Source organism: Amblyomma mixtum, chromosome 4 (genome assembly GCF_055824585.1).
Source record: "Amblyomma mixtum isolate Tamu chromosome 4, ASM5582458v1, whole genome shotgun sequence".
NCBI lineage: Eukaryota > Metazoa > Arthropoda > Arachnida > Ixodida > Ixodidae > Amblyomma > Amblyomma mixtum.
In genome coordinates, this window is record NC_143015.1 from 9,679,225 (window position 1) to 9,751,313 (window position 72,089).

The following is a 72,089-nucleotide window of genomic DNA, read 5'->3' on the forward strand; positions in this document are numbered from 1 at the left end:
TGCCGTAACACGCCTTCGCTCAACGGCCTCCCACCTGAGCTTCGAAGACGCACCTGTACAGGTGTAACGTTAAGAGATAGGAAGAGGGCGGAGTGGGTGAGAGAACAAACGCGGGTTAATGACATCCTAGTCAGAAGCAAGAGGAAGAAGTGGGCTTGGGCAGGGCATGCAATGCGAAGGCAAGATAGCCGCTGCTCCTTAAGGGTAATGGAGTGGATTCCAAGAGAAGGCAAGCGTAGCAGGGGATGGCAGAAAGTTAGGTGGGCGGATGAGATTAAGAAGTTTGCGGGGATACAGTGGCTGCAACTGGCAAAGGACAGGGTCTATTGGAGAGACATGGGAGAGGCCTTTGCCTTGCAGTGGGTGTAGTCAGGCTGATGATGATGAAGATGATGATGATAACAATTAATATGTCTGCAGGTCTCCTATCGGCAGTCTTCGATTTTTTCGCTTATAACGCTTTTGCTATGCGCAAAAACGTTTCCCATTGGTTTTCTTTGGGAGTCCTAACTGCTTTATACGAGCGAGGGAAAGACTTTACAAAAAATATTTGCTACGCATCGGTAGAATGGACATATATTCATTCAATATTTCCGTAACCGTCCCTTACAATATTCCAATAGTGGAAATGTTTGTCCAAGAATGCTGGCATGGGAGCCCTCAGAAATCAACGCCGCTCCATGTGTTGCGCACGTGGCGGACGAGGCCCGTGTACTGTGCGGCGTCAGTGCGCGTTAAAGAACCCCAGCTGGTCGCAATCTCAGGCCTCAACCTTTCACTACGGCGTCCCTCCTAGCCTGAGTTGCTTTGTGACTTTAAACCCCCATTAACCAAATTAAAGCAACCATGCCCACGAGTTAAAAATTCTATATGCCGCAATCTGAATGCTTGATTCAAGAACTCGGTGCCCGTTCAGGCACACGCCAGCATGAAAAAAACAAAAACAATTGGTAGTGGTTTAGCTCTGATTAAACCTGGGGGATTGCGAAAGCAACCGGGAGAGGAAGAGAGAGGCGATGAGAGAGAGAGAGAGAACAACTTTTATTTAGAAAGCCTGCAGAGTCGGTTAGGCTCCCTCCAAGCAGGGAGGACAAGCTTTTACCGCGACGCGGCCACTACGTCAATCTCGTACGTTGTGCTCCTTGAGGTCTTGTTACGTCCCTCGCTACTTCCGCGGGTTCGAGAGGGCCGCCGCCCCGATCGTAAAGAGCTTTATAAACGGTGGCCGCCCCCTTCCTAGGGGTGCCGCCCCCCTCTCCTCGGTTTCGCTCGGTCGCTGCCTCTCGAGAGCTGCCGAGACCTGCTGGACGGCCTTGAGTTGTGTCTTATGATCACAGCTCCTCGTTGCAGCCTCTAGCTGCGGCGGGATCGTCGTCTTCTCGCTGGCTTCGCGCGGATTTACGCTACAGTCCCAAAGGATGTGAGCTGCGGTGGCTCTCTCCTTCGCGCACAGTCTGCATATGTCACTCGCGTACACACTCGGACACACGTGCTTAGCTAGCACCGGGGTGAGCAGGGACCCCGTCTGTAACTGTCTATATAACACTGCCTCCTTCCGGGTAAGCCCCGGGTGAGGTGGCGGCATAGTCTGTCTGTTCAGTCTGTACCATTCTATACCAGATAGCATCAACAGAAAGCTCAGGGTCTTCCCGATCCCGAAGAACGTGAACCCCGAGCACAACAGGGAGCGGAGGTTGGCGAGGGCCAGGGCTCTCGTGGACCTCCACGCCAGAGAAGAAGGCGCCGCCTACGTGGACGCGGCAGAGTATCAAGGGAGCACCGACGCATACGCGGCGGTGGTTGTCGGGGCATCGACGGGTGCAACGAAGACCGCGGTGAGCGTCCGGACTCGAGAAGCGCACCGGGCGGAGGAGGTGGCCATCGCCTTGGCCGTTTCCGACCCCGGATGTACTACAGTGTTGTGTGACTCTAGAACGGCAGTGAAGAACTACGCCAAGGGTAGGGTATGTAGTGAGGCCGCGCGCATACTGCGCAAGGCCGAAGACATCGGACGCAACAGTCCTGTGGTGATCAAGTGGTTTCCGGCCCACATGGGCAGTGACGTGTCGGTACGCGGAAACGTGAACCACAACGAGACGGCCAACTCGGCCGCGCGAGGACTAACCAACCGCGCGGCTGAAAGTACGGCCGACTCGGAGTCCTGGTCGCGACGCAGTGCCAAGGACAAGATGACCACCTTCAACGAAATAGTGAGAGGCGATGAAGAGCGCCCGGTAGCGGCGGCGGCCCCGGCACGTTAGCGCGGCGGCGGCACCTCTGAGTCACCAGCGCAGCGAAGGCGGCGGCGCGCCAGCTGTGCGCCGTGTGACGTCACCGCTCCTCGCACATGTGTATACTCCGTTTCATACATCATGTGCAACGCTGTCAAGGCTACGGAAGTAGTCCGCAAAACAAAATAAAAAGAGTTGTATCACTCCGCGCTGTTCTGTGGCCGTGTGGTCTAACGCGTCGCCCCGGAATGTCGACAGGCCGCAATAGGGTTCAAATCCCGCGTGGTGAAACTTTTTTTTAATCAGTGATGATATTCAGTCGGCTGCAGCTTTGAGCATGATCATTAAAACTTCTGCGAAACCCCTTTCCAGCTCCTCACTATTGGTTTTAAGTTTACCTCTATTTATCTATGATAATACGCAACCAGACGACCTTGCCAAGTCCAAGCAGACAACTCCTACCACCTCCGCCTATAGAGCTGCCCGGCTTGAAGACGGCACGAAGAGCGCATGACGCAGAGTCACACGAAAGTAGCGGTGTTTCCCAAGCGTGCCACTTGCCGCCAACGTGAAGGGGAAGGAACGCTGGCACTGAGCCAAGAACAGCCTCGAATGATGATACGTGGCACCATGTTTGGGTTTCATTTCTGTAGGTAGAAAATATTTTACGCCCTTGTGCTCCTAAGTAAGAGCCTTGCAATGCGTTGTGAATAACAAGACCGTATACATTGCACAAATGAACTCTCACGGTAGATGTGCTCTGGAGGACAAGCCATTTATTCCCATATGAACATTCATGTGCTAACGGGTACATAAGTTCATGTGCAAGAAAGAAGAAAAGAGAAAAATTCCTGTCCGTCAACATCACTGCAGCGCAAGAAAAAACTCGCCACAGCGGCGTAAATGCCTTGTAGTCTCGCTCACAGAATGGCTATATCTATCGAGTAATTCATGTATACTCGCGTACACATGCGAAATATTTCCTGATGAAAAGCGGTAATATTTCTACTGCGTTTCGCTATTGAACACAAGCATTGCGCAATGTTTCGCATCCTCAGTCGCGCTCATTCTTACAGCAGTGCGAGCGATGGAAACGGAGAAGCAGGTGCAAGGAACAGCCTTCAACACAGCTTGGGAAACTGCGCTGCTTTCGTCTAACCCTACGTCATGCGTTCTTTTTGCAATAAGCAACACGCGTCATACATCGGCTTGGCGTCTGCTGGTGTTTTGCAAGCTTGTTTCGTTGCCGCGGACCTTAGACGAAGCGATGTAAGTGTACAACCAATAGTTTAGAGGTGAAAATCGGTTTCACAGCAGTTTGCACAGTCATGCATAGTGTTGTACTTCATCAAATACAAGTGCAGAATAGGGACAAAATGAGAACATATCCAGAGGTAATCTGATGTGGCAGCGTTTGCTTTGCACTTCATTCCTTTAAAGTCTATTCCTTCCGAGATCCATGTCGGTGGGCAACAACTGGATCGGTTTATGAGACTTAACGTTAGGGAGCGACTCAGGCTATGAGGGATGCCGCAGTAGAGGACGTCGCATAATTTTGACCACCTGGGGTTCTTCATTCACTGACATCGCACAGCACATGGTCCTCTAGGGCTTCACCTCCATCAAAATATCACCACTGCGACCGCAATCGAACCCACGTCTTTCGGGTGAGCAGTAGAGCACCGTAGCCACTGAGCCTCTGCGGCGGCTGCAACACTTCACTAGACCGCAAACAACGTTCGAAAGTCACAAAAAAAAAATTGTTAAGGCCGGGATACATGCGACGTTTTTTTCGACGACATTCACGCGGCAGAAAACGTCGCGGCGGCGCGACGCCGCGACGTTTCTAGTCTGATGAAGCGTTTATTCTAACGACAATGACATTTCTGTGCCATAAACACTGCTTAGCTTGTCGGCCATGGCGGCCATGTTGGCGGCGGCAGGCAGAGGCCCGGAAGAGCGGGCTTACTGCGCTGCTATTGGCTCGCTTCAGCCGCCGCTTCCGGTCTCACCGGACGCCGCGCATCAAAATCTAGCCGGTCCTGACCGGCGGCGGCGGGCGTTTTTCTCGACGCCGGGCGTCAAATCTGCGCCGTCGGGCGGAAATCGCGGACTCGCCGCGGTAAAAACGCTCCGTGTATTCCGGAATTTATAGTGAGTCCTAAGGAGGGCTCCAGCAGGGTGGCAGCGCGAATAAAAGAAAGACCAATTATCGTGGTAACCCACTGGAGGCTTTAGAGGAGCAGTTCAATGTAGCTTACTGGTGTTTATTACGGCAACACTGAAACCTTGGGCCACGGCAAGCGGACCTGGAGCGGCTGATTTGAGTAGCGAGACAGCGACGATATTGACAAAGATGACATCACTCACCATCAGTATCGCACCACTTACCAGAAGGAGACGAGGCGCTAGGCGGTGAAGCGGAAGACACAAATTCGTGTTTGTGTTCTCCGTTGAGGACTAGGGGAGAGTTGAGACCAAAAAAACTATATTTGATAACGGGCGTTAAAATGACTAGAATCCTCCTTTATGTGTCGTACTCAGTGAACAGTGTAAAATAGGTGATTTGTCATTTCTTTCCTCCATAGTGTTGGTGTAAATGTTTCGCCACATGGAGTTTTAGGGCGATATCAAAGATTTAAACTCGCATTAGGATTCAATCTCATTTACAGTGTAGGGCTAAATATGACGGCAGCGAAAACACTGCACAGTATGGATGAACAAACGTTTACTGAAAATCGACAAAATGCGTCATTTTTAAAAAAAAAATTGAATTACCTAATTACCGTCATAACCAGTCCTCTATCTCTGCCGTGTCAAAGATTGAGTTGGCAGCCAGTGCTGCGGTTTGTGAATTCTTTCACTTTTGTGAATTGTTTATGAGTTTTGAGTTTTGTGAATGCATGGCGCAACGGCGCGACATGGGCTTAGAGAGAAGTTGTTTTGGGGGCTCCGCAATACTTTGTTTTATATGCGATTATTCGATACGAAAGCGCCTCGGTTAGCCCTATTTCTGTGAATTTCCCCAACGACGTACACGTTGGTGGTCACTAATATAGGAAGACAAGAATCCCGCTTTGAATCTAGGTAGCAAAGAACTGACGTGAAAGATAAGTTCAAATTCACAGCCTCACCTTGCGCTAATGGGTTCATTATTTTACTTGAAAATTCATTATTTTGCTAGCACAACCTCAGCTCTGCCCATTCACTATTGTCATAAGTTTTTTTATACTCTTTTTTTACTGGCTTGATGTCCTATTGCTATCCTCTACTGCCTCTCTTATTAGCGTTCTGATTATTAATTTTTTATTTATTTATTTCCGATACCCTCATTGCCCACAAGACATTATTGAGGGGAGTGGTACATAGATATAAAATGAAACAGTTACAAAAAGGGGGGTAACGCTTACATAGACATGCCTACAAAAAATGATACGCATGATTGCAAAAAGAAAACTAGCTGCAAGAAAATCCATGATTCGAAAAAGCCAAACAATACAATAATTAGGAACACCAACACAAAAACGAATAAATTCACAAAAACAGTCGAAAAACGTTGCAAGTAAACACAAAGATATGTACTAGAACGTCACCATTCGTCGAAGCATTGAACGAGCAACTGCGTACGATGGCAGTAGGCTATAATTAAAATAAAGTGCATACGAAAAATGGAACAGAGCTAAATACACAATATTCAAAACAAAATGAACGAAATGAGGCTACGGTAAACCATAATGCAATGACAACATTGCCCTAAACTCATCAACGTCCTTTGCAGCTACAATATGTGGTGGTAAGTGGTTCCACTCCGACGATGTTTTTGGAATAAATTTATTTATGCAGGATGTTGTCCGGCAACGAGGAACGCCAACTTTCCTTGAGTGATCGATGCGGGATGAAACACATGCTGGTGTTGTGATCAATGCATCAACCGCAACATTGGCTTTTGTATAGATTTGTGTATAACTCTACGACTAATTTAACTATCTTATCCATATTGCCTTTAAAGCTCGCTCTATTCTCTCCACATTAAGCAATCTTAAGCCGGTTACGTCGAGCTTACTGATTAGCATCGTTCATAGCCGCTGTGCCCTTATTTGGGTCTCTCAGGGAGACTGAGAGGCTTCCCGCTAATTATAACTCGAACAACCCAAGAAGCGCTCCCCGCTCCCCCCCCCCCCCCCCCCCCCCCCCCATTCCTCGCAGTGTGCTCGAGAGCGTTGGCATTGAAATTCACACGGTCATGTTGTTTTCCAGCGCCGGAAACTTGACATCTGCGTTAGTATCTTCCTTGGCTAAATAGATCATTGTCTCGGTGTTTTTACAAAAATAATAGCACGGATCACACCGATCGTCAAGCAATGCTAGTCAGCTTAAAACCTCTTGGAGGTTGGAGTAGTGTGTTGATCAATTTTTACAGACGGCGATTGCATTGCTCAAGTCAGCAAATTTTTATAGCGTTGTGAAGGCCGCCTCTTTGTATAGCCCTTTTAAATATTTTGGAAAGGAGTGATGGTTGTAAATTCGACGTTTGCCCCACATAATCTAGTTTACTTTGAAGCACAAATCATTCTTCATTACTACTCACTTTACCTGCCCAGTGCGGTTTAAATATGCTCCACCATTACTGTTTAACAATGAGACTAACTGGCTGTATGTAGGGCTCAGAGCGACGAAAAATTCTTTCTTTCCAGTAATTCTTTTCACTGATAGCGTCTGAATCAATTCGTTTGAAAAGAATTGAGTGTTGAAGCCAGCTTGTTCTTTTTGATAAACAATAAAATCTGCTTTATCTATTCGGTATGAAATGACGTAACTTACTGGCATCGCTATCATTGCAACGTCCGAAATCTGACAGGATGTATAATGCTTTGATCTCTTGCATACGCTAAGCATACCTGATTCATGCTTCAGGTCACGCAAGGTTGCATTCACAAGGTCGGGACATTGATCTGATGCGTACAGCAAGGCGTTCAGTCTACTTCAAGCAACAGAGCAGTTTAAGATGCATTTGCTTTTTAAAAAGACACTGCCGCTCACGTCAAGTGCTCTTCTTAAACAAATACGCCACCACCTCAACGCTTAAAAGCTAGACATTGGTGGATATTATTGCATGTGTACTTGTGAAACGGCCCTGCCATATTTATAACGGGAGCAATGATAGCGTAATGGAAGGCATTAACTGCAGGCATTGTAAATCATTTTGGTGTCGCACATAAAAACATAAAGATAGTGTTTAGGCCGAGGTATGACGTTGTGTTCCAGAGAAATAAACGGGGCACTTTTTAACGTGCGCGTGGAACGATGTTTGGGTCAAGGCAAAAAGGCTGTAAAACAGAGCATTCTTGCACGCATGTCCATCGATAGGCTAACTTTAGCTAATTGCAAGAAAACAGAAATGCTTTCAGACTATCACACCAGACAGCAATATTTGTTTATTCAGCGTTTAACGAATTCGTTTAAATTTCAAGAAAGAAAACGTTTAAAGTTCTTTCTCCAAGGAATCGCTTGTTCTTGGGTATCGAGTTTTATGTTCCTCTCTTCAGTCTCCCAGTGTGCTGCAGAAACAAAGGAGGCGAGCATATATTACGAGCGACCATTCTCTAAGGTTATACTGCTATGCCGTGGAAAGCATCGTGAAGGCATGCACCTAGCTATGCTATAGAGTTCCTTGCGTAAACAACATAAATGAACTTATTGTACATACATATCTATGAGAGGAAAAACTATACATACTATATATTCTATATACTGTAGGCTATATATTACAACCTGTGGGAGGTAAAACATTTTGCATGAGTGACATACATGATGACCTTTTCCCGTGTAGCGGCGTATTCCGAGACATCCCTGAAGTTTTGGGGCGTTTATTTACTTGACAAGGTAAGTTGCTGGGCGAGTTGGTTCCGATATTCCATGACTACAGCGCAAAGAACGGGACAAGAAGAAGGACACAGGCAGAGACACAACACAGCGCTGACTTACAACTGAAATCTTTATTATCTGCCAGCCGGAATAAGTACCTAGCAGGCGGTGAAAAATGAAAAGTAATAGACACAAGTCATGCAGCGGAAACAAAAAATTCAAAAAATAATAAAAAAAACAGACTAAAGCACACGCGTGTCAACATTCACATTCAAGGTAGCGTTTTTCTTTTCCTGACAGCAGTACAGATGGTGCGCTTATGCAATCTTCAGGGAGCCTTGCTATCATGTGTGCTTCTATGATTTCTCTTGTCAACGAATCGCGGTTCCTTCCTATCACAACGCACTCGTTGTACAATGGTACGCAGGCATCATTGTCATCTTCGTCACCAACATCATCACTTTTGCAGTTTCTACAGTGTTTCGATACGTGGCCTACGATAGGCCCACGTGCGACATTATAATCATGCTCTTTCAATCTTTCGTTGATACATCGGCCTGTTTGGCCGATGTATTGCTTCCCACATGACAACGGCAAAGAGTAGATGACTCCCTCCTGGCAGGGGACAAATTGTTTTGCATGCCTTTTCAGGCAGCCGCGTGGTTCCCTGTTGGCCGAATTTACTTTTTTGACCAGGCTGGACAATCGGATAGGTGCCGAAAACACGACGTCGACTCCCACACGCTTCCCAATTCTCTTCAGGTTATGCGAGACCTGATGCAGATAAGGCACAACGGCGACTTTTTTTCTTTTTCTCCTTATCAGTTCTGCTGTTGGCATCACACCTCAACTTTTTCTGCAGTTTTTCTGCGACGGAGACCAAAACTTGTGAAGGGTAACCGGCCTGTGTCAATCGATCTACTTGGTTGTGGAAACTTTGCTCCAACCTGTGCTCGCATGTTTTCTTGACAACATTGTTAAAAACTGAAGGAGGGAGTCATCTACACCAGACGGACTCTTCGAGTTCAAGGTGATGCCATTCGGCCTCTGCTCTGCCCCAGCGACGTTCCAGCGAGTAATGGATACGGTTCTCGCAGGCTTGAAGTGGCAAATTTGTCTAGTCTACTTAGATGACGTTGTTGTCTTCTCAAGCTTTAATGACCATCTCAGAAGGCTTCAGATAGTGCTAGAAACAATCAAGTCTTCAGGACTAACACTGAAACCAGAGAAGTGCCACTTCGCCTACGAGGACCTGCTGTTCCTTGGTCACGGCGTAAGCAAGGATGGAGTTCGCCCAGACCCTCAGAAGACGGCGGCGATCGCAGATTTTCCACAGCTTAATGACAAGAAAGCTATACGCAGATTCCTTGGATTGTGCGCTTATTACCGACGATTCGTCAAGGACCTTTCGCGGATCGCTGATCCTTTGACCCAACTAACCAAGGATGACGTGCTTTTTAAGGCCGCAAGAGGAAGCTTTCAAAGAGCTGAAGCGCCGCTTACAGTCCCCTCCTGTGCTCGGGCACTTTGATGAAAACGCCGAAACCGAAATCCATACCGATGCAAGCAGTGTGGGCTTAGGAGCGGTCCTCGTTCAGAAAAATGGAAGACAGGAGAAAGTTATCGTGTACTCTAGCCGTTCACTGTCGAAAGCCGAGGCCAACTATTCGACCACCGAGAAAGAATTTCTCGCCATTATTTGGGTCACGTCGAAATTTCGCCCCTACCTGTACGGACGACCATTCAAGGTTGTAAGCGATCATCATGCTCTGTGCTGGCTAGCCAATTTGAAAGATCCCTCCGGCCGCCTTGCTCGTTGGAGCCTGCGCCTTCAAGAATTCGACACAACTGTAGTCTACAAATCTGGCCGCAAGCATTCCGACGCAGACTGCTTGTCGCGAGCCCCCGTCGACGCAGCAAGCGAAGAAGAAGACGGCGACGCTTACTTAGGGCCGGTAAGCGCCAGCAGTTTCGTGCAGCAGCAGCGCTCGGATCCTGAGTTGCAAAGCCTAGTTGATTACCTGAAAGGCCAGACCGCCTCGCCTCCCCGAGGGTTCAAGCGCCAACTGTCGTCCTTCGTCTTTCACAATAATGTCCTCCTGAAGAAGAACTTCGCGCCCAACAGGACAGTGCATCTTGTTGTCGTGCCCAAATATCTCAGGCAAGAAATTATGCAGGCATGTCATGATGAACCGACTGCAAGGCCGCTTGGGATTGCTCGCACGTTGCACCGCATCCAGGAGAAGTACTATCGGCAGCGGCTAGCTACCGACGTTTCCCATTACGTGAAAACGTGCCGTGAGTGTCAGCGACGCAAAACGCCTCCGATTAGACCAGTCGGACTCCTGAACCCCATACCACCTCCAAGCCCTTCCAGCAAATAGGGATGGACCTCCTCAGCCCTTTCCGACTTCGTCATCAGGTAACAAGTGGATCATCGTGGCCACCTACTACATGACCCGCTACGCCGAAGCAAAAGCGTTGCCTAGTGGTACCGCAACAGAAGTCGCAAAATTTTTTGTCGAACAAATTCTCCTGCGACGCGGCTCCCCCGAAGTGCTCATTACAGACAGAAGAAGGGCATTTACAGCGGAGCTGACGTAAGCCATTTTAAACTACAGCCAGACAAGCCATCGGAGGACAACTGCCTATCATCCACAAACCAACGGACTCACAGAGCGTCTGAACAAGACCATCGCATACATGCTCTCCATGTACATCGACGCCGAACGCAAGACGTGGGACTCCATTCTGCCCTACGTGATCTTCGCCTATAATACTGCCGTCCAGGAGAAAACCAGGTTTACCCCATTCCAGCTGGCAGGAAGCCCACGACAACACTCGACGCAATGCTCCCGCACGTTTCCGACGAAGACAACCTCGACGTCGCCACCTACCTTCATCGCGCCGAGGAAGCCCGAACACTTGCGCGGCTTCGCATTCAAGACCAGCACCACACCGACGCCCAACGCTACAATCTGCGCCGACAAGACACGCATTACAAGCCAGGTGATCGTGTTTGGATATGGACGCCAGTTCGCCGCCGTGGATTGAGTGAAAAGTTGCTGCGACGCTACTTTGGCCGGTAGAGGGTTGTCCGTCGCATCGGTGACCTCGACTATGAAGTCATCCCCGACGGCACGACAGCATCTCAGCGACGCCGCACACGCCCAGAAGTCGTACATTTCGTACGCCTGAAGCCATATTATGAACGCTAAAGGACTCGAAGTTTGCATTCTCCGTGTTTATTTTCATCTTAAAGCATCGAGACGATGCTTCTTTGAGCGGGGGGTAATGCCACTTATCATTGCAGTGTCTGTTCGTTCGCGCAAGGCCGCAGGAAAGGGGTGTTGTCATTTTTGTTCGTGACGCGAGAAGCGACCGGACTAATCTCGATTGATCACAGGTATGCCGAGCTGCATCTACGTGTTTCCAGATTACTCTAGATGATCTCGACCTGTTATCTCGAAGTTTCCTTGCCGGCTTTAAATTGAACGATGCCGCGAGCAGCAGGCATTCGTAGTTCGACGACTGAGGAGCGCGTTTGTTGCTTACGCCGCCGCCGAGTGATTCAGTTCGCAAGTCAGCCCAAATAAAGAGCTTCGTTTAGAAGACTTTTTGGTGTCTTCCTGACCGCTGGACTGCCGTCACTACAACGTGACAATATCTAGAAAAATCCGCCACAGCGTCGCTTTCAGAGAACGCCGGTTCAAATCTTTCGGCAGCCTCTTCGCTCGTATATGCACGTATCTAAAATATATAGGCATCATTCGCCATCGCGGCCTTATTTCTTCCCCTGGAAAGTTGTACAGTTGTTGGCCGGGGAACGAGAACCAAGGCAGACAATTTGTCTTTTCTGCAGATTTTCTATGGCGATGTTCTGAAAGGTGAGGCAGACCGCTTCGTCGCCAGCCTGCGCATTCTCCAGCCGCACAGCCTCGGTTGGGGAGTATACGATGGATACCGTGTCACCCACTACCAGGCGGAAGGTCACCGCTTTGCCGGGGTCATTCTCGTTCTGGAAGTCGTGTACATCCGGGTTACCACCGCTCACCTTCTGGATGCCTATAGCCATGCTGCGGGGAAAGAGCCCAGCACAGGGGTTGTACATGAGCATCTGCTAGGAATACTCGCGTTAATGAATATAAAATTAGTACAACATTTATTTAAAAAAATATTGCTTCCAGCTAATGGCAGTTTGAGAGCTCTTCGGTGGCTGAAAGGGAACTTTTCTGTCTAGTAATTCTTGTGAACATTCAATGAATGCGGACTGAGCCCAATAGGCCCGATGTTCACAAGCACGGCGCAGCACATGGGGCCACAGCGTAATTTCACAGCGACTGTACGGCTTCGTTGCCGAAATTACTGTGTGGGGGTGTTGTAGGCGGCAGGAGGAACATGTTTTTTTTTTTTTTTGCTTCGGATTCAAATCCTCGAAACCTTTCCGTTTTAAATATTGCCTGTAAAAATATCCTTCCCTTGCCAAGGATTCGTGTTGAGGTTCCCGACCTTTTTTAAAGCTTTTATGTTAGGCATTCATAAAATGACTTCCTTAATAAATAAATGAAGCGGAAAGAAGGGATCCACTGACGCTACCGCTTCATACCCTCGGCGCGGAGCTTAAGTGTCCCCTCAGGTTTTAGTGCCTTAGCACTGACCCCTCCGAGGCCGATTTCAGCGTTGCCGTTCTGAAGCCTGGGACAGGTTGCCACCTGTCCAACCTGGTTGTGGCCATTCTGCCGGTGGCCAACTGTGCTCAGTGCTTCAGCACTTTAGCGCGCTTTAGCCCGCACTCAACGATTTTGAGGATCTTCTTGGGCCGGCACGGAGCCAGTGTCGATAAGTTGACGACGAATTCTTGACAGCTTACAAAGAGTAGCAGAGCTATGAAGGCGCTCACATTTAGACTTCCAGTCCTTGCCTTGCTTTTCTAGCGCGTAGGCAAGTTTCTTAACAGAGCGCTGGCTGGTGAACCGGCCGTTTTGCATGCGGTGAACGTGGATGCGAATGAACCCATTGTTTACAATGCAGCTATTTGGTATTAGGGCTGCCTTCAACTACAAAATATCACGCGACTTAGCGATATTCGGCGGCTGTAAGCATGCACAAGTGCTTATCCGCGATCGGCTTTCGCTCCTAGAGACTAAAACTCTGTTATCAGACAAAATCTACTACGACGTAAGCGAGTGCAAAAACTCACCCTTGATACGAGGTATTAATTTGCTTGTATTTGCCTTTAATAGTAGCAGTTGAGCCGGCGCTCATGTGGCAGAAAGCGTAGTCCTTGAAGCTTATCTATAAAAGAGAAAGCAAGTCTTGCAATCAAGGCATTTAAACAGTGTACACAAGAATAGAATACGAGTGATGTTTCGGCACGAATCGTGTAAAAGTGATGGTAAAAATCGTTTCGAAGCAGCAGTAGAAATACAGGAGAGCTACAGCTGGAAACACATTATGAAGGTTGATGTTTGGGCCTTTGACCAGCTTATGCGCTCAAGTCAAAGATTAGTTGCATATTTTTCAGCGTAACTACATTGCAGGGGTTTGCCAAAGACGCATATCATATGCTACGAGATATAGAGGATGCTCCTTGAGACACGCCTCTTACGGTTTCGAGAAACGCTTCAAAAATTCAGGGAGACGCTTCATTGACCTAAAGTGCGGTGAGGCGAAAGCCTTAAGCGCGGTGTTGCTGCTTGAGTCCCTGGATGGATGGATGGAAACAACTTTATTACACACAGAAAAAAAATCTTCCAGATGTGTGGATAAAATGTTAAGCTTCGAGTGGAACGCGGCAGCGTCTTGCAACGCTGCCAGGGAGTCCACAGAATGCCATCGCCTGTTCAGCTGTACGTCTTGCTCGTCGGTAATTTGGTTTTTGAGGAAAGCAAATGTATCTGTCTCGCATGCATTTGTGGACACCTGAACCTCGCCGTAACGGGGAAGGAGGAAGATGGGAGTGAAGGAAGACACCGTATTCACTAGAAGCGCCTTTGTTCATTCCAAACCAATGCTCTGAAGCCAATTTGAAGGCACAAAGGAAGAATATTTTTAACCAATTGGAATTTTGACCGCAGCACCTTTGAGAACATGTAGGAAGAATTTTTCGACGCTGACAGCAAGTCATGCTTTCGCGCCCTTTTTGCTTTGTTCAGCTTGATCACAGAGACATGATTCACTTTGTTAAGGCTCCATTTATTACACAAGGCATTGCGCGCAAACAGTACTTCAGAATTCGTTTCCTTTTAATAGGAAACAATGGTTGATTGACTGAGTGTTTGGTTACTTCATCTACATATTAACGCGGCATTAAGCAGAGAATGGTTATTCATACTTCATTTGACTCCTGCAAATTCGCCATGCAACAACCAGCACAATTATGCATTTATAAGTACTTATCTATCAACATGAACAAAAAAGCCACTTGTAATACACTGCCGGAGGTTGCGTGAAATGTGCAAAAGTTATGGTAAACCAATCTCGATTTGCACATTAATTTGGCATGTCTGACATAATCTTGTTCTGAGTAAAAGTTGTGTCACTTTAATGCATTTTAATGCCTATATTTGTCACCGTTGCGGCTTGCATTCAAACATTTCGCGGTGTTCGGGCCACTTGTAGAGAGGTGAACTCAGCGCCTAAAGAAAAGGGTCGCCTAATTTGTCGACGGGTGTCCTCGATTCCTGCACTTTGCTACTTGTAGCAGTCGCCAAATTATAAGCATCGCGAGAATTGGAGGCTGTCCTTATCGTAGCCATCCCAAAATTTCTGTGCTATGCAGGGATGCCATCTCAAGGTACTGAGAGGCTTCGTTTTAGTTTAGAGTGGGCATTGCAAAACAATACATTGCATAAAAAAATTCGAACAATGTTTTTCTTTGAAGCTCTTCAACTAAGCGCTTAATGGTCGTTGTACTCACTGGACATACAATGGTAATTATTTATCTGGCTCAATTCTCATTCAGCAGTCTAGTCTCCAGCTACACGCAATGTTATGAATCCTCATTCAGCTGGTGTGGGCAGCCCAGTTTAAACAAAGAAGGCGCGTCATAATTTCTCAGGAAAGAACTCACAAAAGCAAAGGCGCACTCAGTGTCGTCTAGAACAGCGCTGCTGCACACTGGGATGAAGGGAAGGAGGTGCTCTGCCTTAGCACTCTGCACACTCACGTCTTTAACAGTGGCGGAGGGTGTCAGGCCTTCAGTGATTCCGGTGTACTCAAAATGCCACTCCAAGGCGTTTGTTCTTTCGAAATTGGTGGCGTGGCAAAACACATTACTGAACAAATGCTTGATATCTTTATTGGAGAAATTACTGTGACCAGGAATCGGCACCCCGCTGCATTCGTACTGAAAAAAACAAAAACAAGCGCAGACAAATGAATCGTGTGACACGATGTAATCTCAGCCGATATACACGGTTGGGTCATAAATTGGGATATCTGCCTCGGACCTGTAACTTTTTCAATAGCAGATCCAGTCTGGAATGCAACGGCATCACAACCGCACGGTGGAAATCAAGGTTGTGGCAAGGGCACACTCTTTTATTGCGAAATCAATACTGCTTGCACTTTTCTGCCATCGATGGAGGTTCATCCTTCGCTTCGGCGGAGCTGCGGCGCGCTACCACGTGACCGCGTGACGTCACGCTAGTAAAGTAGAAGAAGAAGAAAAAAGAAAAAGAAAGGGGAAAAGAGAAAAGAAAAGAAGAAGAAGAAATGGAGGCTCATCCTTCGCTCCGGCACAGCTGCCGAGTGAGGGCGCTCGCTAGACTGGGATTAAAGGGGGCTGCGGCTGTGCTTACAAAATCTTACAAAAAAAGAGACCAGCAGAACCAAGCGCAGCCAGGTGTTATTGCTTTCGCAATCTGCCAGGCTTAACCAAGCTAAGCCTTCAGCCAATTTTTTCTTTTCAGGAACACGTTTTGTGCTCACCATGACTAGGCTGATAATTTCGACAGCTGGTATGCCGGGTTTTTCACCAAATATGTTCTGCAATTTTTAAAAATAGGCTTCTGGACTTAGAAGCGCTTTATTCGGCACTGCAGTATCAATGGTGTAGCCGATCGCAATACAACTAAGACGTGCTGACTAGTAAGCAGGTTAACTGATATTAAATAGCTAACTTTTTAGATGTTACAGTCCATCTGCTTTATTATAAAATGCTTGTAGCCCACTGTACATAATATCCATATTAGTGTTTAGAATTTGGAAAACGTAGTTACAATCCACACTGTAGCCCTAAAAATATTCGCTGTATCGGCGAACGATTCAGAAGTTGATTTGACGTGAGTTTTTGAGAAAGCGGTAAATTTAAGCACGGTGTCGGCAAAATCTCTTTGTCCAGAGAGCCGAAGAGATCTATGTTTTCGAAACTCTAAATATTGGTGTGAATATTATTTTCAGTCAGCTGCATGCCTGTCAAAAAATAAAGAGACTAACACTAATAAATAAAAAGTTAAAAAAATAAAAATAATTCAACTAAGGAATATTCGCAGCTTTCTTTTCGCGTTGTAAATTTGTCTCAACACGTATCTTATGATTATAGTTTTATTCAAGTCCGGTTAGCACGCTCGAATTTGTGACGTCCCGTCGCCACTACTCACCTTGACAGAAATCACTGCGGACATCTCGTCAGAAAATAAGCGTTTCGGTCTGTCCCTGATAATAAGTACTTGGAAATTAGAGAACGCACCGTCTTTGGTGATTCCCGGAAAGAGCCGTTATAGCCCGGTCTCAGTCACATTTCGGTACAGCCAAGCAGTTTTTCGTCACAGTGTGCAAACAAAAGGCGGCGCTAAAAAACAATTCTTCACTAATTATATAAAATTCCGGATAAAGCAAAGGGCGTTACTTATCTTGCTTTTGTTACTAACCTTGAGTTTCTTCCCGGCTTTATACAGCAGTTCGGCTGATAGGACCAGGTAGTCTCCAGCTTTGAGCAATAATACGTCGTTACCACTCTTCTCATCCCAATCGGAGTCCTCCTCCCTTGATCCGTAAGGCTTCTTGTTAGATGTGCTGATTCCAACCTCCAGTGTTTTTCCGGATCCACTATTAACCCTTAGACCGAATCTGCATGGTGATTTTTACGGAGTGAAAAGAAAGCAGGGTTACATACTATGTGGTTCTCACTTTGAGAATGAGATTTTGTGTGAACTCGCAATCAGATGCCTGCCGATCAACTCCCGGCCCCACCAGGGGCGTAGCCAGAAGGAGGGGGAGAGGGGGGGGGGTGTTTTGATGCCAGATTGGCCTCCGAAATTTTCTGACCGCTGCATCACCTCCTACCCCCTCCTTATGGCCTTTTCTTGCGCCCATGTTATTTACACAGCATCGATATACCAAAATGCAAAAACAAAAAATTGGCTGCCGCTTACCTAAGGTTAAGCCCGGATATCTCGAAGCGAAAAGCTCTCGCTGCTTTTCAGCCAACTCTCAAGCTGCCCCTTCTGGATCGGTGTTTCTGCGCCGTCAGACTGTTGCTTCTTCTTCTCCTTCCATGGCGAGTGTCTGCGCCGGTTGTTGTTGTTGTTGTTGTGACTGAGAGGATGAAAAGGAAATTGCACGGGCCTGCCTACTGGCTCGAGCCAAGCCACCACCGCTGCCACGTGCAGATAGAGGATAGTTAAAAGATCAGAGGAAAGAGAAAAAGGAAAGAAAAGACGCGCGTCGCAGCAACAACTGCGTCCGCTGGAGCGGACGCTGCTGAAAAAACAGATAAGCGGCCGAAGCCGCGCTCGGCACCTGCGCCTGTTCTATGGACAAGCGCGCCTTATATACCCTGTGGTATTCAGCAGATCTGTTTATACAACCTAGGTCGCGCTAGAAAGGTGCGCCTTATATGCTCTGAGGTATTCAGTAGATCTGTTTATACCAGCTAACCAGGGCGGCGCCACCTAGCGGAAATGTCTCTCAAATAATATTTATAATGTTGCATAGCATAACGTGTTTTTTGCGTGTGTTCGTGTTTAGAAAACTGATATGCGCGACATCAGCGTGTAATCGGCTCCGAAGCAACAGGTGCAAGGGTAGGAACGAAAAAATACTGGCTTTGTGATTGTTGCGTCGCAGCACTTATTCACGTGAATACAAACTGCAAAGGTATAAATTGCAGATGTTAATCGCACAGAGGACCAGGCTCTGTGAGACTACTGTAAGGTGTTTCTAAGGAATGGGCGCTTCCTTGAATTCTCACACCCGGCTTTCCCCCTCTGTTTTCAGGACGTTTTAAAGAGAAATGTAGAACCGTTGATGAAATGTTCTCGATTTCAGCGCGTTGGACAGTAACGAACGAAAGATGGAATGGAATTGTGTCGAGCGATTCCTTTAAGGGAGAGCGTATTCGTTCGATGTAGTACAGTTTGCGGGCGCCCTTACTTCAAGAACGACTGCCTTTCCTCGGCTTGCATATTAGCATTAAATATTTAATTTTATTGACAATCTACGTCACGGTATAACGAAAAGGAGCTTATCAAGGCTCCTGAAAACAACATACTGGAGGGTGTTGTAATGTCCTCACGCAATACTTTTTAATTTCCGTAATAGCGAAGAAGGTGGAGGACTCCCGACATAGTTGTGATCACCAAATTGAGACAGCTATAGACCATAGTCTATAGTGAGTCTATAGACCGTCTATAGACGAAAGGAAATTGAGGCAGCTATAGACTTTAGTCTATCGAGATTCTATAGACTGTCTATAAACGAAAAGAAAGTGAGGCAGCTATAGACCATAGTCTATGGAGAGTCTATAGACCGTCTATAAACGAAAGGAAATTGAAGCCGCTATAGACTTTAGTCTGTAGATTTTCTATAGACTGTCTATAGTCTGTAGATTTTCTATAGACTGTCTATAGACAAAAGGAAAAGTCTAAAGGATGGCTATAGAGTGTATAAAATTGCGCCTCTCCCGTAACCGAGAGTAGAGTAAGCATGAAATGTTTACGGGCCTAACACAGTCTCCATTGCTCGGCTTAAGCAGCTGTGACGGTGGCAGCATTTAAATCCAGGACGATGCAGAAGCGTACGCGGACACGACGAGACGCAGGCCTGACAAGAATGTATATGCAGCGCGTTCGAATACTCCGCGAGCGTGTATACATCTGCCTGCCAGAGGGGGAAAGGGCATGAAGGCCCTGCGAAAGCCCTTCTCGCCCTGGAGCTCCCCTCTTTCTCTAAGCGGCCTTCTCTCAAAGCCCCTAACAGATCACGTATGACAACGAAGTGTATTGTGGCATGTATGTGCTTTTTGCACGCGTTATTAGAAATCGGAAATTATAATTCCATGCATTATCAAATGCACAGCTCGACTGATATCTTGATAAACATTGAGAAAACACTGGCAGCAGTTATTTTTGTGACTCGTTTGGAGAGGAACCGGCGCTTGTATGCCGGTCCCATAGGAGGGCTTAGAGAGTCTCGTTGAATCTCGTGAAGTCTCGTACGGTGCCCGGATGTTCTCGTTTCAGAGCCCGGATGAATGGAATTCAGTGCCCGGATGAGTGGATTTCAGTGCCCGGATGTTGGCTCTCGGTCTCGGCGTGACGTCACCACACTGCCGACAACGGGAGCTATAAGCATTTCATGCTTAAAAAGTCTATCGAAAGTCTATAGACCATTTTTATAAGGGCCGGTTCGATTACACTAGACAAAAACATCCCCGAATGCAGAAGATCGGACAGCTGTCCCTGTAGGTCAGTTGGTGGAGCACTTTCGCAAGCATTTTTCGCAATCATAAACTGCTGCGTTATTTTCTCGTCACAATATTCGTGAAGTTCGTGGTGATCTCAACGAGAACAAGTGTAGCGAGATACCTGCCAGAAATGATGAGTACTTAATTACTCTCCGCTCTCCAAGTTTCAACATTATTAATGCGAAAGCATTACTAGGATATGTCGGCGGGATTGTGTCCGCAAAACGTGCCACCAGCAGTTAGGGCGAACTCTAAAGATATATCGTTTAAAGAGTGTTGTAATCGAATAGGGATCATGTGAGGATGCGGGGCAAAAAATTTGCTGCCGACCGGATCGTTAGTTAATTAATTAGAGTAAAAAACAACGACAAAAAGCGCGCGTGGTCTGGACGGAGTGGAGCGAAATTTGAATAGCCGAAAGTGTCGTACCACGTGATCCTCTAACGTGATGGAAAGGTGGGCAGAGCCAACGCGCGGCGCGAAATGTCAATATCCGAAATGAATACAAAGGTGAAACGATGGGGGCTTTGGACTTGATCGAAATCTAATCAATAATAACAAATTATACAAACGCCAGTAGTGAATGAAGATTAATTAAGGTGCATCAGACTGCATTAAGGTGAATTAATTATAAATTAAGGTGCAGTAATCAGGATATAATGCAACTTAATGATACATTGGAATAAATGAAAGGTGAATTAGAGTACATCAATAGTGATCTAATTGGATTAATTGTTAAAAAGTGAATTATGCGCGAATAAAAACAACTGATTGTGAATTAAATGCCAGTTAATTATAGAGTAAGGTGCATCAACTGTGGTTTAAGGTGAATCATGTTATTCGATTGTCAGACGCGACGTCACAATCAACATAGAGGCAAAGAGGAGCAACTGGAGGCAAAGAGGAGGCGTCAGTGCTTTCGCATTACTCCAATGCGGTTTCCGCAGTGAGCTGTAACGTTTTGTGATCCTGGACATAGAACTGGTTATAGCGTTTGTCTATCGTCAAAAATGGCTTGTGAAGTCCAATCCGTGCACGTGAATAACGCAGTTTACAAGATGCCCTGTTCCGTGGCGTGTATAGTCCGTCGATGGCGCGGAAACAAAGGGGGGCAATATTAGCCGATGTCATTTTTATAGCTTTAACCAATAATGCACAGAGTTCAATATCTTTCTCGGGATGCTTCATGCGTGGTCTAATCAGCACTCAGCTATACCACACGTAAAAAATAAGCCTCAAATTACAAGGTCTAGATATGAGCAAGAAATTTAATAGCCTGAAAATCCATGCTACGAAAAAACGCTACCACGCTGATCTATTTTGGCACAGCGGAGGCATATTAGGCTCCACGTTCGTGGAATCACCGGCTGCCTCCTGCGCACGAAAATTATTCGTTCGCGACGCAAAGAGTATCAAAGGCAGCATTAGGCGTACGTCTACACTAATACCTCTCCGCTACGCTGAATCTATCCCTATCGCGCCTACGGTGTGCCCGATAGCGCTTTTAATGCCACCTCACCTGTTTGAGAATGCGGATGAGGTCTACACTGCAAGAATTCAGTTATTTCTAATAGTTTCATAGCAAAGCACAAGGCAAGGAGTCGTGAAGGAATGCCGTATATCGCGCAGCCCGCCTATTGAAACATTCGTTAAATTCAAGCCAGAGCTGATGGAATCAAATATCGTTTCGTATCGAAAGCAGGGGCTAAATTTAAGAACACTCCTTGCCTGAGTGAGGAATCCTCAAAGGCGGCTAGTCGTCTTTGGGTTGATTTTAAACACTCCTTATTAAAGAGCCTTTAGAGAGGCCTCTATTTATGCGTCCTTTCCTGAACGTAGACACAGTGCTACCACCAAATTTCTTTCACGTTCGCGCATGGCGGTGTGTAGGTGTACCTGTTACTGCTGTCGCAACATTTTAAATAATTTCACGCTGTCAGATCAACTATGTTTTCCTTCCTGTCAACGCTTATACAATACGAATAATATGCAAAACAAGCGTGCATATCGAGCGTAACCCACTATGAATATAAATTTGTAGTTAAAAATACAAATTTAAAAATTCAAAATTATAGTTACAGGTAAAACTTAATAGATTTATACTAATAAATTTAAAATATGGGGCACACATTCTCGATACCAGACACGTATATGCGATTCGTCGTCGTTGTGAGCACCACCTTACCGAAGGAGCAACTGAGGATGGTTTTACAATTAGATGGATCCCTTGAATGCTGCCTTCAGTTAAGGAAGAATAATACGGCTCTTAGTTTCAGGTATGGAATCCGTATAAGCTAAGGTGTATTCTAAAATCTGGCCCTAGGTGGCCACACATCCTCAAAAGTTTTATTTACCGCAGCAATTGAAATAAGTAACGGCTAATGAAAAAGCTGTGAAAACTGAGGACTGCAAATGCATGATGAATGATTTGATCTGCATTGTGGTAGTCTTGAAACGGGGTATAACTTCGTGTCAGTCTATGCTACCTGGCCACATATACCATATTGTCACGTTGTAGTGACGGCAGTCCAGCGGTCAGGAAGACACCAGAAATACTTGCAAACGAAGCTCTTTATTTGGGCTGACTTGCGCCCGCAAAAGAACTGGATCACTCGGTGGCGGCGTAAGCAACAAGCGTTCTCGTCAATCGTCGAACTACGAATGCCCGCTGCTCGCGGCATCGTTCAATTTAAAGCCGGCAAGGAAACTTCGAGATAACAGGTCGAGATCGTCTAGAGTAATCTAGAAACAAGTAGATGCAGCTGTTAATGGCTGTGAACAATCGAGATTAGTCCGGTCGCTTCTCGCGTCACGAACAACAATGATAACACACCTTTTCTGCGGCCTTGCGCGAACGAACGGACGCTAGAAAGATACGTGGCATTACCCCCCTTCCAAAGAAGCATCGTCTCGATGCTTTAAATTGAAACTAAACACGGAGAATGCTTCGAGAACTTAGAGTCCTTTTTCCTAATAAGGTGTAAGGGCAGCGGTAAAAGCTTCAAGTCTGGCCGTGTCATCGTCGGTGTTGTCGTAGTTTTTGTCGTCGTAGTCGTCGTCGTAGTAGTCGTCGTCGTCGTAGTCGTCGTCGTCGTAGTCGTCGTCGTCGTAGTCGTCGTCGTCGTAGTCGTAGTCGTCGTCGTCGTAGTCGTCGTCGTAGTCGTCGTCGTAGTCGTCGTCGTAGTCGTCGTCGTAGTCGTCGTCGTAGGGATCGTCGTCGTAGGGATCGTCGTCGTAGGGATCGTCGTCGTAGGGATCGTCTCGTCTTCGTAGGGGTCGTCGTCGTCTTCGTAGGGGTCGTCGTCGTCTTCGTAGGGGTCGTCGTCGTCGTCGTTGGGGTCGTCGTCGTCGTCGTTGGGGTCGTCGTCGTCGTAGGGGTCGTCGTCGTCGTAGGGGTCGTCGTCGTCGTAGGGGGCATCGTCTTCTGTTTTCGTCGATAGAGGATCTTAGTTCTTGCGCTCAGAAGCAACCTCACCTCCAGAGGCTGCTTTATTCAGTTTAACCTTCGGGGGCTGGGGAAGCGTCCACGCACTGCGTACCCTCGGCTAGGAGATACTTAGCGCGGCGACGATGGCGACGGAGAACGCGACAGGCAGCTCGGCGATGAGTATCCCTCCCGACGCAAAAAATCCTCGACCTCGGCTGGTCGCCGGCCGGGCCGGGGTCGTGGGGCGTCGTAAGGGAACCCTCGGATGCCCATTCCCCCGTATGGGCAGTACCGGAGTATGTGACCGGCTTCTCCGCAGTGGAAGCATTGTGGGCGGCGCCGGTCGGGCGTTCTCCACTCGACGCATTTCCTCGGCCGTGTACGACGCTCGTAGGACGGGCGGGTTGGGGCGAGAGGGCGGCGCTCCAGCGCAGCTGGCTAAGGGCGATAGGGGCCTGGGTCCCGTCGTCCAGGTACAGGACGGCGCACTGCCGCGGCGTAAGTCATGGCTGGAGGCTCCAGAGGCTGCGTGGTAGACTTGAGTCAGGTCTTCAGGCGAATAACTCAAAGGGCTGGCGTCACGGCTTGCAGGGGGGGTCCGGTACCTGGAAGGCTACCCCGCACCTCCACCAGATGTCACGTTGTAGTGACGGCAGTCCAGCGGTCAGGAAGACACCAGAAATACTTGCAAACGAAGCTCTTTATTTGGGCTGACTTGCGCCCGCAAAAGAACTGGATCACTCGATGGCGGCGTAAGCAACAAGCGTTCTCGTCAATCGTCGAACTACGAATGCCCGCTGCTCGCGGCATCGTTCAATTTAAAGCCGGCAAGGAAACTTCGAGATAACAGGTCGAGATCGTCTAGAGTAATCTAGAAACAAGTAGATGCAGCTGTTAATGGCTGTGAACAATCGAGATTAGTCCGGTCGCTTCTCGCGTCACGAACAACAATGATAACACACCTTTTCTGCGGCCTTGCGCGAACGAACGGACGCTAGAAAGATACGTGGCAATATCTATTCGTGACTGTCTGAACATAATGTTACGCCGATTACGTTGCGTGGCGCGGCGCTGAGCGCCGGTTAGAGCAAACCGAAGTTGAAGCGCGAGACCTCGGGCTGTGGTTAGCCTGACGCTGGCCGTTCCCTGCTTTCAACCATTTTCTCGCTCATCTTTTAATTAAGCTCATCCCCGTAGCAACTTGGTGGAGGTGCTGGTTTGTCCTGGACATCACTGAGCCTCGACGGAGCAGTCGCTTGGCCGGGCTTCCGACTGACCGAAGAACCATGGCGAACCACGACGGAGACGGACACTCTTCGGAAAAGACTGGAATGGCGCCCAACCAGGCTGTGCACATCAGACACCGGTCAGTTCTTGGCCGCACCAGCATGAGTCTAAGTAGTCTTCTCCAGTCTAATCGATGGGGATGTCGTAGATTGGCTGACACACTACCAACGTGTCAGCAAGTACGTATAATCGCTGGGACTCCGCCATGCAGTTCGCCAACGTGGTCTTCTTTTTGTGGGGCACAGCGCTGCTGTGATTTGAAGAAACACTACTTACGTGGGACAAGTTTCTTGGGCGAGCTCACTAAATTCTTTCGAGACTCCTCACCAAAGAAACGCAAGGCAGAACAAACCCGATCCTAAACGAGCACAGTTGCCAGGAGAAACGTGCACGACTTACATCGAGGATCGAGGACTTACATCGAGGATGCGAACAGGGCTCATCTCCAAGGAAGACAAGGTTGGCCATCTTTTGAACGGGATTGCTGAAGATATGTTAATCAGTTTCTGATCCAAAGGGGTACCCTCGCCGGTACTACTACATGTGTTATTCAGCACTGCCGCACGTCTAAGGCGCTGAAAATGCGGCGAATTTAACACAAATTTAGACGCCTTTCTAACGTCACAATGGTCGCCAGCGTTGACTATACTGTTCACGACGATCTTACCTTGCTGGTCTGCCGAGTTGTCAGTGAGGAGTTGGCCCAGCACTTGCAAGGCATCGGCACACCACCTGCTTATACTACGAATGCGCTGTTCAGCCACCGCACACTGAAGCCCCAGCCTCGTGGTCCTGCGCCAGCCAGAACATCCGCGATCCTCCCACAGTCATGGTAACCCTCTTCGTTAATCGCCGCTTTGTTACAAATGCGACCGCCGCGGGCACATCACGCGGTTTTGTCAGCGCCACGCCACGCAGCGTAATCGGCGTAACAATATGTATTACGTTGTAGGTATACAGGGTGTTTCACCTAAGACTTTACACAGTTTTTAAAAATAGGCTTTTTGAGTTAGAACAGCACTCTTTTCGGCATATAGATATAGCGGTGTAGTACATCAGAATACAAAAAACACATGCTAACTAGCAGGCTGGCTAACTTATATTGAATAGTTAACTTTTTCAGTATTATAGTTCGGCTCTTCAATTATTGAGAGGTGTGTAGTGGACCATAAATAATATAGATATCAGCTTTTCTAATTTCGAAAATGCGGTTACCCTCGACGCTGTGGCCAGCAAATTTTGGCTATCTCGACGAGTTAGGTTCACTGGAGAGGTTGTTTTTTCTGCAAGCTTCTAGAAAGCGCATGTATTTTGGCGCGATGTAGCCAGAATTTGTTGTGCCACAGCGCTGAGGGTCCCCGAGTTTTCCAAATTTTAAAAACAGATATAGATATTACTTGCGGTGGGATACACGCCTATCAATAATTAAGGGGCCTAACAGTAATAGTTAGAAAGTTAATTTTCAATATTAGTAACCAGCCTTTCAGTCAGCACATCACAGTAGTATTCTAATGTGCTACACCGTTGACACCGCTAGGCCGAAAAAAGCACACCTGTAACTTAAAAGGCCTATTTTCAAAAAATTGTCTAGTCTCAGGTGAAATATCCTGTATAATTCGAATGCTTAAGCAAAGGTTCCCGCCTCTATTTATTTGTACATGAAAGCAGCGGACGCAGTCAACACAACAATGTGTTATATCCTGCTTAAACGATCCAAGTTAATTGCTCATGTGGAAAGCGCACCAGTATTAAAGTCCATAAATAAAATTTACGTAGTAATCAATGCTGCGCATGAAAGTCTGTAATGAGGCGTGGGTGCCGCAAAGGCGTTTTTTGTGTAGCGTACGGATCTGCTCCAGCTTTCTCTGCTGTTCCGTGACCGAAGCTCTTTGCTGCTGCGTGAGGAGACGATCGCCCCCCCCCCCCCCCCCCCCCCCCTGATTGGCTGATCCAATAGTCGAAGCTTTCCCCACTTGCTTCTTCTTTACCTATCCCATGTAGCATTACTCCAGCTACGTATGGTGCGTTGTCAGAAACAGCGGAGTGTCCTTTTCGAGCGCTGGGCCACCTCTGCCCCGCGAACCTTTCATCGTTCCTAACCATTCAACCCGTCTTCCTTCCCTTCTCCCAAGGCCCATAGCAGCTTTCTGCGTAAGTTAGCATTTGGTCCCTACCAGGCTCCCTGCTGTTTCCCTGCCCGATCCAATATAATCCTTGCAGCTGTGGAACGCTTCCTGAGCCTCCAAAAGTTTACGTAGTTAAAATACAAACTAGAAACAGCCCCGCCAGCTTTGCTGAGATAGCCTAATGGTGTAAGGCGTCACGCAAGCACGCTCTCATTTGTCTCCACAGAGGAGAGCTTATGGATCCCCCAAAGAGTTGAACCTTTGTTCGATATTACGCAATAGCGTGAGGGCCCCGTGACGCAGAAAATCTACCTGCGTGGCGGAAAAATCCGTGTTCGTCGAAAAGGCAGCTGTTACAAGAGGCTGCCATAGATGGCACCAGCTACACCAGCGGCTCCTCCGATACCCATGACCCTTTTTTTTTTCTTTATTGCCTGTCTTTGGCTCATGACATTGCACAACAAAAATACACATAACGCTATATACATACGACACTGTCGTGGTCAGCCAGACCCTCGGTTTACGAGGCTATATACCGCTATGCCAGACAGCCACGTTCGTAAGCCTTCGTCAAATCTGGCTTAATGTTAATTTCATGAGGTCTTTCACATAATGATTGTGAGTGTGAAAGAGGAGACAATGTTCGCGTCTGCGCGGGCACGAGGAACCGCTGTAGAATCCTACCCTTTTTTTTTCTTTTTTAATGCGTAAGCATTGTGTGGCTATGTTTGCGGTATCGTGTCATCACGAGCTTGTCCCCGCAATTACGTCCCAATGAATGGGTTTAGGCGTAAAAGAATAGTACCATCCGATAGAGCATCAAAAGATCTCGTATTGGAAATCGAGGGTTTGAGGTGGGTTAATTAGGTAATTAATCAGAGCCAAAACTGTCCAAAATGTGGGCGGTTCCGTATCATCGCGATCTTCTCCGCATGATTACGTCCGAACGAATGGGTTTATTTATGCGAGAAAGAATGGTAGCATCGAATAGAGCATCAAAAAATGTCGTACGGGAAGTCGGGGGGGGGGGGGGGGGGGGTGAGGTTGGTTAATTAGTTTATTAATTAAAGCCAAAAAGTGGCCGAGCTTGACCGAACGAATGGTTTTATGCGAACAAGAATGGTACCATCGGATAGAGCATAATAACTTCTCGTACCGAAAATCAAGGGGTTAAGATTGGTTAATTCATTAATTAATTAGGCTCAAAATCTCCAAAAGTGCGCAGGGCCGGAGCGAAAGTGACGCCAAATTTGAAAACACCGGAAGTGTAGCACCACGTGGCCACAAGTGTGGGCGGAGCCAACGCTTGGCCCCAAATTTGAAAACGAAGCGTGGCGCCAAGTTTGAAAACTCAGATCGGCAAATGATCGAACTTGATTACGTAAGACAATTAATTGTGGTATCGATAAGTGATCGGTAACTGATCGAGAAGTGATCGGCTTCCGGTTTGAAGGTCTCGACTTCCGGTCATGGTCACTATTCTGCAGCAGAATAGTGGAGAAATTATGTTACATACAGCTGTACCTTGTTACTATGGACCCCACGCCACCGAAATTTTTTCGAGTGGTTGGCCCCCCGGAGACGGAGCGATGGGTTCAGGGGGCAGCATATCTTCTGCTGTGGATTGGCACATTCAGACGGGTGATGGGGAGTTGCCGAGAGCGATGTCGCTGTTTCTAGCCGCATGCTTCACTACGGGAACGGCGAAGTGTGTATCCGGAACAAATCGGTGTTTTAGAAGAGTGGATTTGTCACTCCTTGGGCGAGACCATGGCTTGCGGGCCCGTTCTTTAGACGACGGGGCATTTAGTACACAGCCCCTCCACCTGTCTACATCTTGTACTAACATCATCTGAAGATACCATGTCACATGTAGTACATTTGCCCAGCCTGGGCAATCACGATATATATCATTTCACGTTAGATTTATGGCATGCAACATTGTCAAAAGGCTCCAAAACTCTTAGCGACTATAACAAAGCTCATTTTGTGGCCCTTGATCACTTCCTGTGTGTGCGCATTATGCGGGTGATATTGAGAACCGAGGTGCGGAGAGCCTGGAGGGTGTGGGTGGGTTTGCCGTTGTGTTGAACCCAGCGGCCGAGGACTCGGATAAGCGGGAAGATGTGGAAGGTGTCTAGGAAGGTGGTGGGGGGTAGTGGAAGGTGTCTGCTTTATTTCTTTTGTTGGCACTAGGTCGTTCTATCGAGACGGTCACCCCATTCTTTCTGGTAAGGCTCTTTCAGTCCATTCTGGACGCTTGCAAAGTGGCTCGACGATAGATTCGTGCGGGGCTGTCACTGCTGAGTCAATGTTAGTAGTAAACAAAAAATACGCGTAAAGGTGGTAAGTATTGGGCTCCCTCCAACTTTTGTTTATAATATGATGTGGCAACCTTAATTAATTTTCCTCTTATGATGTTGTGCAGGGAAGGTTTTCTGTGAAATAATGAAACGCTGAAGACTGCAATGCTGTCCAGGCGGCCACTCTATCATTCCTTTGGTCATGCATCAAAGATTGTTCAAAGCAACGTACAGCATGTTGTTCTCCTGCAGTTCCAAAATGCACCTACTTCTCTTTTCTCAGAATCTGTGGGTACAATGTTTCAAAGCGCTAATGAAAAAGCCTATTTCGCAGTTGTTTGTGACTCTTTTTCGAATTTCTCCTTTGATCCTCCAAATCATTTCACGAGGTTTTAGGGTTGTTTCTTTCGGTTGCGAACTTAGAGGGAAAAAGTTCGCAGGCTATAAATTCGCAGCAGGAAAGGCGCACCGTACTCTAGGACAGCTAATATAATACTGATGGCCGCACTATAGTCTTGGGCAGCGTCCCTCTGCAGCCAGTTTTCTTTCCTTGGCTTTTCTACACGAGCGACAGCGCTTGGATTTCTTTGAAGCTTTTTATCTATGGCGACCCGCGCAGCCAGCAATAGCCACGTGATGAAGGGGGATGGGACCAGGCATGGAGGAAAAAAAACTGAGGGAGCGGCCGGCGACAACCTTGAAGCCTAGTCTTAACAAGTAAAGATATAGTAAACAAAAAAAGAGAGTTTGTCTCCCCCGTGATCACACCACGTGATAGCGTGCGGTAAAATCTAACCCCGCTGCGCGCGCGCATGCGCAGATTAGCACGGCAGACTGACTGTAGATCAACCTCCTTGCTGTAGACGCCCGCGCCGCGGGTCGCACATACGCGCGCACTAAAACATACCAGAATCAAAACATAAAGGACTGACTCAGAGACCGAAAAACTGAGGGAGAAAAAGGCTTCGTAAACACTCGGCTTGTGAACGCTGGCCGCGTGACGTCACGCTCCCTCCTTAGTTTTTTTTCTTCCATGGGACCAGGATATGCTACGCAGGATGCTGGGACGCCCGCCTCGGCTGGCCGTTGCTGTCAGCGTCACTCGACCGGCCACCACATCGAAGAAAAACAAATTGCAGCTGGTTACCAGCTGTGCTGATAGATGGCGCCAGGGAACCTGCGTTCTAGAGTTCGCGCGCGTTACAAAATAGCGGCGAATGACACCAGACGGATATCAGAACTCCTCAACGGAGAAACTCCTTAGCATGGGAGTCCACAATACCTGTGCGGAGATCACCAGGGCAGTAAGAGAAGCGCAAATTTGGAGGCTTAGCTCCTCAATAGCAGGCAGGCAGATCCTCAATGACCTAGGGGAGAGCGAGAGGAAGCCCCCGTATACTGCAGAGCTAATTCCCTCAGACATACGGAAGCATCTCAAAATGGCCAGCATGCCTAAGAACATGCACCCGGAGCATGATAAAGAAAGTAGAAGACAAAGAACTCGAACAATAATGAACAATCTTGCCCGGGACCCGCCTGGTAACAGCCTTCTGCGACGCAGCCTGTGGGTCCGATGGCGCCTCCGTCATGGCCGTCGTTGATGGGAATGGGGAGAAAGTGACTGCAGCGTCGATTAATACTAGGAGTGCATTAGTGGCACAGGAGGCTGCTATTGCCCTTGCGTGCGTCAGTACCAAAGCCAAGATAATCTTGTCTGACAGTAAGGCAGCTGTTCACAACATCTGTAAGGGGGTGGTCTCCAGTCAAGCCACTAAATTACTAAGAAGATACCCGTCAAGCAGAGAGGTCTCCCTCATATGGGTTCCTGCTCATGAGGGCATACCGGGGAATGAGGCTGCTCCCAGCCTCGCTCGAGAATTATACATCCGAGCTGCTCTGGCAGTGCCCCGGAGTGGGAATAAAGACCCTCTCATAACGTATAAAGAAATAACTGAAACACCAAGACTAGATAGGGGAACACTCTCACTTCCGGATAGGTCACTCACTCCAAAGGAGTGCAGGGCCTGGAGGAGGCTTCAGGTCAACAGATTCCCTACTTTATACTACACGATGAAGACACTGGGGAGCCTGAGCTCTGCAGTAGCTGCCACAAAATGACTTCGCAAAGTCACGTAATTTGGGAGTGTCAGGATTCTGCTGGGGCTTAATCACAAATCATCCCAGACCTTGCCACCTGGGAAGTGCTGATCCGAAGCCACGACCCGGATCAGCAAAGACTCATCATCCGTCAGGCGGAGACAGCTTACCACAAGACTCTCTCCGCGGTCTCCGATGCTGAGAGCCGGCTGGGAGGCGCCCCCTCCTAACTGCTGCGCCCCGACCGCGAGGCCCAATGATGACGGAAATAAAGTTCATTCATTCATTCATTCATTCATTCATTCATTCATTCATTCATTCATTCACGGATATCAGACTCGTGACTACTGATTTGAAAAGTAAATGTGGGAACCAGAGGCAATAATACGGGGTTTAGCTCAGTACAAGGTGCGACAGGCTGCAGTCAAGAAGTACCAAACAGCCAGGTCACCTCAGCACTAGCTGCATCGTCCTCGTTGTCGTCAACAGCCCCGCGACAGAACAACGTCCTCTTCGCCTCGCGACCATGGACCGCAGCACTACTCCCTCCGCCCCGCGGAACAAGCACGGTCCCTGTGCGTCCTAAGGGAGTGGGTTCGAACGGTAGGGCTCAAGACGGGCGACATATACGAGCTGTGTGCATGGGGCCGCGGGAGGAGACCTGAGGTGCAGGGCCGTGATTTCGTGGGTCACATTGCCAGTTGCCTCAAGACGCCGTAAGGACCGACGTGACGAGGCAGTAGCTTTGCCCACAAGCCCGCACGGCGCGCACTGAGCCAGAAGAGTACGAGGAAGCCGGGAGGGTAATAAGCGCAACAGTGATAACAGTCGCAACGACGTTTTGGGCGGTCAGAGAAGCGTCGATACGATCCGGGGTGATTTGGCGGACGGCATCAGCACGGGCAATGGCGCCACAAGCGTAACTGCAGAAGGGTCATGACATGAGGTAGCAAGCTTTTAAAGGGTAGCAACGGGTCGCGGCCTAAGAGTAGGTAGAAAGGGAGTATCCGCTGGTATCGTTGCCTGTAGGCCAACGTAACGAAAGGTAAACTGACGTCCCAGTCACGATGGTGGCCTGAGCCATACATAGACAGCATGGCCGTCAGGGTGCGGTTAAGGAGCTCAGTAAGGCCGTTTGTTTGGGGATGGTAGTCCGTCGTGAACTTGTGACGGGTGGTGCATGAGCGCAGTACGTCGTGGACCAGTTTTAGAAAGAAAGCAGTGGCTGCGTTTGGTAAGCAGTTGACGAGGAGCGCCATCAAGTAGGACGAAGTCATGGAGAAGAAAGTCCGCGACATCGGAGGCCCAGCTGGTAGGGATAGCGCGCGTGATAGCCTACCGTGTAGTGTAATCGCTTGCAACGGCAATCTACTTGTTTCTGGAAGTTGATGTGGGGAAAGGCCCGAGCAGGTCGAGACCAACAAGGCAGTATGGATCAGTCGAAATGTCGATGGGCTGAAGCTGGCCAATAAGCGGAAGCGGGGCCGTTTTCCGGCGCTGACATTGATCGCAAGCAGCAACGTAGCCGCGGACAGAGCGCTAAAGGCCAGGCCAGAAGAACCGTCTTCGCACGCTGTCCTACGTGCGTGACACGCTGAGGTGCTCTGCAGTAGGAGCGTCATGAAGTTGGGCAAGTACCGCGGAGCGGAGATGAGACGGCGGGACGGCGAGCAAGAGGTCGGCGCCATGTGGGTGCATATTGCGTCGGTACAGAGTATCGTGATGCAGCACGACCAGGTTCAGAGTTGGATCTGAATGGTCGCTGCGAAGGCGATCGATGATGGGGCGCAGAATAGGATCACGGCGTGGCTCGTCTCTGGTGTGTAGAATGTCCGATACAGACAAAAGGCAATCGTTGGTATTGCGGTTGTGGAAATCGGGGGATCAACGGGATGATGGGACGAATAGTCAGCGTCTTCATGTGATAGGCCGAATTTGTAGACGACAGTGAACGTGTATTCTTGCAAGCGCAACTCCCATCGACCCAGACGGCCTGTAGGGTCTTTAAGAGAAGTCTTTTAACACAAGGCAAGTTGGGTCGTAACTACGCAGAAGGTTCTTCCAAACAAATAAGGGCGGAATTTCGGTAACCCCAAGCAAGTGCAAGACACTCCCGCTCTGTAGTGGTATAGTTACGTTCGGAAGGAGAGAGCAGGCGGCGTGCGTAGGCAATCACACGAAAGTGCACGTGTTGGCGCTGCGCAAGGATGGCGCCAATACCATGGCGTCTGTGCGAAGCTCTGTTGGCGCAGATGGGTTGAAATGCACTCTTAAAAAAAAGTTAGTAAAAAGTTAGTGACTGCAGCAGTTACTAACTCTGATTTCGTTTTACTACTTTTTCCTGACTACTTACTACCCTCTTCAAAGTATAGTTAGTAAAAGTAGCCCTTGCTACCTATTTACTAACTGTGGTCGCCAATTACTACCTAGTTAGTAACCGTTCCTTTTACCCCAAAATAAAGTAAAAATAATGTCAAAGAATGTAACTGACGCAGACTGTCATGCCAATAAATTGGTTTTGTAATTGAACGTTTTTGCAGGGGTGTGCGGTTAGGTAGATTAAGCTGTTTCTACAATATCAACTTCATAATTAAAGCTGGTATCTTAGCTCAACCGGTACGAGCAACTAGCCCGTAAATGCGAGCCTGATGTACGGAGTATATAAGCCTGAGAAAGATTTCCCTACGCGTGCACGCGCAGTGTGACTCTTCCTGATTTGTGCTTTGTGATTTTGTGATCCTTTGGGATTTGTGCTAAGGTTGTTGATGCCAGCATCTTGCATAATTTCTGCATGTAATGCGCGGTAAGCTTAAACCTGTGTGCGTGATTTACTGCCAGCACGCTCTGATAGCTCTGTCTGGATTCCGGAATTAGTCAAATTGACGGTGAAACTTTTTTATTTTTCGACTACGCACAAATTTGACGAGCCACGCCAGTACACCTTACGAAGAACCTAGCAGCATACGCGAGTTACTATTCATTTTCTTCGTAAATACTACTAGCTTCCCGTTACTAACTGCGGGTAGCAGCCGTTACTAACTCAATGGGTTAGTAACTGTTACTAACCTCCCCGTTACTAACTGCAGTTACTAACAGGGTAGTAACATATGTGACAACAAGTTACTACCCCAAAGTTAGTAAGTACTACTACCTTTTTTCTAAGTGTGTGGGCCAGCACAAGTGGAGCAGTGAGAGCCGCAACAAGTGCCGTCAAGGCGCGAGTTTGGTCAAGGCCCCATGAGAAAGGTACATTCTTCTTCAGGAGGGTGGTAATGGGACGGGCCGTGTCGGCGAAGTTCGGGATGAAATGGCGGAAATACGAGCACAGGGTGGTCGAACGGGCTAGTTGGTACTTCATATTAGGAAAAAACAGCGCATCCTTAAGACACGGACTGAGCGAAATTCCAGGACGACACAGCGCTCTGTCGTCCTATCTTGCTTAAGGGTGCGCTGTTGCGCCCTCTAGGTGGTCCCGTAGCGCTCGCCACCCGTTTCGTGACTGAGCGCTGCCAGCTGTCTTGGCGGTAGCGACGACTCCGAGTCAGGCATTGATGAGATGAAGAAAAGAACGTTTTATGCACTATATACAGGGCGCAATATAGTACAACATCAGCACGGGGGCCGAGAGCTAAACAACGCGACTGTTCTCGCACAGCGACGACCGGCGAGACACCAACGCGTCACACCATCCGACTCCACTCGTGAGCAGCACTCGACTCACGGTGGGTCGGTCTCTTTCCAAGCTGCTGCTTTCCAAGCCCGAGAAAAGGTTGTCACTCAAATGGTCCAATCGAAAGGCAACACTCGGTAGTCCGAGAGGTCCAACTAGCGACCGCGCCGGCCACCCGCTTCAAATTTTGCCGCGCGCGGTGACATCCGGGGGAAAGGGAAGGTGGCTGCTGGCTGTCTCGCAGCTTGCGGCATGTTTGGGCACGTTGATCGTCGATGCTTCTCCTTATGACGCTGTTACCTTGCGGCGCAGCACTGGAGCTTGTCAAACAGGCGTTCGCAGGATAAATTTTGCGTCCTGCAGAATTGGAATCCGGGCGGGTTGCGCGGCATAACAGCGCTGTTTGTTTTTTTGTTTTTCAAATATTAGCAGAGCCCGAGGAAACTGCACACATCGCTTGAGGAACGGGGGGGAACTCGCGCACGACATGAACCTTGTCGCGGTTGGGCTTCACACCAGAAGCTTAAACCAAGTGGCCGACAACCTGGATTTGACGCTGGCCGAAGCTGCACTTCTTGGAGTTCCGAAGGAGACCAGCGCGACGGAAGACGGCAAGTATAGTAGCAAGACATCGTAAGTGGCTTTCGAACATGGGAGAGAAAACGACAACGTCATCTAGGTAGCACAAGCACGTCGTCCATTCGAAGCCACGTAGAAGCGAGTCCATTATGCGCTCGAAGCGTTGCAGAGGACGCAAGGCATAACTTTGAATTGGTACAGGCCATGGGGGGTGATAAAGGGTGATCGTGTCTTCTCACGATCCCGTTCATCAACAGCAATTTGCCAGTAGCCTGAACGGAGATCAATTAAGAAAAATAGCTGGCACCATGTAGACAGTCGAGAGCGTCATCAATTGTCGGAAGAGGATAGAGCGGAAGAAGAGTTCTCGGAAGAGCTGCGATCGATGCGCAAACTTAAAAACAAAAAGAAAGATTTTTCGACGCATGAGAAGAATGGACTATTACCTTCAATATTTTCATAACAGTGCCATAAAGTATTCGACAGTTGCCTCGCAATTAAAATGTATGTCCATCAATACTGGACCTTTAAGAATAGGGAAGCTACAGCTGCATCGCCAGGTTCTTGGACATACAGATCCCGGTTTACAGACGTTGCTGATTTACGAGCAGCTTAAATCCGTGCGCACACAGAGAACTAATCACTGCAAGGTCTCAATCGTGTCGTCTCCTTCACAGCGGTACACTGCTCTTTTCCTCGCAGGAACTCAGACGCTGGTATAAAGTTTGTTCCGGACGTCAATAATATTTAAGTGTGTTCATTGTGCATCACTCTTTATCAATTGCTGTCTTGTATTAGCTCGTCCAGAGAACCTCGCTCTGTTCATCTGAAAACAATTTGATTTCTTTTAGAAAACATTTTTGCGATATACGTATTTTATTTTGTGTTTTGTGTGAAATCGAAGTTTGGCTTTAGCGATAGAACACTGACTCCTAATCGTAGAGGGGCCACTCGAAAAAAAATACCTATGAAAAGGTATAATAAAAGCAACAACAGGTATCGCCTCCCCAGCCCCAATGTCCGAAGTACAAGCGCGATGACGAAAACACCTGCAACCATGGATAACTAATGCTGACAAACGTTCTTGAGGGTTATGCGTCTGAGTATTAAGTTCAGTCTTGTTGAAAAACTGCTTGTGCATTTTATCGCGAAACGAAAACTCAAATTAGACAATTGCATTAGAAACCAGAGAAAGCCTATTGTTGGCGGCGCCATATTCGGCCAGTTTCATTTCGGTATGTTTCGGCGCTTCGCGGTGGAACAAGCTAGGTGTGCCTGCGTGGATTGGTTTTTGACGCGCCTCCATTTACAGGCGCGGAGCAGCAGAGAAAATCCAAGTGCCCCTCTAAAAGCTCCTCGGACGCAGTTCATCCCTCGGCAAGGGCCTGTAACGCTTTTTAAGGCGAAAGCCTTTAATGGCTCATACTCGCGGTCATGACTCTGTCCGTCCATCCTTCCGTCCGCTATATTTGAAGTGAAATAAGTAGACATTACTAGTCACAAGTCAAGACTAACTAGTCATTGACCATTAATCAATTAATTAGCCATGGCTAACTAGTCATTAACCAATCATGACTAGTTAGTCACCAACTAATTAGTCATGACTAACTAGTCATTAACCAATCATGATTAGTTATTCATTAACCAGTCATGACTAGTTAGTCATTAACCAACATGACTAGTTAGTCATCACTAGTCATGGGTCATTCTCCCCATAGCCGCCTGGTGTGTGTCTACGGCCGTCGTCTCGTTAGCAGCCAAAGCTGCGTGGAAAGGCTTTCGCCTCGCGCACTTTACATCGTCAAAGTGGCCCCTCAATTTTTTTGTTGTTTTTGTTGGCTTTCGTCGCAGTTTAGCCTACGGTACAGCACAGTGCGCTACTTCGTGCATCAGTGTGCGCCGCTCATAGCTAATGTACAGGGACGCACTGAGTCGTCGGTTCTCCTTTTTACAGACAGCAATTGTGCGTCGTAATAGCAACGAATATGGAGGCCGCAGCAACAGAAACGGGTGGGCATTGTTGCGTCGCAGGTTTTCCTAACTGCCTCGCCGATTCACAGAAAGGCAGTCGCATTATCGATAGGATGGTGTATCCCAGAGTGCGGCCAGATAAACCGCAGCTCACCGCTTGGATGAATGCTATGCCGCTACGAAAAGCGAAAGCTTGTGTATTACTGCATGCGCAAGTGTGTTCTCTGCAATTTCGTCCTGAAGACTACTTGCTCAACACATTCTTGTCTAAGTGTTTTGGAATTCCGTGGAAGCTCCGCAAACTGTCCCGTTACGTGGTTCCATTTATGCTATGCATGTGCACAGCTGCTCTGGACATGGAGCGCGACGAGAGTGATCTACTTATATTCCTTGAACACTATAGTGCCCTAGAGTAAAATAACGAGCTCCAGAACACCACCACTTAGATGATGCGAGTTATCGGATAGGTTCTCTCTGCTATGCATCCACCTCAATCATAGATTTTTTTTTTTTCCAATGCGCGCTCTGCATGGTATCAGTGTGCCAGAAATAAGACTCCTCTTTGTGGTCCCCACCGTCCTCCGTGAGAAGTGCAGGTAGCAGGCTTAGAATGTTTCAGGCCACAATTACGATCTGACTGTCTTATGAGCGAAATCAGCTGCTGTCAGTAAGCTAAGTTCGTGTCGAGCCGTTAAATGCGTGCGATGATTTGATATGATTGCCACAAATGAAGGCTGTACCTCACATCTGTAAGAGGTAGTTGCTGCGAGATTTGAAACGCTGCTTTCGCGCGCACTTTGAGGCGGCTTTTCAGAGACAGCAGAGGAAAACACCTGTGGCTAGCTGTTGTTGCACGGGAGTAGGCACTAACAAACACGCCGCTTGGCGTGTTCACTTTGCGGGCGCTCGACTGCATAGCCAGTGTTACGAGCACAGTGATTACAGAACTTAAAAATTTCAGTACAAAGCAGTCTCCACGTATCGGTTTTGACGGCGGCTGGGAAATTAAAGCTGCCGCACCGGCTGTCGGCGCTCAGACTTTTATGGTAACCAGCAAGTCCGGCCGCCTCAGCACTCAAACATCGCACGCTCTCTGGCGCCGAGGTGGCTAATGCGGAGGCCGGAGTTCTTCGCTAGTTGTTGGGATCGGGATCGCCAGCGCAACCGGTCCTTGGACTGGTGCCCTATTCTTGGGAGTAATAAAAGAGATCACCACCCCTACCGATATCCATAGGGAGGCCGGTGCAGACGAATCGAGGGCTGATGAAGATTTCTGCAACGCCTGGCTGACGATAGCTTTCATGTCGTCTGTTGCCAAGACCTACCGCTCGTCGCCACCAATCGCATAGTCCGAGTTTTTTTTTTTTTTTCGGAGAATACGTGACCAGGCAGTCCCGAGTTTGAATCAGAGGGGCGAGCAAATATTTTTCAACTTCAAATCTAAATATCTCAGCAATAAACGGGTATTTCGCTTGCGTACAAGCAACAACAAATCCACAAAATGCCGAACTATGAGATTTTGCTGACAAAAGTTTCAAAGAAGTGTCCTTGCTTCACCCTGGAGCTTCTCAAAAAACTAACCCGGTTGGACGGAATCTGCGAGCAAGTTGCGTCCTGCATTGTTTTTCTGCAGTGTCTCGCCATCCAGTTGACGGACAGCTGCTCAAGGATGAGGACTGCCTCGTGATAGCTGACATCCAGCAGCTGGGAGAGGCGAACCTTCACGAAGGCGCCAGGCACTACATCTGCAACGGTGCAGAGGGAGAGCAGACACTCCAAGGAAATGTAAAGGCCGTCATTATAGGTGAGGATCCTCTTTTTTACCGCGATAACTGCACTGAACACCTTGTGTGCGGTAAGCTTGGTAGGCTTCGTTGTCATCAAACAATAAGACCAAGATTAAAACTTCCGCGCTGACCTGGTGGCCGAACAGGATTTATCCCGGGGAAGGGGCCACTAAACCGATAGGTGATGTTACTAGTAAATGTGAGACGCCTTTTGGAATCACTTCGTCGTACCGATGGAAATCTTGGAAGTTGTCTAAATGGAAGCCGAGTGTGCATTTGTCACCGTCAGCTGCACGTACAGTAGGCACTTTTAGTATAGCGTACGTAGGCGTACGCAAAGGAATAGCGCACGCTAAAAATAGCGTGATGAGCAGTGCGCATGCGCTAAACGCTAGCCAAGACCGGGCTTTCGCGAACGCTAGGTTAGCGTATACGTTAGCGTGCCTGGCCCATACTTACGCTACGAGATCAGCGTTTGCCAGATGGCAACGCCTTGGTCGCCCACTTCAGAGCGAATTCACCGTTGGTACTTTGTTTTTATGCGAAGCATACTACTTTAGCTACCACTTCAGCCCTTCACCGTGGTTATGCGCCTCCAAATCACGTGATGCATGACGTCACACCACGTGACACGATGAAGTCACGACAATAGAGAAACGGGGGCCCACCTCGCGCCGTCGTTGTGGTTGTGCGCCTCCAAATCACGTGATACATGACGTCACACCACGTGACACGATGACGTCACGACAGTGGAGAAAGGGGGGCCCACCTCGCGCCGTCGCTGTGGTTGTGCGCCTCCAAATCACGTGATACATGACGTCACACCACGTGACACGATGACGTCACGACAGTGGAGAAACGGGGGCCCACCTCGCGCCGTCGCTGTGGTTGTGCGCCTCCAAATTACGCGACACGATGATGCTTCGCATTCTCCAGGCTTAAACAAGTTAAGCCTCAGCCTTTTTTAGCGTGTTCTTGCCTATAAATGCCGCATGGGGCTTTCTCTTTGCCTCACCTCACCTACAGCCCAAAGAATTGGTAATGAATTTACTCCATTTTTCATTTTAAGGCGAAAGCCTTTAATGCCTCATCGTTGTCGACAGAAGGTTGTCAGCAGAGGTGCCACGCTTTTCGGTTCGTCGAAATTTTGGAGGAAGAAAAATTTAGAGGAGAGGCCGTCACGTGACATTTTGTGAAGCCGGAAACAATCTCGGCGCCATCTTACTCCGGCGGGCTCTTCTGTTTACATTTCGCCGCCGCGCCGATTGCGCGCGCGTTTCAAAGCCAACGAAGGAGCGTGCTACCGCATGGGCACAGGCCCCAGCGCGGGTGGTGCTCGGCTGCTTGCCGGTTTAGGGTGCCCTATGCCGGTGTTCGTCAGCGGAAAAGGTAATAAAGCGGAAATACCCGTGTGAGACAGGCGGCTACTTCCAGTTACTGCTTCGTACTGCGCCGTCTCCGTGCCAGTCTCCAACTGCTCGGCCCTGGTCACAATTAGTAGCAGCCGAGAAAAATACTTATCTCAGCTCTTGCAAGCGCGGGAAGTGACCTTCGCTATCAATTACTGCGGTGGCCCATCTTGACATGCTGTACCGTCGCCACTTTTGACTACGTTGTTTTCTGACGGTGGATATTATAAGCCTCCCTGGCAGTGGCGTAGCCAGAAATTTTGTTCGAGGGGGGGGGGGGGGGGGGGGGCTCGCAGCGCAGCCTCCTCATAGAATTTGTGGAGGGATCAAACGCAAGAATAATAACTGCATTGTCATTGAGAATGCCGTTGTGCATTAGATAAAGCTACTCACTGTCTAGACAAGTGAAATATAGATTCTTTAAAATAAAAGAATGTAACTTCGTACGTCTTAAAAATCGTGTTAACTGATACCAATGCTTCCATGTTTTTGCCTATTTACTAAGTAAACAAAATATCACACGGAGTCTAGAACTATATCAATCCGAAACTAGCAAAGCAGTGCATGCCACTGATATGAAAAACGTAAAGGCCATGAAATGAGCATGTAGAGGACAAATATTTTAAGGAATCTTAGTCGTTCAAGAATCTTACATTTTTTACATATGCAACGGCCAGCGAAAAATCTCAATGACGCTCTCCTTCGTTTCAGTGTACTGCAGTCATCGGTCATGTATTGCAAGTAGTTGCACCGAAATTTTAGTCGCAACAGTGAGCACATGAACAAACGAGGAATTCTGCAAAACATGCATTAGAAGTGCTAAGATAAAATGGAGTATTAGAAATGTGAAGATACAACATGACAACTTGAAATTTTGAATAAAACCACCTTGGCACAAATAATTTCACAAGGACAAAAAAGATTAGGAAATTGTGAAGTTATTTGCGCCAAGGTGGTTTCATTCCCAATTTCAAGATGCTAAACCAACTAGCCCGGCAACATGCCTTACTGAACAACTTGACAAAGGACAAAAAAGTGTCGCTGGAAACAAAGTCACTGTATGTATGCACAAAATCTGGCAACAAGATATTTAAATACACATAAATTTTATAAGAGCTTTGGGCAAGGTTCTAAAACTTAAGAGATTTCACATACCGATCGCCTGAAAGCACTTAAATTTCTTTTTTTTTATGCGGTGTGTCTTGGATCTCATAGTGTGTTTCATGAAGCTTCCGAACAAATTATCCCACCTTAATACAGTGTAAAGTACCGCCTTTAAACTTATACTTCTTGAAATGTTTTAGTATATGGCTACCCTGGAAGCCTTACAAGTTCAGCTTGCTGGCACGAGGCTTATATTTGAATGATACTCTGCAACACTTTCTATTTGAGAGCATAATGATTTTTGAGTGGACAGCTGTCAAATGTGCTCATGAGGTTGTAACAAAAATCCTTCTTTGCCAGAATGAGTTTAGAGGTTCATGCATGAGATCCCTGAGCAAGGTTATTGATATTGTGTTGTTTCAAAAGAAAACATTCGACAGAAGTCTGTCTGGTTGGGAAATTTAATGTTAGGAGAAGGTAAGTGACGCCAACCAAGTAAAATACAGGAAAAGCACGACGTTTCGGGACCGGCTCGGCCCCTTCTTCACGGTGTGACTACGGGCGAGCGCAGCTTGGCTTTTTAAGCCCCTGTGTGGAGGACCTGCGGGTCAATGGCCGCAGCCCATGGACGTAGGATGAGGGGAGAGTCCCCAGGGAACGATTAACATTCTCTCGTGTTTGCTGTATGTGCCACGACTCGAGAAGAAGCCTCCTGCGTGGGTTAGCTTCCGTTTCCAATACAATGGTGCTGTCGAAGTCAATTGGGTGGTCACACCCTTCACAGTGTTCGGCCACGGCGCTGCGTTGACGATTCATGTGACGGACGTCCGCTTTGTGTTGGTTCATCCTTTCCGCGAAGTTCTTCGTTTCCCCTATGTACGACGCCGGGCAGACGGAACACGGAATTTTGTACACGACGCCCTGGGCCTTTTCTCTGGGCTGCCGGTTTTTTGGGCGGGGGAGAAGGCGACCGATAGTGCTGGTCGGTTTGTGCGTTGTCAGCACCCCTTCTTTTCCGAGAATGCGACCGAGCGTCTCGCTCACGCCTCTCACGTAGGGGATGCAAACACGTTTCCGCTTCTGGCATGCGTCTGAGGAAATAATAGACCGGATTTTGTTTTGCCTTTCTTGTTTCCTGATAATGCGCCGGATGAATGAGCTTGGGTAGCCGTTCTTTTGGAGGTCAGAAACGACTCGGTTCTTCTCCTTCCTTTTATCTTCACTTGAGGAACATATGGAGTCGGCTCTCTTCAGTAATGACGTCACGACAGATGCTTTGTGCGGGATGGGATGGTTCGAATCGAAATGTAGGTACCGTCCTGTGTGGGTTGGCTTCCTGTGCACCGAGGACTGCAGGCCTTTGTCGTGCCTTGTAAGTAGGACATCCAGAAAAGGCAGGCTGCCCTGCTGTTCATGTTCAACAGTAAATTGTATGGCCGGTTCAACTGAATTTAGATGACTCTGGAGGTTTTCTATCTCTGAGGTTTTCACCACACAAAAGCAGTCGTCTACATAACGGAGGAATAACTTTGGCTTGGGATTAAAGGAGGAGAGGGCCCGGCTTTCGACGTCTTCCATGGTTAGGTTAGCCACTGTGACTGAAATTGATGCCCCCATAGCAGTTCCGGAACTGCTATGGGGGCATCAATTTCAGTCACAGTGGCTAACCTAACCATGGAAGACGTCGAAAGCCGGGCCCTCTCCTCCTTTAATCCCAAGCCAAAGTTATTCCTCCGTTATGTAGACGACTGCTTTTGTGTGGTGAAAACCTCAGAGATAGAAAACCTCCAGAGTCATCTAAATTCAGTTGAACCGGCCATACAATTTACTGTTGAACATGAACAGCAGGGCAGCCTGCCTTTTCTGGATGTCCTACTTACAAGGCACGACAAAGGCCTGCAGTCCTCGGTGCACAGGAAGCCAACCCACACAGGACGGTACCTACATTTCGATTCGAACCATCCCATCCCGCACAAAGCATCTGTCGTGACGTCATTACTGAAGAGAGCCGACTCCATATGTTCCTCAAGTGAAGATAAAAGGAAGGAGAAGAACCGAGTCGTTTCTGACCTCCAAAAGAACGGCTACCCAAGCTCATTCATCCGGCGCATTATCAGGAAACAAGAAAGGCAAAACAAAATCCGGTCTATTATTTCCTCAGACGCATGCCAGAAGCGGAAACGTGTTTGCATCCCCTACGTGAGAGGCGTGAGCGAGACGCTCGGTCGCATTCTCGGAAAAGAAGGGGTGCTGACAACGCACAAACCGACCAGCACTATCGGTCGCCTTCTCCCCCGCCCAAAAAACCGGCAGCCCAGAGAAAAGGCCCAGGGCGTCGTGTACAAAATTCCGTGTTCCGTCTGCCCGGCGTCGTACATAGGGGAAACGAAGAACTTCGCGGAAAGGATGAACCAACACAAAGCGGACGTCCGTCACATGAATCGTCAACGCAGCGCCGTGGCCGAACACTGTGAAGGGTGTGACCACCCAATTGACTTCGACAGCACCATTGTATTGGAAACGGAAGCTAACCCACGCAGGAGGCTTCTTCTCGAGTCGTGGCACATACAGCAAACACGAGAGAATGTTAATCGTTCCCTGGGGACTCTCCCCTCATCCTACGTCCATGGGCTGCGGCCATTGACCCGCAGGTCCTCCACACAGGGGCTTAAAAAGCCAAGCTGCGCTCGCCCGTAGTCACACCGTGAAGAAGGGGCCGAGCCGGTCCCGAAACGTCGTGCTTTTCCTGTATTTTACTTGGTTGGCGTCACTTACCTTCTCCTAATATTGTGTTGTTTGCATGCTATGCTCGTATTGAAGTGTCCCACATACTGGGCACACTTTAATCGCGCTCTCTGGTATATAGCACAAACCTCTCAATTTTATTCTGAATGAGTGTGCACGTGTCTGCTTTCGGCTGAGTCGTGAACAATGCTGCCATGCATGGTAACACCCCCTCTTAGTGTTCAACCTGCCTTTTAATGCAGCTCTTGTTGCTGAATGTTGCAATCTGCCTCCATTGCTTATGTTTGGGAGGCTGGCTGTGTCAACACTGCCTTCTGCTGCAGCAGTGAAGATAAGAAAAATTCTGCAGTTTTTTGCTGTTGGTCATAAACACTATACTTACCTTCATAGCATGTTTTCGTGTGGCTGGTGATGCAAGGAATGCTTTCTCATACAGCAGGGAGGATGGGCAAATATACAAAAGTTCGAGTTCTTGACCTTGAACGCAAAATGTAGTATCACAAAGTTTTGCAATGGTGGCCGTGGCAACATTGACTTTTGATTCACAACTACAAGCGCCACTCACAGAGGCGACAGAAACGGAGAGGGCCAAAGTGCGTATAGTAGACGGCAGAGGAGGATTTATGGGGGCGCCGGTGTCGCCTACCTCCAAAAGACTTAAATTTTACATAGGATAACCATTCTGAAAGCCTTTTTGTCAATGTAAAAAGTTCAAGAAATACATGTTTTCCTGCGGCTGGCCATGCAAGGAATGCTTTGTCATACAGCAGTGAGGATGGGCAAATATAGTAAAAAGTTTGAGTTCATGACCCTGAACGCAAAATGTAATATCATAACGTGTTGTAATGGTGGCCGTACCAGCAATGACTTTTGATTCACAACTCCAAGAGCCACTCCCACAGGTGGCAGAAATAAAGAGCGCCAAAGTGCATGTTGTAGACAGCAAGGGAGGATTTATCTGAAATTTTACTCAGGATAACCATTCTGAGCACCTTTTTGTCAATGAAAAAAGTCCAAGAAATACATGTTTAAAATGTTACTGCCACGCTCCACAAATACACCCTTTGTAGCATGGCAACATAGCTTGTTTCACATATCCACAGATCTAGAATTGTGCATAATATATATGACCATAGCTTTTCAGACTTCTAGAAGTTTAGGAGTACTCAGTGGCTGCAGTATAAGTTTCACGGTGTTGTGCATCATTTCAATACTGTGTTTCGTGTTTAATGTGCAGAGCTGCATCTGTACGCACCGCTTTTCGCTACTTGGTGAAATACTAGCTTGTATAATATCACTGCATAGTAGCACACTTTACTTGTGATCAAAAATACATAAAATGAAAGTCGATGTATTGTACTTAATAAATGCATCAAATTATTTTTCTTCAACAGGCACCAATGATATTCAGCACACATATGGATCCTCATTTCACTAAGTACTTTTTACCCCAAATAACACTGTCACAGGACATGGGCACAATAAACACGTGAGAAAAGGCCTCCAAATTCAGTGAGAGCTTCGCCTTTTTCGTACTTCTTGACCACGACATAAGCTAGAAAAGCAATTGCAAACCTGCTACAGGAAACCGGTCTAAACATAGCGCGCGACCAGAAACACAGACTAGGCCACGATATGAACAAATATATACATGATTTTAGTTTCGATACCTGGGCGCCGCCATGTTTGTTTTACTCGAGCGCCGCCTACCGCCGACGCCATCTTGGACTGATAATTTGCAGACGGTGGGCTGCAGCCGAAGCAGCGTGCTATCTCTGAAAGTGTCATTCGCCCGTTTTATTCCTGCCAAGCCTAGAAATTTTTGGTGGGCATTCGCCTCGTGTCAATCCTCGTGTGTGATATGCCATTAGCTCCTGCAATAACCAACTGGGAGCAAGCGACCAGTCCACGACGCAGCGAGCGATCAGCATCGGTGAGTGCCATGCTCGCAGTTCACGCGTGCTTTTTTGTCGCCGGTTGCCTGTAGGGCAAACGTGGCACGGTGTTGTATGTTAGAAAAACTAAAGCAAAATGTGTTGAAACACAAGGTCGCGGAGGGCAATGATTATCTAGTTTTTCGTGGAGCGCAGTTTTTCATGAACGCTTTCGCTGCCTGCTTGGACATGGCGAGTGTGACAGTTTAGATGCTAGGCTTGCGACAGAGTACCCCGTTTACAAACTGAACATTTTGGAAACAGCGAGTACATGACCGAAGCGAATCCACTTCTGATGATTAGAATGTTTGTTTGCGGAGATACGCGCTATGAAATTGAAATTCGGCCCCTCCTGCCGCTTGCGTAGGGCTGTTCGTACTACGAGCGATACAAGCCAGTTGACTGAAAGCGATTCGCATTCTCGCCTTCTCCGCTTCCGCCAGCACTTACTGGTGCACAAATACCAGAAAATGTGCAGTTACACGATCTAATAGGTTGGTACGCTAAGGAACGCTATTACCACTTACTGACAGGCAGAATCGCCGACCCGTGTTGAGAATTCCAATCTCAATCGGGTCAGGGCACTGCTCAAGTCGCTTCGTTTGTTGTATCTCTGGCACGGTTATGCATAGTGTGGATTTTTTTTACAGTGCATTCGATGTGATTTCAGGCGAATAATTTATTACAATGCATGGCAGAGTTTACCGTCCTGTGCATGCCGTGTATTTTTTCGTCTTACGTTGCCATGGCTGCATTTTTTCTCACTTTGCAGTTGGGTAAAAGTTCATGTCGCCGCTTCTATTCATGTCATGCTGTGCAAATTAAATTAGTATTTTTGCACTAACTACATGTTTATTTTTTTCAGGTGGCGATCCCCGCACCCTCCCGGTATTGACGATCATGTGGGGCGGCGAAAAGAAGTTGAGGCCAAATTTGTGAAGTCCTCACATAGTGTACTGCTGAATTAAAAAAGAGCTCTGCCAAGGCCGTCCAAATACTTGATCTCTTAAAATTATGCACAGATTATAGTTTGGTAACCCAGGCGCTGCGCTTCGTTCCGCGCCCGATATTAGGCACAGGCAGTGGGTTTGTTTCTGTCTGAATTTCGTTCACAAACTGCGCTAACGTTTAGCTTTTTGTTGGTGCAAGTATTTTTTGTTCACCAACTACGTCCACTGCCAATGCAACTCGGGGCCGGCGGAAAAGCGGTGAAGAAATGGACACCGCATACGTGATGAGACCTTCGCATAACATGATGCGCGTGCATACTGGCGGCGTTTGTTTTTTTCTACTTTCGTCTACTTTTTCCGCAACCGACAATAAAACAGTGATGTCTAGAAGACGTTCGTGTTCCGTACAACATTGCTGCTTTTGTTGTACAGACGCAAACACGCGCCTGACCGGTAGCTAAGCAGCCGCGGACGTTGCTCCGCGCGCCGGATTATCAGCCCAGGGGAGGACGGCAACAGTGGGGTGTCGCGCAGCGCACGTGTTTGAGAGTATTTCTCCCTCTCCTGCCCGCTCCTCGTAAAATGGTGTATACACTTGAGCCCGGCACGTCCCAGAGGCAAACAGCTCGCTAGACGCTTCAAACGTTACACGCTTGAAACGAGCATGTAACAAAGTTTCTGTATACTAAGAGCAAAGCGAGCGCAGCTGCTTCCTTTAAAATATCGCTCTCCGCCCATGTCATGGCCCCCGCCGCTCACACAAGCGCAATCGCGAAAAACGAAAATGGCAGTTATACCAACACTAGTGATAATCGCTGGAGCGTTGTAAGAACACGCATAACTATAGCAACGAGGTTTCACTGCCGATGGAAACGGGAGCGTGAATGGCACACGCACGCTGCACGCACATGGCGCGAAACGTCCGCACAATACGCCGACGACCTCTCTAGCGCACGCCCTATTGAATCACTGGTGAACGAACAGCGCGAATGCTCCTCAGTGAGCAGCGGCGGTCTCCCGACGGCTCCGATAAGTGACGCAGTAGACGAAATGCCCGAGCGATCATGGTCGCCGAGCACGTTGAAATCAATGCACGCAACAACGAGAGTTTTGCAGCGAATTCCACCTGAAATATGAGTGAACGGCGCCAACGTCAGCCTGTGAGCACGATCAAAAACAAACTCGAGTAGTTGAGGAAAGTGCGCCTACGCCGCACCGCAACTACCACGCATCAGCCGTCTGCTATCGCCCGGTTTGTAAACAGCAACTACGACGCCGTTGCTAAGCTGCCGGGACAAGATGGCCTCCCAATCGAGAAAAAAACCACGGGATTTCCTCCATACTTTTCTCCCAGGGTGTTATGTGGAAAGGGCCTCTCCTCTTTTTTTCCTTCCTCCATGGTCGAAATTATTATGACGTCAGAGTGCGCAGATTCGAAGTAATGAGGTCACCCATGGATGCCTGACGCCCCCTTCTGGAGCAGACGACAACTAATAAAATAGTTGTCGTTTGCTCCGACAGGGCGCGTAAGGCGTCCGTGGGTGACCACATTACACACCTCATTACTGTGAACAGAGCCATGGATTCAACCGAACTCATCGAAGCAGAGAGAGAGAGTCGTGCTAAAGAAGCAATCAAAGTGTGTATTTGTACTGTGTACCTGTAGTCAAATAGAGCACTATAGTCGGATACAATTTAAGTCTGCAGTGAAGCTCCGCCCACATTCAGCCTCCGCGCACAGAATTCCTCCACGACGAAAAAGTAGTCCGCTGCTTAAACGTTTCTTGTTAGCGAAGCAAGAAGCTTATCGCAAGAAAAAAATTATGACCTCTAGGTTTTTGATACGTGAATTGTTTGATATAGTCAAACATTAAAAAGCTCATTTAGTTTAATGTTGCGACTGGCCGGCGGAATAATACAGGACGCCGAGGACCGCGGCCCAGTGTTAGCAGCTGCTGTTTTTTTTTTTAAGTTGTATCCTACTATAGTACGGCACAAACAGTCTCGCAGCCAATGCCAAACAGTGCGCCCGGAAAGACTTTCGCCTTGCAGCACTTTATAGAGCCAAAGTGCCCCCTGAATTTTTTGTTCGGCGGCTGCGGCGCCCCTAACCATAACAAGATGTGTCTTTTTGAAGTGGATAACCTTGGCTTGGATTCTTGCACCCATGTAGTCATGAAAAGAAGAAGTATCCGTCTTGCCGTCCCGGTGGTTACTGTTCTGTCGGTACTCCGCTTAGGACAGTTTTGTCTTTGCAGGATGGCAGCCCACGCGAGAACAGCGCAGAGAAAGCCCGCTCCCCCTCTTCGGTTTGTATTCGCGTATGATTTAGTACTCCTTCGGAAGGGGAACCCGCTAAGACTGCTAGGCTGAACTAGCTATCGGCCGGGTGCGACTTGGCTGCTCCTGGCTTACGTGTAAAATAATAAAGGGAGAAGTATTTTTTATTTCGACACCAGATGTCGTTAGTGCCATTTGCGTTCGTATCTGCGTACCTTAAACTAAAAGCGCCGACGTGACACACAGTGTAACGTCCCTCAAAGTGCTTGCATGTAGCGTGCGTAGCGCTTGCACTCTATACTAAAACTGCCTTTTTAGAGTCTGCGAAGCAAGTGATGCAGTTTACGGAACGATTCTGAACATACTAGGGCGGGTATACTCTGAGGCACTGGGAGGCACCGCACACAGAAACTTGCGCATTTGTTTAATTTGATAAGAAAACTATGAATCTGCTTCAGAAACACGTATTTATTATTGGCCCACACGCGACCTGACCAAAATTACGTTTCATGGGCGCTACTGCAGAGGCCGCAAAGGGAGCAGAACGGGGGAGAGGCTGCAATCATTTCATTGCCGAAACAGTTCAAATGACGCCACCTTCCGCCAACCTGATTTCATTGGGAGTGCCTGCCTTTGTTTGTTAAACGCACACGCACGGCGCTTTTTAATGCACGCTGAGCGCATACGGTCTTGTCCCGAAGCTTTCCAGAGACTATATGCTCTGGAAATTAGAAACCAAATACAACTATATTTCACGTGGCAAATTCGTCCCTAATGAAAGAAAGTTTAAAATCAGCGTTGATGTGAAGCTTGTTTTGGAGACAGTGAATTAGTATCCATGGGCTATATCAGGATACAGCGCACAACCCACACAGCCACATGACAGTGAGGACAGGATAGACAACATAAGTCCCCTCCATGGTAGAACGGTTCGCCCTGCGTGTATTCAAACTATCGGGTCTCTTAATCGCCACCTTTAGGGATCATGAAATTAGTCCAGAGACGCTTTAACCTAATATTTCGTTAAAGCCTGCACTGTCAGCACGCCTTTCCATCAAAAGTGTTGTGTCCCCCCCTTATCGTTTTTGTGTGTGTGCGCCCCCTCCTAACGACCACTCGCATTCCCCTCCTAACGACAGTTCGCATCCTCCTCCTAACGACCACTCAATCCTCCTCCTAACGACACTTGCCCTTCGTCGCACGCTGTCACCAGATGCCCCCCCACGGTGCGCCCCCGCACCCTCCTCCTGTTCTGGGAAGCCACTCCCTCCCGTGGACGCTTCTCAGCTCCCTCCTTTCTTCGGGCGGCCAGTTCGGCTCCTGCCTCGGTCGACGCTGGTCGCACCCTCATCGGCTTTAAATAAACGAAGTCTAAAAGTACCGTGTGCGTCTTTCGCTGCATTCAACACAGCGACCGGACACGACAGTGGCGACGAGAAAGTGGATTCGACCCGCGCTACGCAACGCTATTGACAAGCCATGGCTACGCGAGGGTTTCCCAATCAGATACCAGAATTCAACGGCTCATCGTGGTCATCGTGGGTTGGACGCCTTCAGTTCTACTTTGAAGCTAACAACATCACAGACCCAGCCTTGAAGAGGGCCAACCTGCTGACGCTGTGCGGGGAGCAGACCTACGATACTGTCTGCGCCCTTATTCAGCCAAGCACACCAGCGGCAGTGTCTTACGACGACATCGTAAAAGCGCTGCAAAAGCACTACGACCCAAGGCCATCCGAGGTCTACAGCCGGGCTCGCTTCCAACGACGAGATCAACTGGGAGGAGAAACTGTGAGCGCCTACGTAGCCGCGCTCAAGAGGCTCGCTGCCGACTGCAATTTTGGAACGCTGTCGACAACAGCTACCGGGCAGGAGGGAGACGCGGCTTCTTCTGCTAACACCACCATGCTTCCCTTGGACGTGATGTTACGCGACAGATTTGTGTGCGGACTGAGTGACGAGTCACTGCAGCAGCGCCTGTTCGCTGAGAAGGACCTCACATTCAGCAAAGCTTACGACATCGCCGTTCGAGCGGAGAGCGCCGGTCACCAGCAGAGAGGGATTCGCCGGAACACCGAGCCGGTACACCAGACAAGCAACCAGGTGCGCAAGCCTTCTGTTGTTGTAAAATCGGTCAAAAAGGCACAACGCTGCTGGCGGTGTGACGACCAACACAACCCCCAGGGATGTCGATTCCAGTCAGCCACGTGTAATTTTTGCCACAAGCGAGGGCATATCGAAAGAGCATGCATTACGAAACGGAGACTTGCCAAGATAAAGTCACCTTCCCAGCCTAATCACAGCGTCAACGCCTCAGAGAATACGCCGCTATCTGATCTCCATGGAACAACATCAGCAACACCATCTGTGTTGTACGACCTGAACACCATGAATCTCGGCACGCGACCGAAGATTTTTACAGAAGTAAGCGTACATCACCAGCTGATTAAGTTCGAGGTAGACTCCGGCGCAGCCTGTACTCTGATCAGTGAGGACACGTTCCGAACTTCATGGCCATCTGACGCACCCGCCCTGCAACAAGACGACACGCACCTGCGAACGTGGTCAGGACAGAATCTGCCACTATTGGGCTCTGCCAACGTGCAGGTTAACTACAACGGCCAGACCCATACGCTACCTCTGCTTGTTGTGAAGGGCACAGGATCAAGCCTTCTAGGGAGAAACTGGTTTTCTCCACTAGGCGTGATGATATGCGGCATACACCAGACGCCGAGCCAGAACATGGTTGAGCAACTGCAAGAGAAACACGAAAGAGTATTCTCGGAAGAGATTCCAGGAAACGAAGGGCCCCCGGTCACACTGGAGTTGTTGGACAACGCGCAACCCAAATTTCTGAAGGCCAGGCCGGTGCCGTTTGCTCTCCGAGATTCAGTTGAAAAAGAGTTGGACAAACTGGAGCAGCAAGGTGTCATCGAGCCGACGCAGCATTCCATCAAACTCTCAGCGTACGACTACGCTCTGGTCTACCGCAATGGGAGTAAACATCAAAACGCCGATGCGCTAAGCCGTCTGCCACTAGACGCAACTGTTGACGAACCATTTCCACCAGGAGACGTTCTGATGTTCGAAGCACTGCCAGAACCTCCGCTTACAGCAGGCACAGTTGCAGCATCTACGCAGAAGTGCGCAGCTCTCCGGCTAGTTTACACAGCTGTTCAACAAGGCAACGTGCATAAACTCAAAGGGGACAACTTCGACGCTTACCGCAGGCGAGCTACAGAGTTGAGCACCCATCGCGGCTGCATCATATTTGGGTCCCGAGTTGTGATGCCGAGAGAACTACGCGCACAAGCTATGTCTCTCATCCACGCCGGACATCGGGGCATCGTTGCAATGAAAAAGTGTGCCAGAAGCTACATGTGGTGGCCTGGCATTGACAACGACATCGAAACAGTGGTGCGAGAATGCAAGCCTTGCCAGAGCAGCCGGAGCGCCCCGCCGAAAGCTCCTGTCCCAGAATGGGAAAAGCCAGACACACCATGGCACACACTGCACATTGATTTTGCAGGCCCAATTGAGGGCTGCACTTTCCTTGTGGTCGTAGATGCCTACACAAAGTGGCTTGAGATAAGGCAAATGGGACAGACGACTTCGGCAGCAGTCATTGACAACCTCCGATCACTATTTGCAACGTTCGGCCTGCCGCGCAAGGTAGTGTCGGACAACGGAACACCGTTTGTGTCTGCGGAGATCCTCAAGTTTTATCGCGACAACGGGATCTCATCAGTTACATCGGCCCCCTACCACCCAGCGACAAACGGACAAGCCGAGCGCTACGTAGCCGAGCTAAAACGCGCCCTTGAAAGAGATCAGACAGGCTCGCTGCAGCGCCGCCTTGCGCGCTTTCTCTTCAAGCAGCACACGACGGTTCAGAGCACAACAGGCGAGACCCCCTCGAAAATGATGTTCGAGCGTGAAATGCGAACCCAGCTCACAGCCATCCTCCCCGAGCCAAAGGCAGAGACGTTCCGGGAAGAAAAAGCAATTCCGCGCTGCGGCACGCTTAATGAGGGGCAGCGCGTCCTCGCCCGACAGTTTCTGAAAAAGCCACGCTGGGAGGAAGCTACAATTGTCAGACGCATAGGCCTGCGCTCTTGGCTCGTCAACATACATGGCACAGTAGCACGCCGACATCTCAACCAGCTGCGTAGATTTACGACGCCGTCTGAGAGCTGTCCGCCAGCGGAGAGAACACGTGCACCATTTTCCCACATAGCCTGGCACCTCTTCCCGGAAGAAGAGACTTCGCCCAGGACAGACCTAGGAGACACAGCGAACAACAGCCAGCCTACAAGTGTTTCTCCCCCGAGCGCACAAAGCCAGCGCGCCTCCACGCGTGAGCGCCGACCCCCTGCACGATACCAGGCAACTTTCTAAGGGGGAAGGAAGTGTTGTGTCCCCCCCTTATCGTTTTTGTGTGTGTGCGCCCCCTCCTAACGACCACTCGCATTCCCCTCCTAACGACAGTTCGCATCCTCCTCCTAACGACCACTCAATCCTCCTCCTAACGACACTTGCCCTTCGTCGCACGCTGTCACCAGATGCCCCCCCACGGTGCGCCCCCGCACCCTCCTCCTGTTCTGGGAAGCCACTCCCTCCCGTGGACGCTTCTCAGCTCCCTCCTTTCTTCGGGCGGCCAGTTCGGCTCCTGCCTCGGTCGACGCTGGTCGCACCCTCATCGGCTTTAAATAAACGAAGTCTAAAAGTACCGTGTGCGTCTTTCGCTGCATTCAACACAGCGACCGGACACGACAAAAAGGTATCCAACTCCAACTCCTATTTGATTCCAACTCCTATTTGATTCGATTGTATCGCTATTCAATTCGTGTTCGATTCGGTACCGAAGCTAGAGCTATTTGAATTCAGTTCGGCTTGGAAAATGTACCATTCGCACATCCCTACAATAACAAGTTCCAACTTTGCGCCTCTCCTTTATGTGCCACCTACGCCTACGTACATGCAGTCATCCTATACTCCGTTTCATACATAGCAGTCAACGCAGCCAAGGCTGCGGCGCCTGTTCGCGCTCCTCGTCCGCATCGTAATGTAGTGCGTCAAAAGTAAAAATCGTAACGAACTCAAAATTAAAGTAAATGTTGGTTGATAATGCAGTATAATGATAACGGTGTTTTATTTTGCAAAAAGATTGCTTTTTCTTTTATGTTCTACAAAACAGAGTGCCTTAGTTTTTTGGGTTTTTTTCCGGTCCCTCCTGTATCAGGTTTTCTCAGCTAGGCCTGCCGTGCAGGCCGGCCGGTCATGTCGTCTGCTTGAGTGGTTCACCTGAAGCATTTCCTTCCTCTGAGACCTGGTGCGCTGTTCTCTTTTCTGTAAAAATCACCGACCGTACAACCGCTGTAGGCCACTCACATGATACGCGTAGAAGATGTTATATATACCATTTCATAACCTACAGCACCAGTTTCTACACTCTTGTGAGTTGTGGCAGCAGTTAAAAACAACGATAGTAGATTACGATCGAGCAAATGGACAACTTTAGTTGCAAAGATGATATTTACAAAGATTAAAAATATGAGAGCGGATGTCAACAATTAAATGCCAGCCACAACGTTCACTCACGCTGCGCTTACATCTCATTGGTGTGTAAGAAGCCCTAATTTTTACTCGTTTATATTGTTATCGCGAGAGGACGATGACGAGCTACTGTGTGGAGAACGAACAGCGAGCTTCGTCAACCTCCTCGTGCGCCCTATTCAGGAACCATGGAACCTCGTCGTCGGCTTCTCACAATAACAACGTCAACTGCAGCGGCAAGTCCGCTAATATACGACACCACTTGTTGCGTTCGATAACCTGCGCAGCGGAATCTCTGCTCAGGGCCCAAATACACAGCTTTCAACAATCCCAATCTCACCGCACTAGCTCACACCCATAACACACCGAATCCGACATCTAATACAAAACATTACTACGAACGGAAGCACTTCAAAGAATTTTCCTTGTGACCACAGCTCAAAAGTGGAGACTTCCTGATTCAGACGCCGCTCACTCTAAAGCCGCTGAGTACGCCGATCAATGCCGGGTTGCCGCTAGCCGAAGCTGCTTCGAATAATCGACGCCGCACTGAATTCTATCACCACACAATTAATGATTCATTGTGTGCCGCATGCAAAAGAGTCACTAAACGCCCGAGAACAGCACTTCGCAATCACGTCCGTCGCCAATACACTACACTGCTTTTTCCCTTCAAAACAAGTAAGCAGAGCAAGTAAACAGCGCAGTGTTTTTCAAAGTAGGCATTAGAGTTTGACAGTTTCGACTTTCTACCTAATGATAATTCTAAGAAAAATAAAAAAGAAATGAAAAAAAAAACAGCCAAGCCGGGAGTCCAACCTTGGCCCCTTATAAAATGAACAGACAGGCGCGCGCTTCGTACCACTCAGCCACGACGTGAGGCGAACGGATACATTTTGCGTGTTTTTTGCAGCGGACTACTTTCGTACCTTTGGCGGCGTTGACAGCTATGTATGAAACGGAGTATAGACATCCTTAGCTACAAAGAAAGGAAAGGGTAACAGCTTTACAGATGGTACATACTTGGACTATGTCGTGAAGATACGGATGGAGAGGGGCCAAAGTTACAGAGATAAAAAAATATAAACTAATAGCTTTTACGCTATAACAATGGCAGAATTTCGCGGATTACGTCATAAGTCCGTTTCACATCCAGGCGACTGAGCGAGTTCTCCAGCAAAGCCGCCGCGAAAAATTTTCTACTCGAATGAACCTCGTCACTCTGGCCCATGCTCTGGCCGCTCGAAACTGGTTTTGAGCAGCGGCGGCAGAAATCGAGAGCATTTCTTTGTTTTGACTCACATGCGTGGAAAAAAATTACCCCCAAAGGGGCCCACTTAATTGCTCATGTCGCGTTACAAAGCGATACCATTAGCCACGCCTCACAGCTGGACACCATGGCATCGACACCCATTGTGTGGCGCGTTCCCATAGACACCCTTGCATGTGTTGATTGACGAGTCGCCTCCCGACCAATGGTCGGCGCAAGTTGCCATAGTAGTTCCGTGCTCGATCTCATGCAGATTGCAATGCAATCAGTCCCTTGCTTGTGCGAAAATTTCGAGGCCCACAATCTTTGCCCCAGAGACCACCGCCTCATCGAGTGTGAAGGCCACACGACGCCTGGAAATCGCAGTAACTGGCTGCTTGTGCTGTCGCTGAAAAATTTTGAGCAAGGGTGTGGAAGACGTCCTGTTGGCAGCAAAAGTTTGTGGGACGAGAGTTCTCGGAAGAATGTTTATTGTAGCTCTACCTCGCTACCCATCGCCTGGTAATTTTGCCAGAGGAAGGAGCATCTACGCTTCTTTATGCCTTCATGCAATACAGGTGACTGGCTTGGGTTAGTGAGCCAGATTAAATTTTTTTCAGCGTGCCCACGTCTCGTAAACTTCTGCTGTCGATAGTACAAGCGTCTTGCAGTATTCAGAGACCCCGTAGCGCCCTCAGCCCCACACTGCACTCGGCTATTTCTGGAGCGGCAGCTATATGACGTGTCTACCTCCAAGGTCCCTGAACAATGCGGGGGCGGAACGCCTCTTTGACGCATCGAGCGTCAATGCAGGCGGCAATGGCGAGCACACGCGCCGCCGACACGTCAGGAGGGGTCCATATATACGCGCGCCTCGGCTGACACAATGCGGCGCAACCGCGGCGGCAGCAGGCCAGCGACTCCCGAAGGCCGCGCAATCAACGGGCGCCCTTCAGGAAGCGGCCGCCGCTTGTCCCGCCGCCACACTGCGGATGCGGGGAGGGGATGACGGGCCGCACAAAGGGAAGCGCCGCGCGTGTCACATCTGACGGACGCGCAGCGTAGTGGTGTCAAAGGGAGGGGGGAAGGGGGGGGGGGGGGTGCAGCAGCTGTTGCAAGGAAGGCCGCTGTACTTCCTCACTTCCTCGAGACCAGGTTTTCAGTGCTTTTCGAGAAGTAGAGGACGCGAACTCCTCAAAGATTGGGGGGTACGAATATTCGAAAGTTTTGAATACAGAATCAAATATCCTCCTATTCGATTATTCCAACGAATCAAACAGTGTTTGCTCAAGATTATTCGAAACTAATCGCATATGCCCTCAAGTTTTCGAATACCTTTAGAATAACTGGCAGGAAGTTCGAATTAGGTCTGCAGTGTATCGAGTGGATCAGTGAACGACACGTCGTGTGTCACTTGCTGGGCAAAAGTGGGCCCCAGGGTTTATTCACCACTGGTTTTATACACGATATGAATTGGCGGGTAACGCCCTTATCACATGGGGGCGTATCGTGCCATAACACAGAGCGTGCTACATGCTGAGCCGATTACAATACAGATTACGATACATGCAGTATTTCTCTTCCACGACTGTTCCAAAAACAGAGACCACACACGCCGCGTACCATGTGCCTTGATCGGTATGCGCCGCATGGAAGGTTCAGCGCTGCGGTGCGGGCCGTTCGCGTGCGGTGTTCATAGTCCTCATACATGGCCTCAGAGATTGGACGGCACGGCAGAGCCGAGGCAAGCTCACCAAAGGTAGCATTTAGGCCAGACCTCGGAGGCCATGCCTCGTGCGTAGCTCTCGCCCGTCTCATACGTACTGAGATGTGGCGGCTAGTTTATGACCTTCCTTTTTCAACAGCAAAGGGTACTTTTCCTATGCACGTCACACGACAATGATAAAGTTAATTGTGACAGTGCGCTACGCGTCTCCGGAGGGCCGCAGAGAGCGGCTCCGTGGGAGTGCTTGAGCCGGTGGATTCTCTTAGCAATGCCATGAAGGCAGCCGCGTGCCTCGTGACTGGTAGTGGTGACCACAGAGTGTGCCTCTGCGAGTGCTTAACTGCAGCCAGCAGCCACTTAGCCGATGAGTCCGAGGAGTGGGAGAGGCGTTCACTGCCCTGCAGAACGAATACTCGGAGATGTTCGCCGCGACCAACTTGGGTTTCGGCTGCTGTGGCGTTGAAGAACACAGAATAGAAATCGGCACTTCTTCACCCGTTTACCAGCGCGCGTATACCGCATCCCCTACTGCCAGTGCGAGGGGATGGACCGGCAGGAGTAGGATCTGATTGATCGCGGCATAGTCGAGCACTCAAAGTCTCCATTGGGGGCGCTGTGTCTATTGGTGGAGTAGCAAGATGGTTCCTACCAACTGGTAGTGGTCTATCCCAGACTCAATGCCATAACACTTATCGACCAGTACCCTATCCCCAATATACAGAAGGCGCTTTCACAGCTGGGCTCTGCCACGGTGGTGGATCTGACGACGGGATTTTGGCAGATAGGAATGAGCCCGACAAAAGCTGAGGAAACAGCATTCAATACACCGTCAGGGCACTATGAATGGAAAAGGATGTCTGGTCAACAGCCCTGCTCTCTGGCAGAGGACCACTGACGTTATCCTGTCAGGCCTTCTGGGAAAGGCCGCGCGCAGGTGGCGTTGCACATCAACAAAAAAAAACATTAAAAAACATGCGGTAATATCAACCCGAAAGTTCTCAACCCTCGACCGGGACGAAGCAGTTGGAGCGAGAGCTGCTGTGCCAACCTAGTGAGCTCAGAGGCCACGGACATGGATCGCATGCGCATCTGCAGGTAAGCTGTCTGTTTCCGGTGGCCAAGGTACCCGAGTGATATTCCAGTGCTGGCGACGTCGACTTGTGCGGAAGACAGACTACGTCTTAAAACAGATGCTTGGGCAAGTTGGTAACTCATTTTCACCGGAACAGCGCGCACTAAGACACGGACACGAAGGGAGACACGACACACACGAGCGCTGACTTTCAACTGGTGTTTATTGTTTGGAACGAGGCATATATCGTGGTGGAGCAGCGCAAAGGACGGGACACAAGAAACAAGGAAAGACGTACACAGGCGCTGACTATCAACTGAATTTTTATTAGTCAGTTTATAGTTTATATTATAGTCAGCGCCTTTATATTATTAGTTTATAGTCAGCGCCTGTGTACGTCTTTCCTTGTTTCTTGTGTCCCGTCCTTTGCGCTGCTCCACCACGATGCAACAGCACCAACTAGCCCAGCAACTTGCTCTTCTAAAGAGGCATATATACACAGTTCCAACAACACAAGGAAAACAACCATCCATTCATAGATTCATAGTCAATTCATGCATGTCACACTGACATGCATGAACAGAGAATGTAATTCACACCGCAGGGAACGTGTCGCTGCCTACGGAAGTGCGTCGTGTTCTCTCCCAGGGGCCGAAGTACGCCACGGAACCCAAAAGGTCGCCCGCAGAACTTCTGAGCATGGTGAGGCAGGTGTCCAGGTTGGCACCGGTGGCAGAATCCGATAGGTGCGTGTCTGAAAGAGTTGATGCGCTTCTGCGTTGCAAGGCCCCAGTGAACACCGTCTCGGTTCGGCGAACTGTCTCCTATTTGAAGGGAAATTCGCTGTGTTTGCTCCCAGCCGACAAGGAAGGGGGATTCCTAGTGCTACCCTCCCATTTGTACGTCAAGAAGGGTAGGGAAGCTATTCTGTCTTCGTTTTCTGTGGCCAAGAACCTTAACCTGAAAAGAATTAAAGCTAAGGCCAAGAGAGTGTGCAAAAAACTTATCCTTGATCTGTTAACGAAAAGAGCCGATAAAAGTGAAGGCCTTAGTTTACAAGTGTTTTTTAGCGCAAAAACCCACAAACCAGAGTGTCCATTTCGTGTGATCGTATCTGAGAGGCACATGGCAGAAAACTGTAGCAGTTTTTCTAAAGAAGATCTTAAATTCACCCACGTTGGACAATCCTTTCCAGGTAAAAAATTCGCAGGATGTAATTCAGTTTTTAGAAACTAACAAGAAAAAGGAACTGATGGCCTGCTCTTTTGATGTCAAGGACCTAAATTATTCACTACCACATGACGAGCTCTTCGCGTGCTTAGAAGAATGTATTGACCAGCAAGGAGTAATTGAATTCCAAAACAAGAACGGCATATCCGCCGAAGGCTTTTTAGAACTACTTCAAGTGTATTTAACTTCTACCTTCACTTCCTGTGATGGTGAGTTTTACCTGCAAAAACGAGGAGTTTGCATCGGGTCATGCATAGCTCCCGTGCTTAGTGACTTGTTAGCACAAAAGGGTAGAATGCTTCAAGAAAAATTGAAAGGGTCAAAGGTTGTACAATGTTTTCGATATGTAGATGACTTTCTTGTTCTTATAGACTCTAATGTGAAAGAATTTGACGCAGTCTTTACGCAGATCAAAGCTAACTTTGTTGAGTGCCTTCATTCGCTCATACTAACTACTGAAGTGCCAGAAAACAATGTCATCCAATTTTTAGACCTCAAACTCAGATTAATGCACCATCACATGAGTTGGTCTTACCAGCCACGAAGCAGAAAGCCATTGCTCTCTTTTACGTCATCTCATTCTAAGCTGGTGAAACGTACTGTGGTGAAGTCATGCTATCACAACGCGCTTAACAAATCCTGCATGCACTCCATGCAAGATAGTTTCCTTCTCCAAACTGATCGGCTCGTTAAGGCTGGTTATCCCAAGCAGCTACTAGTATCAGTGTCCGAATCTATTGTCAGTAGCTTGAGCAAAAATGGAAAAGGGGAGCAGGCAGATTCAGAGACGCAGAAGGAAAACGAAAAAATTACTGTTGTGCCTTACATGCATCATTTCTCCCACAGACTAAAAAAGATAGCGAATAGAGCACGAGTTAAGGTTATATTTTCGGCTCCAGATAAGCTTGGGAAGATGTGCAAAATGGTTAATACTGATTTCGTTCCCAGAGATTGCGACATCAAGCATGAAAATCGATTCGTGTCATGTGAAGAAGGTGTAGTGTATGCCATTCCCTTGTCATGCGGCAAGCTGTATGTGGGTCAGACGGGGAGATGCCTCAATGAACGCCTGAAGGAGCACAATAATAACGTGCATAACACAGTAAAACGGCATCTCGGGATCCATTGTAGAGACTGTGAAAACAAAACTTGCCACCCTGACTTCACTAGCACACGAATTTTAAGTAAACACAGTGACCAATTAACACGCGAAGTAATCGAAGCAGTGCACATCGCCTGGTCTAAAGACGCATGCGTCAGTAGCCCCTCTTTATCGATCAGTTCAAAAGAATTGGCATTTTTAGTGAAGGGAAAATGATAATGTTGTTATCGTCCTTGTTCAGTGTGACATGCATGAATTGACTATGAATCTATGAATGGATGGTTGTTTTCCTTGTGTTGTTGGAACTGTGTATATATGCCTCGTTCCAAACAATAAACACCAGTTGAAAGTCAGCGCTCGTGTGTGTCGTGTCTCCCTTCGTGTCCGTGTCTTAGTGCGCGCTGTTCCGGTGAAAAGACTACGTCTATTACCACTAGGACAACGCAGTAAACTTAGTAAAACCTCTCTTACTAAATCGTCTATGTAATAAGCGGCTTGTCTTGCGCAAGACATGTTGTTGGGTCCACAAGGCTCAAAAGTGAAGCAGCAGGGGACAATCAGCCACATTGAAGGCAGCAAGCTGCCGCCAGAAAAAGGCAGAACCGGCATAAGCACGTGCTTCTTATACTGCATTTGTAGCGCAATAATCGTTCGGCGAAAATTCGTGGTCTGCGTGGGTGTGTCCAAATCCTCCACCGCCCCTAGCGGATCAGAGCGAGTCGGCCCAGGTGTCCTCTCCGGAGCGCCCACCTGTAAAAAGTCATATCCGACCTACAAGACCCACATGCGTCCGCCCTTTACTTAATCGCACCCTCCAGAAGGACTGTTCCACCCGGACGTCCACGAAGAGCATGAGTAACGAAAACAGTTCCATCCCGACCTTCAACATACATATATGGTCAGAAGGCTGCCCTCGTAATCACCGAATTATAGAGAACATCACATGAACAGTTTTTCTATAAAGCATTTTCTATAGTAGCATCCTTCACTGTCTGCGGCTTGTGTTACGTTCAAGGCCGCATTCAACAGCTTTCAGGCGACTGGTATGCAACAGCGGTTTTGGGGGTGTGAACAGTCTCCGTAGGAGACACGACCCCATACCATTAAGCACTATCGCACGTCTCATGGACCTAATTAGTTTGAAGCTAACAGAGATATCTACTATAACGTAGATGTACTAGCGGGAGCATATACCGGATGTCAGCTGCTCACGTGCAGTGGGTGGGACGGGGATTGACGGGAGCGCTGCGCCTGCGAAGCCGGCGTCTCCTTTAGTACATCTTCGCTACGCTAAACCTCTCTAATTAATGCAATTTAACATATTAATGAGGTTTATTGTTATCAGGCACTCAGTAATGTACGCATACGAGACAATTGGCCAAGTTCTCAGCTGTACAGATGACAGTAGCAGGCTTAAACAATGCTACTGAGTAGATTCCACTCCTCAGTAGGATTCCTCTCAATCCTTCTGAGTAGTATAATGGCGGCCAGAACAGTGTACTTGCCGCTCTTAAGATTTTTTATCATTTCCACTTCCTTACTTACTCACCCCCCCCCCCCCCCCCGCCCATCAATGTACAGAAGCAGACCTTAAGCACAAAGCTTTGTTCTCAACTTTTTTGTTTTTCTTCACCATTCTTTTTTTTTTTTGCGGACTACTCGCCTCAGACGTTTCTGCCCGCGAACCGAAGTGTCCACATTAAAGATGCACGACTTATATGCCTTCTCTTTAAGCGGAGCCCCTCCGTACCGTGTGGACCCACGCATTATATCGTGCGAGGTCATCGCAGTGTCACCCTGTTCTTCTCTGCAAAGGCAGTGCCTCATTACAGACAGGCCTCTGTAAAGTCGGTGTTCTCTTTACAGTATTCGGGGCTACTGGCAAAGCATTTGCGGTTTTCGCACGGCTAGACAAGGTCCAGATCGACTTCCGAAGTTTGCGACAGCAGCGTTGAGCAATTTCAAACAAAACAGTTCGATGACTTAATGGTGCATCCGGCAGAATGTTGCCACAGATTATCTTTCGCACGGAAAAGACCTAGGACGAAAGCCACTGGAACGCTTACTACGGGATGTGTCACCTGCATTAGGAAATGCTCTCGTGGCATTCTTACTCAGCGAGCAGTACTCGTGCCCGTGAGTCGGGAGTCCATAGTGGAATACTAAAAGCGTTTTAAAGTGAATGCTCTATTTCTCTAGCAAAGCTGCAAAAGCTGGGCCACTGCTGAAGCCTTCACCTTGACCTTGATTAAAGAAATAAAATAAATTTTGCCGTAACATCGATTCGAACCCGCGACGGCGCCAACAGATCAGTTTTGTAGGTCACTGCACAAGAGCACTGTGCTACCGCCGCAACTTTTTATGCGAAGCATATTGCTAGAGCTACCACTCACGCCGTCGGCGTGGGACCCCTAGACGTCACACCACGTGACACCGTGACGTCACACCACGTGACATCGGATCAGAGAGGCGGCCTCCACCTCGCGCCGTCGCCGTGGGACCCCTAGCCGTCACGCCACGTGACACCGTGACGTCGTCGTGACGATGCCATCGCACAGACGCCGGAATGTCCTCGAGCGGCATTCCCGCGCATTTCGAACGCGCGTTCACACTCGGTGTAGGTGAAACACTCGCTCCACCGGGCAGGCAGACGCGGCTTCCGTGGCAATCCAGGCGCTCACCCAACGCGCGTCTCGGGGTTAGTCGGCGTTCCGCTGTAGCCATGCCGTTGTCTTCCCCCACGACGAAGGCTTCTAGTGGTTGTATTAAAATGACCAAGTATGCAACCAAGGAAAGCCATGTATAACCAAGCCTAGCCACCAATATGCTTCGCATCTGACTAGGCTTAACCTTAGCTAAGCCTCAGCCATCATTTTTTTTAGAGCCTCGTGTTTACTACATGAGGTTACGTATGTACAGAAAATGATTATATACAGATTATTTACAAAGCACGCAGCTAGTGAAGGCACTGCACTAGCTAGACACAAAACAACACAGCTAAAAGGGCGGCAAAGATAGACACCGCATCAACGGCGGAAACCAGTCCTGCAGAAAGTCCCTCTCACCATAAATGTCCCTGAGTTGGAGCATCATTCGACTGGCTTCTGGCTGAAAAAACGGATGCGTTACGGCCCAGCATGCACGTTTTCCACAGGCGGTGAAGTCCAATGTGGAAAAACATCTCCTATACTGTTCGTATTCAGGTTTAGTAGCCACAAGTTAACGGACACTGTAGGAATTTAAAACAAAGTACTTCTTTAGCGTCCTCTGCAGCTTATATTAAAACAAAATCGCATCCTTTCAGTTAATAAAACAGTGTCCAGTGGTTTCAGATGCACTGCACAGACGGCAGTTAACAGAAAGGACAACAATTTTTGCTATGGAGTCACTTGTTAACAGGTAGAGCTTCAGTGTGTAATTTGTAGAACTTTTTGGGGCAAGGAGGTATCGGCATCTTGCACACTCACGTTAATACATCATGACCCTTGAGGCCAAAGTACACAGAACGATACAACGGCGGCGGCAAGAACATCTTTATCAAATCCCTTCACAAACTCTAGCGCGAAACAGAAAATAAGTACTCGTTAAGGAATCGAACTGTTAGAAACCCAACAAAAGCACAAACTTCCTACAAAACGCCCAGTAAGGAGGGGAGCTCGATAAAATTTGAAGCACTAAGTTTGAAAACAGAGTCATGAAATTAATCTGCAAGAATGCTCTAATAATCGGATAGGAACAATCCCGAAAAAAGAAGCAAGCAGCTACCTGCCTCACATACAGGTGAACTTAGCCCAATGCCCCTGCACAAAGAGGCCTGAAAAGATTATCACGTCGCATCGGCTCGAAAGTGGATGCCCAAATAAAAGACACAAATATTCTATGAAAGCGCAGGATGTAATGTCTAGCGCAGTGCAAGACCTGAAGTGCGTAATAAATTTTTGTTGCCAGAAAGGTGTTGCAAGCCTGAGCGAGACCCAAAATTAGAAGTCGATGTGGGACGAAACTCCGAGCACAACGCTCGATGACCGGAACCCGCTCCTTCCAGTAAAGCGCGGTGACAATAGTCGCCGTTCTGTATCATTGTGTATCGGGCGACATCAGTTGCCGCTCTGTAACTTTGTACAACCGGGGGACCGTTGTCCCTTTTCAGACAACGCTCAAATAAAATTCTCTTTAAAGACCTGACTTAAATCCATGCAGTGGGACGCCAAGACATTCAGGCGGCACACATGACCATTCTATTTCGGCATAACGGAGCGGTGTTTTGCCCTATGAACCGATACCACAGGCCGAAACATTTAGAGCGATTCATTTGAACGCCAGACACGACTCCAAATTCCTCCATTGTCAATGGAACTTTGTCAGTGCTGTGCTTGTCAATACAGAAAAATTCAGGGGGCACTTTGACTGTCTAAAGTGGGTAGAGGCGGAAGCGTCTTCCGCACCACCTTCGCTCTTTCTGTGGCACTGGTGGCGTAACATATAGTTGAGTACTAATTACTAAGTGATTACAAATCACTAATTAATTTTTAATTGCTGATTAATGCCTTAATACTAATTAACGGTTAATTAATGACGCTTAAGCTTCGCCTTTAGGAGTGGAACGCGACAGCGCGTTGTAGCGCTGCCAGGGAGTCCACGGAACGCCATCACCCGTTCGGCGCGCTGCCTTGCCCTTTGAACGCAACGCTTTTTGAGGAAAGGAAATGGCGCAGTAATTCTCTGTCATCTCGGTGGACACCTGAACCGCACCGTAGAGGAAGGGAGGAAGTGGGAGTGAAAGAAGATAGATAAAGAGGAGCCGTAATGAAGAAAATGAAAATTGTATTTGAGGAAAGGAAATTACGCAGTAACTGTCTCACAAAATTCAGGGGGGCACTTTTTTGACCTAAAGTGTGGTCACTGATGTGTGGTTAAGATGTTAAGCATCGCCCCTAAGAGTGGGACGCGACAGCGTCTTGCAACGCTGCCAAGGAGTCCATAGAACGCCATCGCCCATTCGGTTCTACGCCTCGCTCGTCGGTAAATTGGTTTTTGAGGAAAAGAAATGTATCTGTCTCTCATTTGTCGGTGGACACCTAAACCTCGCCGGAAGAGAATGGAAGAGGATGAGAGTGAGTGAAGACACCGTATTCACTAGACGCGCCTTTGTTCATTCCAAACCATCGAGCTCGCATGGCGGAGTGGATAGCATGCTCGTCTCTCACGCCGAAGACCGGGGTTCGATTCCTGAGCTCGACCAATTTCTTAATCGGTTTTATTTATTTATATTGTAACGTTACGTTACAAAGAAGTCTCCTGCGCCGAGGAACACCGGCAGCCAGTCAGGTCAGCACGAGACGGAGCAGAGTCACTTCGTCTTTCTCCAATGGCCCGTTGCGTTCTTCCTCATCTTCTAAGGAAGGCATGTGTCATTGCCCCCCTCGTTTGCAGCATCGCCTCGATGCGGCCGACTAGGAGCATACTGGTGAGCCACGGGCTGACAGATAGTGGGCTTGGTTGGTACAGGAGGAGCACAACACAAAACGGGGTACTATCCGTCTCCAGATCGGTCAGCAGGGCGGCCGTGGTACGGTTTCATTCGGACGACGTGTACAACGTGAGTGAGCTTGCGTCGTCTGCGGCTTGAGGGGTCTCGGGTGGCAGATTCTACTTCGTAAGTAACGTCACTGATGCGGCGGAGGACACGGTATGGTCCGAAGTACCGGCGCAGTAATTTTTCAGACAGTCCGCGATGGCGAACGGGTGTCCAAATCCATACATAGTCTCCAGGCTCGTACGAAACGAAGCGCCGTCCCTGGTTGTAGCGATCAGCGTCTAGTTGCTGTTGTAGGTATATGCGCTGCCGTGCCAGCTGCCGCGCTTCTTCTGCACGCTGAGCAAAACTAGCGACGTCCATATCAAGTTCCCTTTCGCAGTCGGGGTATACGGGCAACATCGTATCCAGGGGAGTGGTCACTCGGCGGCCGAAGACAAGCTCGAAGGGAGTAATCCGCGTCGTCTCTTGAAGTGCCGTATTGTATGCGAACGTGGCGTATGGGAGAATTTGATCCCAGGTCTTATGCTCTATATCCACGTACATGGACAGCATGTCGGCCAGAGTTCTGTTTAGCCGTTCCACCAGGCCGTTAGTCTGCGGGTGGTACGCCGTGGCCTGTCTATGGCTAGTGTGTGTAAGATTCAGCACTTCCTTAGTCAGGCGGGCCGTAAAAGCTGCCCCACGGTCGGTAATAATAATAGCCGGGGCGCCATGGCGCAATACGACGTCGTGAACAAAGAATGCGGCGACTTCGGTGGCAGTTCCATTTGTGAGCGACGCGGTCTCAGAATACCGGGTCAGGTAATCCGTCGCGACAACAATCCAACGCTTTCCATTAGTTGACTTTGGAAAAGGGCCAAGAAGATCCATTCCCACTTGTTGGAAAGGAGTTTTCGGTGGAGCAATAGGTTGAAGAAATCCGGCTGGTTTCATGGGGGGAGATTTTCGACGTTGACAGTCACGGCAGGTTTTAACATAGGATCGTACTGAAGGTAATAATTTCGGCCAATAATACTTCGCCCGAATTCTGGCAAACGTGCGACTAACTCCCAAGTGGCCGGCGGATGGTTCGTCGTGACAAGCGCTCAAGATGTCAGGCCGTAGGTCCATAGGTACTACGAGGAGGAATGTCTCTTGTGATCTTTCAAAATTGCGCTTGTAGAGAACCCCACTTCGTAAAGTGTATGACTGCAAGCCACGACGAAAAACAGGCGGTACCCGACCACCGCGGCCTTCTAGATACTCGATGAGCGGCGCCAGCTCCTGGTCCTTGCGTTGAAGGTCAGCCATATGAGATTGAGTAATGGCCCCAATGAAGGGAAAATCGTCGGCGTTTTCCACTGCAGCGGAGTCCAAGGGCGCGCGTGATAAGCAATCTGCGTCTTGGTGTTTAAGTCCCGACTTATAAACAACGGTAACATCATACTCTTGAAGACGAAGGCTCCATCGAGCCAAGCGTCCAGACGGGTCTTTGAGGCTGGCCAGCCAGCACAGCGAATGATGGTCGCTGACAATACGGAAGGGTCGTCCATACAGGTATGGTCGAAACTTGCTTATGGCCCAGATTACCGCAAGACACTCCTTCTCGGTCGTTGAATAGTTCGCCTCCGATCGGGATAGTGTTCGACTCGCGTAAGCTATAACTCGTTCTACGCTATCTTGCCACTGGATAAGTACAGCCCCAAGGCCAACGTTGCTGGCATCAGTGTGGACGTCAGTTGCTGCGTTTTCATCGAAATGGGCGAGTATGGGGGGCCTGTGGAGGCGGCTTCGGAGCTCCTGGAAAGCTTGTTCTTGATCGCCTCCCCACAGGAAGGGTATGTCTTCTCTGGTTAGTGCTGTCAATGGTTCAGCTATCTTGGAGAAATCTTGGACGAAGCGTCGGTAGTAAGAGCAAAGGCCCAGAAATCGCCGAAGTGTCTTTTTATCGCTGGGACGTGGAAAACTTGACACTGCGGTAGTCTTGTCTGGATCAGGGAGGACGCCCTGTGCACTGACAACATGGCCGAGAAAGCGAAGTTCTTTGAAAGCGAAATGGCATTTCTCCGGCTTGATCGTTAATTGTGCGCCTTTGAGTGCTTGAAGCACAATGCGCAACCGGTCCAGGTGTTGCTCGAAAGTAGGCGAGAAAACGACGACATCATCTAAGTACACTAAGCACGACTGCCACTTCAGACCTGATAAAACCGTGTCCATCATACGTTGGAACGTGGCCGGCGCAGAGCAAAGACCAAACGGAAGCACCTTAAACTCGTATAGGCCGTCGGGCGTCACAAATGCAGTCTTCTCTCGGTCTCTCTGATCCACCTCGATTTGTCAGTATCCGCTTTTGAGGTCTAATGAGGAGAAGTACCTGGCATCGCGTAGACGGTCGAGGGCATCATCAATCCTGGGGAGCGGATAGACGTCCTTTTTGGTCACGTTGTTTAGTTTCCGGTAATCGACACAGAATCTCAGGGTGCCATCTTTCTTCTTGACGAGGACTACTGGTGACGCCCATGGGCTCGTCGAAGGCTGGATTACGTCGTCCGCAAGCATCTCATTCACTTGCGTTTGAATGGCTTCACGTTCCTTAGGAGAAACCCGGTACGGGCGTTGGCATACCGGTAACGTGGCCTCATCGGTTATGATGCGGTGCTTGGCGACAGGAGTACGACCGACCTTGGAGCCAGTGGCGAAGCAGTCTGCGAAATCAGTCAGAAGAGCCGAAAGAAGATTCCTTTGATCGGGCGTCAAGTCCGGGCTAATTTTAACGGTTTGAAGGAGACGGCAAGATGTAGCCTCCTCTTGAGGGTTGGCCCCGGCGGTGCATAAACGAGGCGAGGCAGTAACGTCGTGAAGGAAGGCAACAGCCGTTTCCTTGGCGAGGTGCCGCATCTCCTTAGCAAAATTCGTCAGGAGGACAGTAGCACAACCGTTACGGAGTTGAACGAGTCCTCGAGCAACGGCTATCTCCTTCTCGAGAAGTAGCGGGAGGTGCCCATCCGCGATGCCTTCGTAGTCGTGAAACAAGTCATGACGCACAAGAACAAGCACACTAGACCGTGCTGGCACCCTCACATCATCGTCGACAATACGCAGAACGTTGAGTTCCGGATCCTCGATTTCAATGCGCTCCAATGCGCTCCTTGCTCCACGGCCCGTTTCGTCGAGAACGTCACACGCGCTTCTTTCAGGTCAATGACAGCGCCGTTAGTCTGCAGGAAGTCTAGGCCAAGGATCAAGTCTTTGGAACACTCACGAAGTACGACGAATTCTCCGACATACACAAAACCCCGGATGCCGACACGCGCTGTGCACTTGCCTACAGGGGTAATCAAGTGACTTCCCGCCGTGCGAATTTTCGGGCCGGACCAGTGCGTCAAAACTTTCTTCAATTCGCGGGCGAGACCGTGGCTCATTACCGAGTAATCTGCACCGGTGTCTAGCAACGCCGTTACATCGGCTCCATCAATCTTTACGCGCAAATCGGAGGTAGTGTGTCGGATGCTGTCGCCACCTGTCCCAAGCGGAATGTCGTCGTATCGGTCGAAGGCAGCCCGTCGGATGCTGTTGCTACCTGACCCCAGCGAAATCTCGTCGAGTCGGCGTGACGAGGACGGAGGATCTTCACATTTCGCGACATCAGCGACCCTGCCTCCGAAGGCCGCTGACATTAGTTTTCCCGGCGAGGGCTGGGAGAGCGTCGGCGTCGGGGATAGCTCGGACTTGAGGAACGGTAACTTGTTGGGGACGTAGACCGACGTTCTTGGTAGCCGGACGTAACACGATGCTGTTGCGCAGCAAGGTGGCTTTCGATTTCAGTAGGCCGCTCGCCATTTTGAGGGCAGGGGTCTTCCGGTGCGAAACCGCGCAGGCCGACGCGGCGGTACGGGCACGCCCGGTAGAGGTGACCTGCTTCACCGCAATGGAAGCAGAGGGGCCGACGGTCGCGGGCCCGCCATACTTGACTCTTACGGGGTCGCTGATAGGTTGGCGCAGGGGTGTAGCGAGGAGGACCCTGCGGCTCCATTGCTGGAGCTGCGGTATTGATACTGTTGTCTTGCGTGGGAGCCCTACGTAGGACGGACGCGTAGGTGGGTCTCGCGTCGAGCTGGTAGGAAACGTCAGGAACTCGCTCAGCTGCCATACGCACCTCGTCCCGGACGACTTCAGCTAGTGATGGAAAGGACGGCGTGTTGCAAGGCATCCGGAGTGCTTGCAGTTCTTCTCGCACGACAGCACGGACGAGGTTGCGTAGTGCATCCATATCGCTTCCGCCCTGCATAGATAGTGCGTCGGACCCAATGATGTTCACGTCGCGATTGTATTGACGAGCCCGGTGTTGCAGCGTCGTCTCCATGGTGGTAGCCTCACTGAGGAACTCCGCAACAGTGCGCGGTGGGCTGCGCACTAGTCCTGCGAAAAGTTCTTGCTTCACGCCTCGCATCAGGTGGCGCAGCTTCTTGTCTTCTGGCATCTGTGGGTCTGCGCGCTTAAAAAGACGCGTCATGTCTTCATAAAACATGCGCACGCTCTCGTTTTGGCGCTGGTTCCGCGAGTGCAGCGCAGCTTCTGCTCGCTCCCGGCGGTCGGCGCTTGGAAAAGTGGTCTTCAAGTCACGACAGAAGGCTTCCCAGGATGGAAAGGAAGCCTCATGGTTTTCAAACCATGTCCGCGCCGACTCTTCAAGAGCAAAGTAGACGTTGTGGAGCTTACGCTCATCGGTCCACCCGTTATAACGTGCCACACGCTCGAAGGCCTCAAGCCAGTCCTCGGCGTCCTCGAACACGTCTCCATGAAAAGACGGTGGTGTTCGCGGCTGATGGCAGAGGATGTTTGCGGGAAGCCTACTCTCAGATGTCATTGCCGCAGGTGTTACAGGGGCCGCCCGAGGCTGCGTCGACCTGGTAGCGGCCGGAAGTGGTCCAAATTCCGGGGGCTCTCCACGTAGGCGGCGGCCGAGGCGCTGATGTACCGGAGTAAGCTCCGTAGTGAGAGGTAGATTATGCGCTGGAAGCGTACCCGGCACTGCCTCCACCAGATTTGTAACGTTACGTTACAAAGAAGTCTCCTGCGCCGAGGAACACCGGCAGCCAGTCAGGTCAGCACGAGACGGAGCAGAGTCACTTCGTCTTTCTCCAATGGCCCGTTGCGTTCTTCCTCATCTTCTAAGGAAGGC

The 72,089-nt window shown here is 49.0% G+C and overlaps 1 protein-coding gene across 1 annotated transcript; it reads right to left on the bottom strand.

The window, feature by feature from the left end:
* Nucleotides 1-7,759: 7,759 nt before the first annotated feature.
* LOC149345657 (uncharacterized) lies at nucleotides 7,760-25,330 on the bottom strand. Its single transcript, XM_089541173.1, has 6 exons — nucleotides 25,269-25,330; nucleotides 16,970-17,168; nucleotides 15,265-15,444; nucleotides 13,297-13,391; nucleotides 11,941-12,172; nucleotides 7,760-7,789 (listed from the first exon to the last, which is right to left on the bottom strand). Exons 1-6 carry the CDS (start codon nucleotides 25,328-25,330, stop codon nucleotides 7,760-7,762), a joined length of 798 nt encoding a protein of 265 aa, XP_089397299.1.
* Nucleotides 25,331-72,089: the final 46,759 nt, after the last annotated feature.

Coding starts and splice junctions, on each gene's coding strand:
- LOC149345657 (XM_089541173.1), bottom strand. CDS start 25,330: ATGACTGTGGGAGGATCGCGGATGTTCTGGCTGGCGCAGGACCACGAG. Junction 15,445..16,969: donor AAGCCGGGAAGAAACTCAAG/GTTAGTAACAAA, acceptor TGTTTTTTTCAG/TACGAATGCAGCGGGGTGCC. Junction 7,790..11,940: donor ATCTGCAGAAAAGACAAATT/GTCTGCCTTGGT, acceptor TTGTTTCTGCAG/CACACTGGGAGACTGAAGAG.